The 62,049-nt window shown below is 37.5% G+C and overlaps 3 protein-coding genes across 6 annotated transcripts; 1 reads left to right on the top strand and 2 right to left on the bottom strand.

Annotated features, from left to right (window-relative positions):
- The first annotated feature begins 20,416 nt into the window (after positions 1 to 20,416).
- LOC114310449 (glutathione S-transferase U7) lies at positions 20,417 to 23,084 on the top strand. Its single transcript, XM_028256421.2, has 2 exons — positions 20,417 to 20,831; positions 22,497 to 23,084. The coding sequence occupies exons 1-2, from the start codon at positions 20,517 to 20,519 to the stop codon at positions 22,866 to 22,868; spliced, it is 687 nt and encodes a 228-aa protein (XP_028112222.2). The 5' UTR covers positions 20,417 to 20,516; the 3' UTR covers positions 22,869 to 23,084.
- On the bottom strand, positions 21,876 to 29,562 carry LOC114310448 (disease resistance protein RPS2). 2 transcript variants are annotated; one of them, XM_082898679.1, is made up of 4 exons: positions 27,601 to 29,562; positions 24,973 to 25,142; positions 23,568 to 24,278; positions 21,876 to 22,819 (listed from the first exon to the last, which is right to left on the bottom strand). In XM_082898679.1, exons 1-2 carry the CDS (start codon positions 28,318 to 28,320, stop codon positions 25,092 to 25,094), a joined length of 771 nt encoding a protein of 256 aa, XP_082754805.1. In that variant the 5' UTR covers positions 28,321 to 29,562; the 3' UTR covers positions 21,876 to 22,819; positions 23,568 to 24,278; positions 24,973 to 25,091. The 2 variants fall into 2 exon arrangements, with proteins under 2 accessions (XP_082754805.1, XP_028112220.2); XM_028256419.2 differs by lacking the exon at positions 24,973 to 25,142.
- A 16,497-nt stretch (positions 29,563 to 46,059) lies between these two features.
- Positions 46,060 to 57,702, bottom strand: LOC145804514 (uncharacterized). 3 transcript variants are annotated; one of them, XM_082898680.1, is made up of 2 exons: positions 56,982 to 57,702; positions 46,060 to 54,572 (listed from the first exon to the last, which is right to left on the bottom strand). In XM_082898680.1, the coding sequence occupies exon 2, from the start codon at positions 54,349 to 54,351 to the stop codon at positions 47,182 to 47,184; it is 7,170 nt and encodes a 2,389-aa protein (XP_082754806.1). In that variant the 5' UTR covers positions 54,352 to 54,572; positions 56,982 to 57,702; the 3' UTR covers positions 46,060 to 47,181. The 3 variants fall into 3 exon arrangements, 1 of the variants encoding a protein (XP_082754806.1); XR_014346452.1 differs by lacking the exon at positions 46,060 to 54,572 and adding an exon at positions 56,206 to 56,529; XR_014346451.1 differs by lacking the exon at positions 46,060 to 54,572 and adding an exon at positions 56,206 to 56,525.
- Between the last annotated feature and the right edge of the window lie 4,347 nt (positions 57,703 to 62,049).

The following is a 62,049-nucleotide window of genomic DNA, read 5'->3' as shown; positions in this document are numbered from 1 at the left end:
AGTGAGCTCTAATTAAAAGTTAAAAATCATCAGAAAGATTTGAGTTCCATTTCTGTAGATCATCAGACAGCTTTGACAAATTTTAATTTGTTTCAAATTCTCTAGTTAAAAGTTACTTTATTGCATACATGATCTTTTGCCTTTCATTTCCGTTCTCACAGTTTCTCAATAACCAAACAAAGCTTCACATAAATGTTCATTAGTATACAAACATATAAAGAGATATTTTGATTGAAAAGCTTACTCTGATGAATCCAAAATAAAGAATGAACTTTGAACTGAAATATAGCGATCCTAGTTTTTACTCGACTCTTGTGATGTTCCGGGCTTAGGTTTAATGCTTTCATATTGTTTTCTATCTCTTTCTTCTCTTGTATACCTTTGAAATTGGTTTTTGGGTTGTTATAGGTTGGTTACTTAGTTTTCAAACTTTGTGTTGCCCAGATTTTTGGTCTTGCGCTCGAGCGGGAGTTACAAACCTTCAGTACTTTACACGTCTACAAAAGTACTGGAGGGGTGTCTTTCACGCTCGAGCTGCGTTTCCCATGCTCAAGCGAGCGGGAGCTCGAGCGTCCCTTCTTGAGCTCAAGCGGTTAGTCTGTCGTCTGTAAAAGTTTTGAAGGTGTGTATTATGCGCTCAAGCAAGCCTCTTCTTGCACTCGAGCGGAACAAATCTTTGTCTTTGACGCTCGAGCGTATATTAGATCTCGAAAAGCACTTTTTGATATATTTTCAATCAAAACCCTAAAGTTGAGAGTCTCTCTCTCTAAAATACCCTCTCTCTCTACATTTTGTCCTAGATCCTTTGATCTCTCTACCCTACTCCCTTTGATAAAGAGTTGGAGCTTCTCAAGATCTTCTCTTTGAACAGATTAGAGTTGGATTTTGGTATTTTTGGGGATTTTTCTCTCTTGCTTGGCTCATCTTCTTTCTTTGAGATATGGATACTTTATACTTTGTTATGATTTTTAACCTAGTTATTTGTTGTTATGAATATATGGTGAGATTTTGGGTGTTTAGAGAAAACGTAGGGGTTGGGTTTGAATTTATGAAAAGGGAGTTTTCATGTGGTGTTATATAATTGATCATGGGGTTTGGTTTTGAAGTTATCTTGTGTTAAAATAAGTGATTCTGACATTTGGGTAAATTTTTGGAAAACGAGGAGTCTTGCCCTAAAATGTTTGGAATAATTTATTTTGTATAAATAATAGAATTGATATGAGAAATGTGGAATTGGGAGGATGTATGAAAGAATGGTGTAGTGTAGTTGGATTTGATTAAATCACTCACATATGGAAATTTGATAAATTATCTGTTATAAGGATTGTATATCTGTTAGAAATAATTGTATTGGGCTATCAGTGGAGAATAACTATGATTGTTGTAGAATTGCATAAGGATTAAGTGAATTGAAACTAATTATTTAATCATGTTATTGAATATGATGATATGTTAAGGCATGGAATATGTATAACTGAATGTCATTGAATATGACGATTCTTGTGAATACATTGTATATGTACAACGTTTGGGAGGAGAAATGGGATGTACTCCATGTTTTGGGAGGAGATAGGGGATGGACTCTATTTGAAAATTAAGTTGGTCAGAGTGTCCAAGGTGAAAGTCTCGAAATCTTATGTATACATGGGTGCCGATCCCGCAGACGAAATTTTCGTAAATTTGTAAGATTGAAGTGTTTATGGAATAGTTATGTTGATTGAAAACCACCGAGTTGTAGTCTCAGTTGGGTTATTTGGAGAAGTATAAATGTGGCCTATGAGTTGAAATGAAATGAACTAATCTGAAATGAATAAACGGAAATGGATCTAGATGTGAACGTTGTTATCGTGTGATCATGTGAAGAATATGCATCTGTCATAAATATGGAATATATCTGACACTTATATCTTAGTTAAATCTCATATATTGTGTTAGTCTATCTCTACTGGGCTTTGACTCACCTTACTTGGGAAAAGCATTTTCAGGTGCAGGTGATATGCTTCCTCCAAGGACGTAGCTTGGAAGGACTTAGGAGTTGGAGGCTCTATTTTGTTATGATGTGTTTAAATGTTTATTCAAGCCAAGGGCTTTACATTTATAGAGCTTAGAACTCTCTTTTGTTATAACCAAGTGATATCTTGGAACGATGTAAGCCCGTAGGGCATTTATTTTGTTATTATTGACAAATGTTACATGCTATAGATTCAGAATGAACATTTATGAATATATAATGCATGTAATACCTTTTGTAATATAAATTCTGATGAATGAAAGTATATCTATTCTATTATGCACTCTTCTCTTATGGATGGATTAATTGTATTATTTTGGGGGTGTGGCAGAAGAGTGTGCGTGAATGCCTCAACTTGAAGCCACCGATGGACGACAAAGCCACCAATACATCAGTGATTACTCCAGAAATTCCCATGTCTCATGGTTGAATTAGGGTTTTAAAAGCCCAATTCTAGAGATCTACAAAAAGACAAAGAAAAAGTGAAAGGTTTAAACCTTACATATTTGTAGAGATTTGAAGATTAGAGGTGGTGTAGATCGACGACAACGGAGGAAGAGAGATCGACGGGCAGTGATCAGCAGATCAGCGGCGACTAAGAAGATGAGAGAGAGAGAGAGAGAGAGAGAGAGAGAGAGAATTTATCTAAAGATCGGAGGTGGTATAGGTTGGAGGTGGTGCAGATTAGTGACGACGAAAGAAGAGAGACCAATGGAGAGAGATTGATGACGACTCTAAAAAAGATGAGGAGAGAAAGAAAGAGAGGTTTGGTTTGTGAAATAACTAGATATGAAATACATACATATATATATATATATATATATATGTATTTTGATTATTTTACCTAAGCTTTTCCTTATGGGCAAAGTATTTCAGCATCTGAATTTTTGGCCAAACAAAATTTAAATTTGTATTTATGGATCGAGTGTCCTAAAAATAAATAATAAACAAAAAAAACTATAAACAAAAAAATAATAATAAAGATTCTAATATGTGTGAAAAAACCTAAAAGGTGGTATAGGCCAGAAAACAAAAAAACACAAGTTCTCATTTGGTATTTATTATCTGATAAAAAAAAAATGGTATTTATTAAGAAAAAAGCAAGATTTTTTAGAAATCACTCATAGGATTCAAAAAATACCACAATCTTCATGACTTTTATTTTTATTTTTAAAATATTAAGGATGGATTTAGAATATGTTTGTTCATTGAAAAATTGGTCATGGTGAATTACGAGCTTATGAAAAAATAAGAAAATTATATGTTTTTATAAATATAATTAAGATGAATTAATAAATAAAAAAAATCAATCTATTTTTGACATCATATTTATAGTCAGCACATTCATCATAATTAGCAATTCCAATTATGTGTTATTATTCCTAATGAATCATCACCATTCCAACATTATACACAAGTAAAATTAAGCCATGGAAGAATGAGGCAGTTCACCCATCATGTCCATCTGAAAAAAGTCAAATCATTGAGCATCTTTTTTAAGATCTTTATTTCTATTTCAGTTCGATTTAGAGCATTAAATTAGAAATTTTAAAAGCACCACTAATGAAGTGACAGCGCAAAGAAAAAAAAAAAAAAAGTTAAACTATCACATTAGTAACGGAGTCCATATGATGCCATGTCATAAATAATGTATTAATAATATTAAATTAGTAGTATGAAACATTTTCCTTTCTATTTTTTTCTATTGCTCTAAACTACAAAAGAAAATATGATAATAACCTTTTTCGGTTTGAGGTTCCCACATCCAAAGATGAAGAAAAAGAAGACCATATTAATAATTATTCTTTTTCATTTTTTGGGGTAATAATGTTATAATTATTTTGAAAGCATCTTTTTCGATACAATGGAGATAAATTATTTTGTAAGTATCAAAACATATTTAAGAAAAAAAAAATAGCAATCAATAGTAATTTGAAAAATATATAATATATTTATGAAAAAATTTATGATTTTAATTATTAATATTTATAAACTTTACCACTTATTTGTAATTATTTTTAAAATTTTACACAAATATGAAATTTCTATTAACAAAAAAAGAATAAGAAAAAAACAGCCACCAAGTGATTGGATTTAACAAGTTTTTTCAACAAAAATGCTTTAGACCACTAATTAGTGGTAGCTCTAATGATGTGGCAGTGGGTGGGATCCACTGCCACATGTGTTTTGTGCCTTGTTTTTTTTTTTTTTCTTTTTTTTTTTCAATTGCTACCTCACTAGTGGTGGTATTAGTGATGGTAAATTAGTGGTCTATACCATTACTCTTTTTTCAATCACTCAATATCTCTAAAACACACAGCCTATCTCTCTATGTTATGGCCGCCGGCCTCCAGCCGTCTCCCTCTTTTCTCTTCCTTCTACCCTCCTTTTTCTTCTTCCGTTTCTTCGATTTTTGGCAAAATAGGCTTGGAAACTTGTATTTCCATTATTCTCCCTCCTTATGAGGTGTGTTCCATATCGGAGCGATCTTCAATCTCCTCTTCTGTCTCTTTCCAGTGCTGTCACCGCCACTGACAACAAATCTGCTTTATCCTCGCCTCCATGGTCCCATCCTCATCAAATCTACCTCCACCTCTTCTCTACTTCTTTGCTCCATCAGATCTGCCTCCAACTGCTGATGTCGTCCTCGTCTCTTCACTTGCCTAAGGTCTAGAAGGTTATCTTCCTGGTTTGTTTTGTTTTTCGGTGTTTGGTAGTATGGTTAGGTTTCCATCAGTGTTTGTTGCTTACCCATCTCTGTAGATGTAACTTATGATTTTAGCTTTGACTTGTCCTATTGTCGAATTCTTATGATCAATTCTACTTTGCAATACGGCTTGGCGTCTTGTTATTCTCATAGCCAATCCTATGTGCTTTTGTTTGATTATTTTCTCTTAGTTTGGGATAAACTTTTTTTTGTTGATATGGATTTCGTGTAACGAGTATTTTGAAAAGATAGTTAAAAGTCATGTTTTAATTTTTAATTTATTTTGAATCACACCATCTTTCATGTTTAAAAAAAAAAAAAATCAAAAAAAAAAAAAAAACAACTTTAAATCATCTTTTCAAAACAACCTAAGTGTCATTTGGTTTCCACACCTTAATGGAAAATTTTATTGATAGAAAAATAATATAAAATTCTGGCCCGCAGGGTTGTTTGACCCATCTACTGCCATGGAAGGACAGAAAAAGAACTTCATTTTTAGTCAAAACTTAAAAATTTGCTTTTGTGATTATGAGGTTGTTTAATTATTAACTAAAATACTTTTGAGCAAGTCCTAAAAACATCTTTGGATAGTACGAAAAAAAACAAGAAGTGTTTGGAGTGTAAAATCCAAAATTTTCATTCTTTTTTTTTTATAAATATTTTTAAACCTAACTAATTTTAAAGGGATAGGCTTGTAATTATGAAAATATTTTTACGTGCCTTTTTTGTTCAACATCCAGAAGTTAAAAAGTAAAATTGAAAAAGTGCTGCCACATAGTTTAACTTTGTTTAGTTTTAAGCTTTCAAATATAATTTTTGACTTTTTTAATTTTTATTTTTCTTATTTTGTTTTCATTAATGAATTTTTATTTTTTAGATGTCCTTAAAACATAAAATAGTTGTGGAGAAATTTTCATAAAATTCAATAATAAAAAAAATCCAAATTATATTGAATTTTTACATTTTGAGTGCATATAGGTTAAGTGCATCTAATCGGTAAAAAAATTTGATTAAAAGTTATAAAAAAGTTTCACTGAAAACACAAAAAATATAGAAAGGATAAATTACACTTTGCACCCTATATGTTTGGTTATTTTCTCACTTTGGCCCTTAAAGTTTGTTTTTTTTTTTTTTTCACTTAAACACTATGTTTCAAGTTTTTCTCAATTTAATCCTAAAACTAATTTATGTTCAAAATTAGATAGAAAATGTCAAATAAGTGTCACATAACATAAAAAATATATTATTATATTGGGATTTGAGTTTGTGTAAATGTGTGAGTTATATATAATAAAATATTTTTATGTCTCGTGATTGTCAATGTATTATTTTCTGTCTAATTTTGAACAAAAGTTATCTTTAGGAGTAAATTAAGAAAGATTTAAAACAAGAAGGGTCAAAGTGAGAAAAAAATAAACTTTAGAAGCCAAAGTGAAAAAGTGCCGAAACATAGAGAGGGAAAAATGTAATTTACTCATATAGAAAACAAAAACTTAAAAACTGGATTTGAAAATTTAAATCCGATGCCAAACACATTCCTCTAGTTTTTTCAAAGCTATAATTCATATAATTCAACTTGATAGTTTTTCCAGGTTATAGCTACTCTTTTTCTCACCATGCATTCCCTAGCTGTGAAAGATTCCAATATATTTTTATCAAAGTGGAGTCAATGTTTCTCAGTAGAGAGAGAGAGAGAGGTTATAAATAAAACAGCTTGATCAAAAATAATGCAGAAAGAATTAGTATATTGTGATCATGCCAAGTTGCCCTTAAAAGAATCAAATAAGCAGTCTCATGTTAATTGAATTAAAGGTAGAACCATTAGGGGTTGTTTGAGATATTTTAAATAAATGTACTTTTTGACTTTTTATAAAAAGATGTGTAGAAAAATAGAGAGGCGATGTTGATTGATGTGACTCAAAAAAGATAAAAAGATAAAAAGTGTGGACTTATTTAATCTTCCCAAACTTGGCCTTAATGTATTGGACACAAATGTGGTACACCCCAATATTGTCCTTCCAGTACATCTTTTTTATTTTTTTTCTACTATTTTATATGACTTTGGATTCTCTAAAATGATTTTTTGTGGAATGATATTAAATTAATTTTTTCAAGAATCATTTTAAAAGAACTGGACTCATTTTATATCACTGAAATATATGATAAAAAAAATATCTGTAGTGACATATAGCATCTCAGAAAGAGTGAAGAGGTCTAGTCTGCAAGGCTTCAATAATGGGCTCTCTTGATGGGTTCCATTTTTGTATAATGGACTTGGAAAAGGCTAGATTTTCTAGGCTAGGCTAGCTCTCACTTTTTTGTTTAATTTGGGGGGCGGTGATTGAGGGCCCGAAAGCCGTGCCCCGAATTGCCCGAAATTTCCATTTCAGGTAAAAAAAAAAAAAAAAAAAAAGGAAAAAAGAAAGAAAAAAAGAGAACAGTTTCCAAAACTGGAAATTAGGGGTATTAGGGCCAATTTTTTTAGGGCCACCAATCATTTTCCTAATTTGGGTATGGGCTTGATGCAGACTCAAGGGTAAAAGTGCTCTTTCTTGGATGATGGGCTTCTTGCGCTTGCAAACAAGGAGTGCTTACAACTCCTACTTTCTTGGGCTAGATATTAGATGGGGGATTCTATTTAAAATAAATAAATAATTAATTAATTAAGTAGTACGCCCAATTTAAGTATGGAAAATTTATCTATAAATTCCATTTTGAAAAATGATAATCCATTTAATCTTAAAGATTTTCTTACAAACCAATTACTCCTATTGATTTTGAAAATGTAGATTTAATATAGGGTAAATTACAGAAATAGTCCCTGTACTTTACCCAGTGTGTCATTTTGGTCCCTGACATTTCCAATTGCGCGATTTAGCCCCTTAATTTAACGAAGTGTGTCAATTTCGTCCAATAATTGACGCCCGTTTAAAATTTTGGACGGAAAGCCAGCACCGGCCTCTCACGTGCTCTCTCTAGAAATTACTGAAAGGCATACTCGTCTTTTCACCTCAAACCCTTGTTGCCTGTCGCCAAAACCATATATGTCATCTCTATTTACATTATATACACATATAGACTCCAAAATTGATGGTAGACGAAGGACGGAAAAAGAGGATGGATCATGTACTATGCCGATGCCGAATGGAAACTCAGTTGAAGACTTGTGGACAGAGAGCAACCTTGGATGAAGGTTTTTCGGATGTCCTCAATATGGTGTAAGTGTAGATGGAAAAAAATTGGGATGCCGTTTTTGTTATACTGTTTGTAAAGGCAACTGAGGTGTTTAAGAAAAAAATATTGCAGAGCAGACATGCATATGAATTCTTTCTATGGGTGGATCCTCCATTGTGTCCTCACGCTCGAGAGATCATTCTTGGGTTGCTGAGAAGAACCACCATGCTTGAAGAGCAATTGAAGATGCAGAGAGTAAGACAGAGAAAGTTGATTACTTTGATGGCATTTTCATGGCTCATTTTTTGGTGTTGGAACATGATTGGAGATGGTTCTGCAGCTGCTTCTCTTTCAAGCACTAGGAATGATGGAAAGTGAAGCTTGTAGACTAGGAATGAAGTGGGTTTTTTTTTTTAAAAAAAAATTTGTAATTTTTTTTTTTTTGTTTTGAAGCTTCTGGGCGGGGAATGGAGTAGGAGGAAGGGTTTTTTTTTTTTCTTCTTCCTGTAATTGATGCTTATGGACTACTGGGAATGGATTTTAGGGTTTGATTTTGTTATGTCCAGACTTGTTTTGAATGACACTATATCAATGTGGAATGAAGCTGTAGCAATGTTTTTTAATCATCATTTGTTTGTCAACTTTTGAGTCAGTGTTGAATTTTGAAAGGAATGTTGACTGAACTGTTTTTATTTATCAATTTTTTTCAATCACACTGTCTAATGGTGCATTGGTTGGTTCACCTTCGCTGCATTGGTTTGTTTCACTTTTAGCAAACATGATGCAACCTATAACAAGACATAGAAATAAACATTGTAGACATGGTCCAAACATGTTCCAATACAAAAAATAAATACTTCAAATAACACAAAGAGGCCAATTAGTTGGCAAATCTAACAAAACATTACTTCAATTAACAAATACTTCAACCATGGTCCAAAATGGCAAATCCAACAAAACATTACCATGTTCCAACAAAACATAAAAAGCCCAAATACAACAAAACATAAGGCATAAGATTCCACAAAAAAAAAAAAAAAAAAAAAAATTAGGTAACTACTTCTTCAACATTTAATTGCTTCCATGTTTTAGTAGTGAAGACAAGGTCACAAACTTCTGCTCCTTTGACACATATGTTGTTGAACCCCCATATGGACCTGCAAATGTGTTTGGCTCAATAAATGTGCTTGTTCTAATGAAACCTGGTGGAGGTCCCCTAATGTTCACCCCTTGCAATGCTGCTCTAAAGTTGAAGCTTGGTTGACTACCACTTGCTTTAGGCCTTACTGAAATACTTACCCTACTGCCTTGTTGACTAGTGGCTTCGGTGGTTGCTTGGTCTCTTGGTTGACTACTGGGTGCTTGACTGCTTCTCTGGTTCTTTGTCACCTGCAAATTGTTAGTAATTAATTGTATGAAGGACACATAATAAATGAATTGAATTTATGAAGATGTAACAAATTGTGTAGGGTAACCTTTGGTGCAATAGGCTGGCCTTTGCATCCTCTTTTGTTGTGCCCAAGCTTATCACACAAGCTGCATGTAGTTGTTGTGTTTCCTCTGTGCATCTTATAAGGATTCTTAGGCTCATCTACTTGCCTTTTTTCTCAACTTTCTTGGCTTACCAGGTTGCTTCTTCACTTTTGAAGGCAATAATCCAGTCAACACAGACTTTGGCCACATTTCAGAACCATTTATTGGGTATATCGTTGGCTCATAGCTCGCCAAGTATGTCTCCTTCTTATACCAATAAGCCACATAATCTTCAGGTTGCTCATGTTTGTCATATATGGCTAAAATGGCATGACAACATGGTATGCCAGTTAGATCCCACTTTCTACATGAACAGGTTGAATCACCTAAATCAACTACAAATTGTTGGCCATTGAAGCAATTGATTTGGTACCTTAGACCTCATGCCCATATATCAATACAATTGCTTGCGTCTTCTTTCCTTTTCTCCAATGCTTGTTGTATGTTAGGACAAATAGGTCCTGGTTAAGCCCTCATTACTTTCCTTCTCACCTGCAGCCTCTTCATCAAGATACACCTAATGTCCTCTAACAAAAGGATTATGGTTTTTCCTCTAGCTTCTAGTATAAAGCTCTCACACATGTTGTTGTCTAACATATCAGACTTAACTGTAAGTGTGAAATGAGATCTAGACCAGGTGCTTGGGGGGTTTTTCAACAAACCAATTGAATGCATCTTCATCAGCTTCCTTCAACTCTTCTATATGAGCCTGAAATGCTTGTACATAAGAAGCCTTTGCAACTTTGTACACAATGTCCTTCAGGTGCACCCCCTTGAAGCTATCTCTAAAATTAGTGTAAAGATGTCTGATGCAGAACCTATGCTCTGCTATGGGTGCAACCTCTACAAGTGCTGGACACAATCCTTGTATTTGTAAGGGGGGAAAAAAAAAGTTACACAAATTAAATGAACTAAACAGTAAAAATAAATGCATGAAACTTCCAATAAGCATTTACCTTTTGCTTGTCTGACATGAAGGTCACTCCTTGCTTGTTGAATCACCCAAGAGTGTCACACAATATTTCAAAAAACCATTTTCCATGAACTCTTTGTTTTTCCTTCAACAACTGCAAATGCTAATGGATAGCTATTGTTATTCCCATCCAAACCAACAGCTTGCAACAATTGTCCCTTGTATGGCCCTTTCAAATGGCAGGTATCAACCCCAATGAATGGCTTACATCCTGCCAGAAAACCTTGCTTGCAACCTCCAAAGCATACAAAAATCCTTTGAAACCTAGGCATGCCTTTATCTATTTCATGTTCTTCATTTTTTGCATCTTCATCATCTTTCTTGACTATGATAGTTGTCTCTGGATTAGTTCTTTTTATCACTTCACAGTAATCCCATAACTTGGCATATTGTTCCATGAGGCTTCCCTCTATCAATTCTTGTGCTTTTCTCTTTGTCCTATACACTTGGCTCCTAGATATCCCAACCTTGTGCTTTTTTTTGCACAGCTTGCTTGAATGACTGCACTGGAATAGATTGATTGGAATTCAATGTCTCTAAGTACTTCTTAGACAGCCATGTAGAATTCACTTGTCTGTTATAAAAAATTATGCTACAATTGTGAGTGGGGGACATATGTCTTTATCTGAAATGATGGTTGTCCTTTCATCTTGGATGCATAAAGCATCCACTTGCATGGTGGCTTACATGTAGCCCTAACCCTCATGCTATCATTTTTGACTAACTTAATAGCCTTCCCAGTCTTAATACCATGCTCCTTAACAGCAGCTTTCAATATTTTGGCAGTGCCAAAAACCATGCCAACCTTAAACTTTGGGTCTGCCATATCTGTGTTTGGATTAAACTCTGGGTATCTAACCATGTTGCTTCCAGCCTCTTCATCAGAAGATTCATTAATGCTCTTGAGGTCAACAAATGTAGCATGAGGCTCTAGGCAATCAATATGAGGTACCTCAACTCTTTTATCATTATGCTTCTGCCTCTCTAACCCACCTCATTCAACATTCCTATCAACATTACCATCAAATAATATGTCATCCTTATTGAAATCACACTTACTATCCTCAAAGTCCTCTAGATCTGTAGAATAGTTAGATGAATCATGACTTTGCCTTTCATCCTCACCCTCACTCTCCATATTACTGGTGCCACTTTCAATTTCTCAATGACAACTGATGCATAGTGAAAGTGATTAAACTCTTCAAGCTCAAGCAACTGATCATCAGGGATGTGCTCTGAATACACTTCAATTATCCTACTTACATGCACCCATTTCACCATATCCATTACATCGCTATCATTCTTAAGTGGCCTTAATCCATAATTTAAGTCCCTACCAGGCACTCGATAATGGTATGAAATAAATTCAATATAACCTAACTTCTGTGCCATATCCCCTATCTCTGCCAACCTCATTTTGTTAGCATCACAGTTATCCCAAAATGATAATGTCTCCCTTACGTAAGCCCTATTTATTAAAGACTTAAAAACCCTACCATGATGCATTTTGATAGTGAAATAATCACCATCTGGATCTAAAAAAGAAGATAACATATTTATTATATGAACAATACAGGACAAAGGGGACCGCAACACATTATCTATACATCAATTATAGATATTGATTTGTTTTTTTGTCAATGTGCAATGGTGCAGATGTATCGACATGCGTGAATATATAAACATATATTCACCTCGTCACTTTCAAACAAAGCAAAGCAAAGCAATAGTAGATTCTTTGACCCACCCAATGCTTCAACTTGCAGACAGATAAAATAAAGCAAAATACAAAAAAAAAGAAAAAAAGAAAAAAAGGTAAAGAGTACTTTTTTGCTTACCATGATCTGGTATTTTATCACCAATCCTCACAATTGCCATGTTCGTCTTTAGACCTCGTCAATCGTTTCCTTCTCTATCCACGCCAATTTCAGCAGATTTACAATCAAACAATTTTTTGGTAACTCATAATCTTAGAAACGATTCGATTGTGTAGAGACAGAAAGAATGGACTTGCTGATTTGGGAAAGATGCAAGTATAGGGACGATGGAGGTAACTAGGATTTGAGGTGAAAAGACGAGTGTGCCTCTCAGTAATTACTAGAGGGAGCACGTGAGAGGCAGGTGATGGCTTCCCATCCAAAATTTCAAACGAGCATCAATTATTGGACGAAATTGACACACTTCGTTAAATTGAGGGGCTAAATCACGCAATTGGAAATGTCAGGAACCAAAATGACATACGGGGTAAGGTACAGGGACTATTTCTGTAATTTTTCCTTTAAAATATTATTTGAAAATTAGATTTACGGTTATCCCCTTATTGCTATTATGTTTCTTTCTCTTTTTCTCTTTTGTGCTAGAACGCTAAAGTAAACGATCTATGGGAATCAAATTTGGGATGTATTTTTATATGAGAATCTTTTTTATTTGAAAAGCATTTGAAAATGAGTATAAAAATGACTTGAAATATGGAATTCTTCAAACATTTCAAAAGGATATGGAATTATTCAAATATTTTAAAAGAAGTACAAAAACTCTTTAGTAAGTTTTGGACAAATGTATAATTTTAAACTGTAACACTCCAATGTAACAATCAAACGTAACACTCAAAAAAAAAAAAAAATCATTAGTGTACTTTTTCCAAATGTAGCACTCCAATATAACATTCCAAAAAAAGAAAAAAGAAAAAACACCTTAGTATATTTTTTTCAAATATAACACTCTAAATTTTTTTTTTTAATATAACACACAAAAAAACTCCTTAGTATATTTTTCTCAAATGTAACACTCCAAAAAAACTCTTTAGTGTAACACTCTAATGTAAAAAAAAAAAAAAAAAAACCTCCAATGCAACACTCTAAAAAAAAAAAAAGATGTGAGATTCTTCAAACCATCCAAAAGGAATACGAAAATTCCTTAGTAAGTTTTGGTCAAATGTATAATTTCAAACTGTGAGTGTTACGTTTAGAAAATGTACACTAAGGAACTTTTTAGTATTTTTTTGTGTGTTACATTGGAGTATGTTACATTAGAGAGTTATGTTTGGGATTACATTGATGGAGTGTTAAGTTTGGAAAAAATACACTAAGGAAATTTTTTTTTCTTTGGTGTTACATTGGAGTGTTACGTTTGGGAAAAGTACACTAAGGAGTTTCTTTTTAGTGTTACGTTATTACGTTTGGAAAAAGTATACTAAAGAGTTTTTTAGTGTGTTATATTGAAGTGTTACGTTATTGGAGTATTACATTAAAATGTTACGTTTTTATTCGTAATGTGAGATTTGTTCCAGAATGAGAGAAAATCCAAAACTTCAATAATGCGGATTGTCTAAATGTGTAATTTTACATTTGGAGAAACCTACTTTTATCCCTAAAAAATTAAATTCAAACATGTAAATGACTACTCTTTTGTATAATTTTTACTTTAATGAGACCTTTGAATTCATAAGAAAAAAAAGGAAGGACTAAACAGTTCATAAAATCACATTTGGAAATTTATTGGTACTTCACGCTAATTTTAATTAGTTTAATTTTGACCTTTAAATTTAGATTTTATGTAAATTTAATCTAATTGATAGCCATAATTAGAATTTTTGAAAAAAAAATAGTCACTAAGTTCTCATTGAGTTAAACAACTTTACAATTTTGCATATAAAAACATAACACATGCCACCGCTCATGTGTGCGTTTTTATTAAAAGAAAAAGAAAAACACTAACAATTATAATCAATTTGACCAAACTAAAACAAAATCATAAATTCATGATCAAAATTAAATAAATTAAAATTATAGAAATCTAAATGACACTATACCAAAGGTTAGGTGCGTATCCAATTTTTCCCATTCCAAACACACATTAATGTGTATTATTTGGGCGTTGTTTTTTTTGTGTATGAGTCGTTCATTTGTTTTGCACTTAGTTGTAAGGCCCCGTTTATTTTTTGAGGTAGGATGAATGTGATTGTTAGTGTTGGGATTGTTAGTAAGGAGACTAAGAAAAATTGTGTTTCCTTGTGACATATTTTAATGAAGGGATTAGCTATATGAAATACCATAAATACCCTTTGACATTTTTGATATATTTTAATATTAAAAATTATATTTTATAAATATTTTTTATATTGTATTATTTTAATATATATATATATATATATATAATGACATAATAACCAAAAAAAACACATACAAAATATAAATTTGTTATTTTTGTAAAATGGAAGGCAAAATTAACTATTCCCCTCCAATTCTCCAATCCCATGGGATTAGAATACCAAACTCATCTCCCTCATGAGATTGTTAGTCCCCTCTTTGGAGGGTATTAATAGTCTTAAGGGACTATTAGTCCTAGAGTTTTGTTCGAACCAAACACAATTTTTGTAGAACCCATGTGATTACTAGTCTAATCCCATGGCCTTTGGACTAAAACAAACAGGCCCTAAGACTTATATAGTTTAGTTTTGGACGAATTACACTAACAGTCTCTGTAGTTTAGAATTTGTGTCACTTTGATCATTGACTTTTCAATTGTGATACATTTGACCTTGAATTTAGAATCTTGATTCAAATAATGATAATCAAAGATGTTTCTTTTGCAAACAATCTACTTGAAGGGTACAGTCGTCATACAATTTATTTTGTGTTCGTTAATATGTATGTTGTTTGAAATGTAATGGCCTTTTTTTAAAGAATAATGTTGCAACTTTCTTAGTTATAAAGTTCTGTTTGGCTTAGTTTTTAGAAATTTTTTCTACGAAACTAAAAATTAAATTGGTGAAAAAAAAAATTAAAAACATATCATTTTTATAAAATTTTATCTTTTGGCAGAGTAGAAAAAAAATTTAAAATAATTTTTTTATATTTATTTTTGTTAAATTAGTTTATATTTTTTAAAAATAAAACATGGCAACAATTTTGATATCATTATTAAATCAAATATTTCATATATTAAACATAGTGATTATACATTAATATTCTAAAATAACCATCAATTACATGATATATAGTGATTCTGGTTTAGACTCGACCAATTTGATGTTTTGGATCCAGGTTTTATTGTTGTATATGGTTGTTCATGTCCTTATTCATCTTACACCTCATTGAGTTTGGTCATCATTGTGTTTTGGTTGCATTTGGTACAGGCCGGGGGTCGGTAGCTTGTTTTTTTTAAACTATTATTGCCTAGAATTTTGCCTCTTTGCTCGAATGACACTTCTTGCGCTCGAGTAGTCTACTCTCAGTACTTTTACAGGTCTGCAAAAGTATGGGAAATTGGAATTCTTCGTTCGAGTAAAGCTTCTTGCACTTGAGTTCACTTGAGCAGTGGGCTTCTGTTGGTAAAACTTCTAGGAGTTGGTATTCTTTGCTTGAGCAAAACTTCTTGCGCTTGAGCGGTGTAACTTATTGTGTCTGGTCGCTCGAGCGACACTTCTTGCGCTCGAGCGAGCTACGCGCATATCAGTTAGTAAAGTCACTTTTGTAAGTCACTTTTTCACTTCTCTCTCTCTCTCTCTCTAAACATTTCAAAACCCTATTTTCTCTCACTCTCTCTCTAAAACCCATCTATTTCACTCAAATTCACCTAGATCCGTCGATCTTTTCACATGTGTTCCTTCGTTAAAAAGATAGAGCTCGACGAGGGTTTCATTCTAATCGAAGCAAAGTTGATTTTTGGCATTTTTAAATTTCCTTCATTCTCCCTCTCATCTTCTAAGCTTGAGGTAGGGATTTAAATTTCCTTCATTCTCCCTCTCGTCTTCTAAGCTTAAGGTAGGGATTTTTCGTACTTTCTATAAGTTTTAACTTAGCTATTTGTGTTTTGAAGCAATATTGTGGTTTGAGAAAAATTTTGAATAAATTTAGGGTTTTTGGTCAAAACTCAAAAGAGGGGTTTTCTAATCATTTTATGAAAATGGTTGTGTGATTGGAAATGAGGTTGAGTTGTGATAAAATAGTTGGTTTTGATATGTAGAATTGACTTTGGAAGAAAATGGAGTTTTGCACTAATTATGTGAAATGTTGATTTTATATAAATTATGGAATTGGTGTTGAAAATGTGAAATTGGATTGGTTTGATGAGGATGATGGAGTTGGCTATGTATTATCACTCATATCTTAAAAATTTGAAAGTTTATCTTTATGGAAATTAATTATTTGTTTAGAAATATCTGTTTTGAGTTATCGGTAGAGGATAACTATGATTGTTGTGGAAATTGCATGAGAATTAGGAGAATTGAAACTATTTTCTCATTTATTTGCATTGAGCATTATCTCATACTTATACATTGGAAATGTTTATCGTTTTGAGAAAAATGGGTGAATCTGGGAAACATGTATTGTTTTGTTGAAATAAGTTGGCCTGAGTGTTTATGGTGAAAATCCTAAAAACCGCGCATATACATGAGTGTCGATCCCGCGGATGGAATTTCTGTGAAATGGCAATAGTAGTTCTTGTATAGCCTACATTTACATGGATGCCGATTTACGGTTTTTCACGGATGAAATTTTCGTGAAAGGTTGTAATTGTTTTGAAATTCCTAGAGTATGATTCATTGCTTTGTTTTTTTATTGTAAAATAAATGATTTATGAATTGTGATATTAACCTGGCATTGTATGGTTTGGAAATATATACAAAAAATTTTGGCATAAGTATTGCATATGCATTCACCTTATATCTTTGTTAAGATTCATATATTGTATTGGATTACTTTTACTGGGCTTTGGCTCATTCTATGTGGGAAAAACATTTCATGTGTTAATGACATGCCTCCGCTAAGGCAATAGCTTGGGAGGACTTGGAGTAAGAGTTTCATTTTGTTGATTTTTTTGTATGTGTTTTGTACAGGGCAATGGCCTTTAACTGTATTGGACTTAAATTCCACTTTTATTGTAACCAAGCACCGTCTTGGAAAGTTGTAAGCCTTTAGGGCATTTCTTATATGTTTTAACTTTCGTCCTATTCCCTTATTATGTAATGTATGCTATAGATTCAGGATTAGGCTTGTAAATGTATGTCAGCATATGTTGCTCTTTTGTAAAGCTTAATTGGAAGCTAATGAGAGATGATTACTTTATCATTGTCATTAATTATTGATATTGTGGACGGGTTATTGTATTTATTTTGGGGCGTTACATGATAACCATAGAAAAATATCTGTTAACAACAAATATAACCATCTATTACATGATACTCTTCCAAAAACATCAACAAAAACAACTACCATTACATGATCATCATCCAAACAAATACTAAGAATTAATTTATAAAAAATAAAAATGTAAATATTTATCATTTTTATATAATTTTATCTTTGGTGGGTGGAAATAATTTTTAAAAATTTAAAAATAATTTTGACATTTATCTTTGTCAAACTAGTTTATATTTTATCAAATTGACAACTTTGCCCTTGCAATTGAGCAACAATGTTTTCAATTGTTTTTATTTGGAATGAGATTCAAAATTTATGATGAAATGTATCACTATTGAAAAGTTAGGGATCAAAGTACACAAGTCCCAAACTAGAAAGACCGTTAGTGTAATTTGCTTTTTAGTTTTTAAATAAAGGCATCAAATTATTATAAAAAAGGAAAACTCTATTTTGTGCAACTCTTGAGGTGCATATCATATGCACCTTATTATAAATTGGTGTAATTTTATAATAAAATTTCGTAATATCAATCACAAAATGTATAATCTCACCATAAATTGATGTAACAAAAAATGTCGTAACCAAACTATAAATTTTTCTTACATGAACCACAAAATTTTGTACATTTTGTTACGCTTATTTGTGGTGAGATTACGTATTTTGTAGTTAATGTTATGAAATTTTATTGTAAAATTATACTCTCTCCATCTCAATATCTTAGTCCATTTTGGGAAATTTTTTGGTAGTATAATTATTACATTTTAAAAATATTATCTTTGCAAAATTACCCTTTGATAGTTCATTTTTTTTGGAAATATCAACTGTCATAAGGCTGAAACACCAATAAATCCCAAAATGTGATCTTGTGAACTATTTAGTCTTTCATTTTTTCTTATGAATCCAAAGGTCCCATTAAAGTATAAATTACACAAAAGGGTAATCACTTACATGTTTGGATTTAATTTTTTTGGAATAAAAGCGAGTTTTTCCAAATATAAAATTACTTATTCTAGAACAAATCTCACATTACGAACACAAATATAATACTTTAGTGTAACACACTAAAAGACTAACGTAACACTAAAAAAACTTCTTAGTGTACTTTTCTCAAATACAACACTCCAATATAGTAATTAAAAAAAAAAAAATCTCCTTAATGTATTTTTCCCAAACGTAACACTCCAATCAATATATTCCCAAACATAACACTCCAATATAATATGCTTCAATGTAATACACACAAAAATACTAAAAAATCCCTTAGTATATTTTTTTCAAACGTAACATTCACAGTTTGAAATTATACATTTCCCAAAATTTTCTAAGAAATTTTACCCCTTTTAGAATGGTTTGAAGAATCTCACATCCTTTTTTGGAGTGTTACATTAGTGTGTTACATTTTAGAAAAGTACACTATGAAATTTTTGTGTGTTACATTAAAATTTTATATTGAAGAGTTTTTTTGGAGTGTTACGTTTGAAAAAAATATAGTATGGAGTTTTTTTTTTGTGTTACATTAAGGAGTTTTTTTTTTTTTTGGAATGTTACGTTTGGAAAAAATATACTGAGAATTTTTTTTTTTTGTGTGTTACATTAGAATGTTACACTAAGAATTTTTTTTTGAAGTATTACGTTTGAGAAAAATACATTAAGAAATTTTTTTGTGTGTTACATTAGAGTGCTACACTAACGAGTTTTTCTAGAGTGTTACATTTGAAAAAAGTATATTAAGAATTTTTTTGGAGTGTTACATTGGAGTGTTACGTTTGAGTGTTACATTAGAATGTTATAATTTGAAACTATACATTTGTCCAAAACTTACTAAGGAGTTTTTGTACACCTTTTGAAATGTTTGAAGAATCCCACATCTTTTTAGAATGTTTGAAGAATCTCATATATCAAGTCATTTTTGTATTCCTTTTGAAATGTTTCCAAATAAAAAAGATTCTTATATAAAAATTTATACCAAATTTGATTCTCATAAATTGTGTATCTTAACTTTCTAGCACAAAAGAAAAAAAGAGGAGGAAGCATAATAAAAACAAGATTATAATCGTAAATTCAATTTTTAAATAATATATTAAATTTATTTTCAAAATCAATGGAACTAATTGGTCTATAAAAAAATCTTTGCGACTAAATGGATCGTCATTCCTCAAGATGAGATTTATTGGTAAATTTTCCTTGTCATAATTGTATTTTTTGCATTGTTAATGAATTTAAAAGAAGGGCAAAATAAAAAATTCATATTATTTAGTCCTTAATTTTTGAAAATGAACTAATATTTTGGAACAATAAAAAATAAAATAATAAATTAATATTTTGAGAAGGAGGAAGTACCAATTTGTGATAGGATGCATATGATATGTATATAATGTGTTATGATGACATATACGAACACATAAAATATTCACATATAGAACACATAATGTAACCATGATTAAATAAAATTATGTCATTTTCTCATTTAAAATAGATTAATGATTTATTCACATAAATTTTTCACTCGAACCCTCTTGAATGAGGCTCTTACTAGTAAGAAATCAAACTCTGACGGGTAGGAAACCTATTCAAAGACAGTCGGGTGAAACTTTTGTGTAGATGAATCGTTACTATTTAAAATATCATTACTGTTTAAAATATTACAAGCCAAATGATAACAAACATACATTAAAATCACAAAACAATAAGTGAAGTAGTAATATTGATAAGAAATCTTTAGAGAGATATGGAAATGTTCCTTAACAAATAAGTCCAATTTACTAAATGTCTCTACTTGACATCAACTTCTTCTTGGTATCAATAATTGTCCAATAAATTAAAACAAAATACTTATTTGACATTGACTTTAATTGAAAACAAAAACACTTCAAGTTTTGTGCTTCTTTTTAAATAAATCACACTTCTAGCTCAACAAAAATACACAACAATTCTCTATGTGATCATCATAGTGGCACAAACAACATTAACAATATGGGTGGGAGTGATTTGCAGGTTTTGGGAACAAAGTTAAGCCCATTTAGTCACAGAGTTGAATGGGCTTTGAAATTGAAAAGTATTGATTATGAATTTGTAGAAGAAGATCTCAGGAACAAAAGCTCATTACTTCTCGAATTGAATCCAGTTCATAAGAAGATTCCGGTACTCATTCATGGCAAAAAAGTGATATCCGAATCACTAATCATTCTCGAGTATATTGATGAGACATGGAAAGATAATCCTATCTTGCCAATTGATCCTCTAGAGAGAGCTTACGCTCGTTTTTGGGCAAAATTCGTAGATGAACAGGTGATACTCTCTTTCTAAAATTAATTAGTATAAACGTCAGTAGAATAATAAATTGATTTTGTTTCCAAAATAATCCTATCATTGAATTTTTTTTGAGCTAAAAAATGAAGTAAAGAAAAGCGAAGAAAATTTAACAAGTAGTTTTTCAAGAGAAAAATTGGTTTGTCATATAATTTTTTCATATTTTTTACTATTTTATTTTCATGTGTATTTGGTATATATATATGTTGTTTGTCACTCATGAATATTTAAATTGATTTTTCTTGGAACTCCATTCTGATATATCCACAACAAAATATATTTACTTGGTAGTTGATCTGTTATTTTAATTTCATTATTGATTCAACTATTTTTTGTTTTTTAAATTAATTTTATGTATCATATGTCGGTAACCAATTCACTTATCTCTTTTCTTGCTCAGCATCTTTTTGCCCTCAGCTCTTGAACTCATATGTTGAATAGCTCTACAAACGAGTTCAGTCATATCAAGTAATAAGTTAAAATAAGTTAATAAACAATCACACTACATATCCAAAATTTATACTCAAAATTTTACCCAAACTTATAAATGCGGTTCAAATTTAATCTATACATGAACTCACAATACACAATTTGAATCTCAACTCTCAATTTATTTCTACATCAATTTCCTAATACGCAATTCTAAATACTTAAACATTTCCTAATATATATATATATATATATATTCATGAATAAAGGCACATCCCAACATTGAAAAAGTTAGACAATATGCCAACAACAGAAAACAAAAGCTCAAAAAAAACACCCCAAAAAACACATCACCTCCCTAGCTATCAGCAGCCTATGCATCATCCCACAATTTGTTTACATCACCTTATTCGTCAACGCTATATTGATTAAATGGACCCCACCGCTCATCCTTGTTACCAATGCACATGGTAAACTAAACAAAACAAGAAAATGTAGTGATCATAGCATTATTGATCTTTCGCTCACACATCAAGTGCAGATAAAGCAGAGCACCAAGAAGTTAGATCAGGGCATACCAAAGCGCCGATAGAATTTTCTGCTGCCGCAGAGAACAAACTAGCAAAGAATCCTTCCATAATCATAATCCCAATTTTACATATTAAAATAAATAAATAAATAAATAAATACAAAACAAAACAGGTCCTGTATCAGCAACACCACCCACAGTTTTGACCCCCCAAAATTTAACTAGCAACAGTGCCTTCAATAATCATAACAGCAACAAAGCACTCCTTAAAAAATGCCTAAAATTCTGCAACTCCAACTCACCAATGACTCCTTTAGGCAAGAGAAACAAAGACATAGTATAAGGCATGCCACCCAATTAAAAAGCTCGATCCACACTTCTTAAAACTCAGGTATTAAAGAGGGGAAAACTGAAGTCTTATGATCAACATAGATTGGGCAACTCCAAATGACAACACACCCTCACCAATCACAAGCCCAACCAAACTCTGATACCAAATTGAAAAGTCCAGCCCACACTTTTCCTTAAAACCAGGTATTAAGGAGAGGAAAACTGAAGCCTAGTACAGATGGGGCAACTCCATGTGACGTGTGACACATTCCAACACACCCTTCCTCCAATAAGTACCTTCTTTTCCAATTTGCTAACTTTTTCATGAGCTTTCTTGATGACCATTATTGGTGCAGTTATTTCAAACAGCAAACAAGGCACTATATTCAGTTGGACAGGATCGAGCAAAGGCACTTGAATCAATGGCTGAGGCATTGCAACATCTTGAAGGACAGATAGAAGGAGAAAATGGGAAAAAGTTCTTTGGAGGAGAGATAATAGGGTTTCTTGATATTGTGATAGGTTGGGTTGCATATTGGTTCAAGTTTGCAGAGGAAGCTGCTGATCTAAACATAATAGATTCGACCAAATATCCATCATTTGCTTCATGGATCATTAACTTCCTCCAAGTTCCTGTCATAAAGGACAACCTTCCTCCTCCCACTGAGCTGCGTCGCGTCTGCCATATGTTGCGGATGAAAATGGAAAAGAACGGAAAAGATAAGTAAAGAAAATGAGTGGAAGAAACAGCTAGTACAAGAAGAGATGAAAAAAAAAATAAAAAATTATATGTTAAGATTTATGTTCTACTTCTTGATATATTTTCTAAATAAAGGAAAGGCTTATGCAGATCTGTTTGACTGATATAGATTTATGTTGTTTCAACCTATAAAGAAAGTCTTGAGACAATTACAAAAATATATTTGGTTGATAGAGATGATACATTTCCATCTTGCTTTGAATTTCTCGATTGGATGTTAATTAATCCAACTGCCAACAAGTTCTCCACATCTTTCATAAAGGTCAGAGTAAATATCTTCAAGTATAATTGAAATGGACTAATTTTTTCATTTTCCTGAAGATGATTTTGATAGGACTGGTGGTCAGAAGTATCAACAGAAAACAATTTAGATATTTTATTTTTTGTAATGTGGCTAATATTTCACACTCAAACTGAGAAATTCTTGTTAGCAGTTGAATGGTAAATTATCAATCACACATGCAATCGATCCATGCTCCTGAGCATTGTATTTCACTAATGTTGTGTTTGGTTGAGGGATTTGAGGAGGGATTTGGAAAAGGAAATGGAAAAGTTAGGTGAAATATAAATAAAACATGCCTAAATTTCACATAGTTTCACACACCTTTTCTCTTTCCCTTTCCAAATCCCTCCCCAAATCCTCCAACCAAACACACCATAAGTGTACCTTTTTTAGCTGAAGATGGGACAAGTACGGGACAAATAAGTTGCCTCCTCAAGGTCAATATCAATTCCGACAAGATGGTTGTATACAAATATTAAGTAGTGCCCTATCATTTTCCCCAGGGCCAAAACACACAAAACTTGGAAGATCTTTAAGTTTGATTGCCCTTAATTTTGGGAAAACAGTACTGCACATGTTCATGATCACTTCATCGTCTTCTTCTTCTTCATCTCTCATGACAATCTTTTCTACCTTTTCACAATGTCCAACTCTTAGACATTCTAGATTCAAGAGGACTTTGGCCATGGAAAGTGTGAATATGTATCTCACGCCGTCACACCTCTTCACTTTCAGAGATCTTAGATTTCGGAAGCACTGAGTTTGTTGGGTAGAATTAGTCTTCCATATATGCATCAGCTTGGGCAAGTACTTGAAATCCAATTCACTTAACTGAGTGATTGTTCCTTCCTCAGCCCATATCCCTTCGAGGTCAAATATGACATCCACTGAATTGCACCACCATACCTTGAGTTGTGCAAGATTGTGAAACTTTTGCATTGAACTCGATGTAGTAACAGTTGACAGTTTCCCACAGCATTGGACACACATCAATCTCACTTCATGAAGGCATTTGGCTACAAGTTGGCTGTGCTATATCTCAGTTGCATCATCTATTCCCATGATAGCCAATTCCCCCTCGCTTCTTAAAATAATCTGCATAGTCCATTCACCGTAAAATGTGTTAGTGACATAAGGGCATGTTTGATTGATAGGATTAGATACGGGATTGGGATTATTAATCCGTAGGCCTAATAATTCTGTGTTTGTTTTAAAATTTTGTTTCAGGATTATTAATCCATTGGATAATTAATCCAACAAATTTGTAGAATTATAGTAATGAGGTAGGGGTGGAATTATATATCCTGAGTGGGGAAATAAAATAAAAAGACTCTTTTACCTTTATATGTTTTCTTATCCAATGCAAATCGATAATTTATCCTACTAATCCAATTAGATAGTGAATACCACACTAATTTTATAGGATTATTAATACCTTCACTATTAGCCTTGTGAATCAAACATGGCCTAATAGTATTAGTTATTGACTAAGCCGGAGCTCCCATACTTTTAAATCACCTATTTACTTACTTGAATATCAAATTGCTAGAAAATTATAAAAGATGAAAGAAACAAACGAAAATAAATAAACAAATAAAGCCCTATTAAACCCACAAAAGGTCTCTATCAAATACTTGTATCATGTAAGAAGACCAACACTAACTAAAATCTCAGTCAGTCACCATTTAAGTCAAAAACATATCACTTGAAATAATTGTATTAATGGAATTTTAGTTTAACAATTCCAAAAGACTCTTCCTGCTTAACATATTTTTATGTAAAGATGTACCTTTTATATAGCCTCTCACTTGTGTCTCACTGTGCCTTGAGCCTAAGCATTTAAGCTGGATGCTTAGCAACTACTTCACTTGGTCATGGTCTTGTGCTTTGTTGATTTCTACTTGAGGCCTAACTGGATATATCACAGGAGACACAAGAGCCACCAGCAGATGGACTTATCTGTACCATAGCAAATGGTGTTAAGAGAATTTATTGGTGATGTCATGACTACATACATCTATGTAGCCATCTCTTGCTTGTGTGTGTGTGTGTGTGTGTTTTTTTTATTTATTTATTTATTTTTTTTTAAACTTCTCGATACGAGAAGTAAGATTTGAAATGTTATTGCACAGACTTAAGTGGGTAATGATGCTCAAGTCTATAAACTATGGAAGAAGGTTCATAAAACTAACCAACGAGATATGACAGCAACCTTATATTATGCAGAGCATGATAGTCTTTAGCAGGAGTTGGATTATTATCAGGATTTCCACACTAATTGCCCATCCGATGCTGCCAAGTTTCATAAGTTAGCTGATAAGAAGCGTGTGTGTGATTTTTATGCTAGTCTTATTGTATAGTCTGACTGGGTTCAGGTTCAAGTTCTTGGTAGAGAGACCTTTTCCACTATCAGTTAAACCTATGCATCTGTTCAGCAGGAACAAAGTAGAAGGATCTCTATCCTACATTCATTCTATTGGACATTTTAGCTTTAGCATATACTCCGCCATCTAGAGATACAACTAATCTCGGGGTGAAAATTAAGATTAGCTAAAATGTGACTATTGTGGGAAGACAAGGCGAAAAAAAGGGTGAACCATTGCATTAAAGCGAGTCTGGGGAATGCTAGACAACTTTAGAAAAACTGTAGTATTGTTGCCTCCAATAGGAATTGCAGTGGATTTTAGTTGAAGAAAACTTCAAGGTTAGGATTTTATAAGGGAGAAGAAAGTTTCAGGTTCCTAGGTATAAAATGCCAATTTGGGCTTAATTTTTTCAAAGTTGCAAGTTGGAGGATTTTCTTGGCGACAGTTATTTTACGATGTTTTAGGGTGGTTGTAATGGCCAAAATCTAGGGGAAAGGTTGTAGATGATTCGAACTTGATTTTCTAGGGTTTCGACAATGAAATGGGTGTTATTTTATGGCTGTGAACCACCCGAGGATAATAACTTGTTTATATGGGCAAAGAAGAAGAATGCTTCACCCTAGCAAGGGTTAGACAAATTCACACAAACACAATGTCAAATCTCATAATACAAAGGTGAGCTGCTAATGGCAGATCCCTTAAGAAACAAATTTCTAATGATGGGATCAGAATAACAATTAAATACCCAAAATGTTGAAGAAAAGTCTCACAGAGCAAATTAGATTATGGGGAAAACACTGCAAATTAACAAAGTCAGAACATGGACACAATCTAAAGAATAAAAAATAAAATAACACAAACACCCAAAAGAAGCTAGAAAAAATATGAAATCACTTACAGTTATTATCCTGCCATTTACTTCCCTTACTAGCCTAGACTATTCTTGACCCTACCATTATTATCCTTGCAGCACAACATGGGAGGATAAACAATCCCCATTTTTGCTCTTTTCATTTAATGGTGCTTCTAATTAAAAAATGACCAAGCATATTGCTAAAGGAAGACACAAGGCCTATTCCTGTAAGTGGCTATAGTTTTATCTTAATATGGAGTACAAATGGATCAAATAATGCAGTCAACCATTGTCATGAGGGACCCATATCAAGTAGCAAAACCCTTGACAAATGTAACTAAACCAGAATAACTCCACATAGGAATGATCTAAAAAATGATTAAGATCCATCTGTCGATAAAGGGCATTGAAAGGAGTTTAGTAGCCAAACATCACAGGAAAGGGTATGGCTAATTTCAATAGGAAGCGATTCAAATAAAATGAGACCCTTGCATGAATGCTCACTGATTCATATGCACAACGGGGAATGGTGATAATGTCTTCTCTTATAAATTATGACCAAAGGTAACTGCCATAGTAGACTACCATCACTTGACAGTGACTATAGATTTTAACATAATTGTAAAAATGTTAGCATTCACAGTACTGTAATACTAGGTTCTTTGTCCATGAATTGTTCAATGGTGAAATAGAACAGAACTCCCAGGATCAATCTTTACCAACTTTGTTTCCTAAATTCCTACTAAAACATTGTTTTGAAACTTAGAGAGTGGCATAGCAGATCAATTTTAAAAGAAAATTCCTATAACAAGCAAAATATTCAAATAGAGTTTCTATTAAGAATGAAAGCTATGACACTTTCAAATTAGGCTGCAATAGACTATCATTTCTTCTGAAGTAAAAGGTAACCATAGAAATTTGGGCATGAAATTTTTTTCCCAATTGACCATACACTGAATCAACTCAACTCAACAATTCCTGATCCTAGTTAGTTGAGGCTCAATTAGCATGCTTTGAAAGACAAATCTCTTTTACTGTATGAATGATAATTAAAGAGTAATCCATTTTGTTTACCCGACAGTTATTTTCCTTTGTAGCTGAATGTTATATAGGGGATCTTCGAAATATTTTCTTAGAAAGATTTACAAAGAAGAGTTAATTAATAGCAGAATGTTAATAATTTTGTAAACTAATGCACCTTTCTTGGGGCTTTATCTGTTTTCTGAACATCTTCATGGAATCCATCATTGCTCCTTTGTAGCTCTTGTATGTGCTGGAATACTGAAGGGAGTGCCTCCATTTTGGGACAATTGATCACTTGTAGGTTTTTCAAGAATGATCCTTCAAAAGTGTAACCCTGAGGGCAGAAACTCATCAAATTTGGCAGAGCATTGAGTTTGAGACTAGTCAGTTGAGGGAATATGATTGTACTTGGTGTCACTTCATCATCTACTCTTTGTTCCTTGGCAATGGCCACCTCCATCACCAGACATTCAGTTATATCTAATTCTTGTAGTTTCACAAAAAGTTTGGCCAGAGAAGATGAGAATAGATTTCTCAATTTGCCACAACCCTTAACTCTTAAGGATCTTAACTGATTAAAGCCTTGAATTCTTGCTGAATTGTTCATCCAAACATGCGACAACTTTGGTAGGTGGATTAGCTTCACATTTGTTAACGAAAAGAGTGCTACAGCTGGATGGCCTTCCCGAACAATTAGTCCCCCAAGATCAAATGCTACTTTCACAGATCGGCACTCCTTTACTTCAAGTAATTCAAGGTCCTGCATGAACTTAACCGAATTGGCTGGGAAAATATTCAACAGCCCATGACACTTGTAAATACTCATCTCTCTTAGTTTAGCTCCAAGTTCCCCAGGCCATATCTCTATAAGGTTATCCATTCGAGAGAAAAACATTTTCTCAATGCTACTAAATTTAACCTGCAGAATCCATTCCTAGGGTTACAAACGGGAGCTTCTATTTGCACACATTCATTCTCCTCTTTACACATCTTTTTCAATAAATAATTGGTTCGGGAGTAGAGTTCCGAAAATAAACAATTGGTTCGGAAGTAGAGTTCTGAAAATAAACAACTTGTTCGGAAGTAGAGTTCCAAATTTTTTTCATTTTTTCGACATTTAACTTCCGAATGTGTTTATTTCATGTCTATAATAATAATTTCACTTGAAAATAAAATTATAATAAAAATAATTTTTATTAAGTGTGTGTAAAGAGGGGAATGGGGATGTGCAAATAGAAGCTCCCGTTACAAACATAATTAAAATGATAAATTACAAATACACCCCTGAGGTTTATCAAAAATACAAATTCACTCTTTACGTTTTAAAAATCACATCCCATCTTATGAAGTACGGACACCTCTCTAGAGAAGAGATGACGTACAGGTGTTCAACATGTATCGAACACGAACATGTGCTGGACACAATTCGGACACTTTGTGGACACACTAGGACATGTTGCTGGCACGTTGGAGACATGCCGAGGACCATTTTTTTCAAAAAAAATAATATTTTTTTGTTTTTTTTAAAAACTAAAATAGCATACCTAAGGTTGATAAATATGATAAAAATAAATATTAAATATTTAAAAATATGACATATAATAAATATATAAATTATATGTTTTGCATGTATCTTCAATGTGTCGTGTCCTGCATTTTAAAAAAATTTGTGTATCTGTGTCATGTCATGTGTCTGTGTCCATGCTTCTTAGATCCCACAATAATCAACTGATAAGTCAAACTAATAGAGTGCATGACATAAGCAACAATTTTTTTTCAAAAATACTGATATTAACATTTATGAAGTTAAACACTTCATTTTCTTTTTTATTTTTCCTATCTCACCTTTCTTATTTCCCTTTTTTTTTTTCAACTAGTAATACCACGTTGCCCAACCATCACACCACCCTCTCCCACTCTCGATCAGCATTACCATCATTATTGGCGAATATTTTTAGAAAAATAATCAATTGGACATTCAAATTTGTAATATATGCATGCTTTCAAAATCTTGGTCATAATAAACATTACAATTGGATTTTGGTATGGTTCAACTAAATTTAGGCGAAATTAAAGATATCAAAATAGCCATTTGTTCGTCAATACTAATATGAAGCTTTGTTTAGCATTCTTACTCACAAACATATGTTGGCTATGTTATTATCATCCCATGTGAGTGGCTAACCCACCTTAGAGAGAGTGGGGTGGTTGGAGACCACTTTAGAGAGAGTGGGAGTGGCACCTCCCCACTAACCAATCCACTCACCATTGCTGTCAGGCTTCCTTCCCTCATGATATGTATAAATAGAGGTTGAGAGGAGAGTAGACAACCAAGAGAGAATCATCAGAAATTGGAGAGTGAGAGCTGTGAGTTGAGTGAGTTTCATATCCTCCTCTGTAATTGTATTTTTGCTCCATTTTAGTGATAATTCTCATTTCTGTCCGTGGATGTAGGCATTGGGCCGAACCACGTAAATATTGTGTTCTCTATGTGTGTGAGATAATTCTCTGGGTGTCTTTGATCCTAACAAGTGGTATCAGAGCCGGTGTTGTACGTTTTGCGGAAAAACAGAGTGTTGTTCCGAAACTGCCCAGAAATCGTATTGCTCGAAATCAGATTTTGAGCATACCAGGAGCAAGGACTCGACGAGAGGAGTCCAGAAATATAAAGCAGACACCCAACGGAGGCCGGACGCGCCTTCACGCGCCTCTGGAAGTTGGCGCGTGAATCCCAGTCGCGTCACGCGCCTACACGCGCCGTGCAGGCTCCCGGCGCGTGGTCCTAGTCTCAGACACGCGCCACACGCGCGGACAAAGGTAGACGACGCGTGAGTTGACGCGCGACACGCGCCGCACGCGCGCGCACCAAGCCACTCGAGCAGGAGCCGCGTTGACCGAGCCAGAGCCGCTGACCGAGCCGCTGACTGAGCCGATGACGTCAGCCTGACGTCAGCATAACCGGAGGAGTAATCTGGTGCTTCGCAGGCGCACCAGATTCTGCCGATCTGAACCGTTAAAATTATTTTGGCTACATCTAAGCCATTTGAGGTCCGATTTTGGTGATCCAATAGTGCTTTCCAACTATTTGGAATATTTCGGACACATCCGTACGGTCAGATTTTTCAAATAAGCTTTCAAAAATTTGCAGTTTTTATTTTGGCAATCCGAAGTGCTTTTCCGGCTAATTTGAGCCGTCCGGACTTCACAGCAAAGCCTGTTTTTCAAACAGAGATTACTTTCTGGATGATGAAGGAATCCACATCAGTTTCAGGGCCGATGATACGGTTGAACGCTTCTAATTATGCGATATGGAAGCCGCGGATGGAGGACGTCCTGTATTGTAGAGATTTGTTTGACCCTATAGCGCTAAAGGGGGTCAAACCAGATGGAGACAAGGATGGGGACTGGATAAAAACCAACCGGAAGACTGTCGGTCAAATCAGACAGTGGATTGACCACAGTGTGTTCCACCATGTTGCCCAAGAGACAGACGCCTATGCCCTATGGATGAAATTGGAGGGCATGTACCAGTCCAAGACCGCACGAAACAAAGCCTTGATAATGAGAAGGCTTATAAACCTGAAGCTGAAGAATGGTGTGTCTGTTGCTGAACACACCAGTGAATTCCACAGCCTTGTGAACCAGCTTGCATCAATCAAAATGGAGTTGGAGGATGAGATGCAAGCATTATTATTACTCAGTTCCTTACCAGACAGCTGGGAGACGTTGGTGGTTTCTCTCAGTAATTCTGCACCCGAAGGGAAGCTGACCATGGGGATGGTCACAGACGCCTTATTCAACGAGGAGGCAAGGAAGAAAGAGATGGAAGGAGAGCAGTCACATGCCCTTGTCACAGAAAGTAGAGGCAGAGATAGAGAAAGGGGCAGAGGTAGAGGAAGAAGTAAAAACAGAGGGCGTTTACAGTCCAGACAGGACAACACGAGGAGGTGTTTTTACTGTGATCAAGAGGATCACGTAATAAGAGATTGCCCAGAGAAGAAGGCGGACAGACAAGCCAAAGAGAAGGCTAAGGGACACGGAGGTCCCTCAACTACAGCAGTTGCAGTGCATTCCTCTGACGATGAAGAGGTGATGCTTACAATCTCGTCAGAGTTGGAAACACCCGGCTGGATTTTGGATTCAGGGTGTACGTTCCACATATGTGCGGATAGGAAGCTTTTCTCCACTTACCGAAGAGTCAGCGGTAGCATTATCCGGATGGCCAACAACACAGTGAACAGAGTTGTCGGCATAGGGACAGTGCGATTCCTTACTAAGGATGGAAGAAAAGCAATTTTATCTGAGGTCCGACATGTGCCAGGAGTACGGAGGAATCTAATCTCCCTGAGTATGCTAGATCTAAAAGGAAATTGTTTCTCATCTAGTGGCGGGGTTCTTCATGTACGCAGAGGTGATAAAGAATTGTTGCAAGGCAAATTGTGCAACAAATTGTACAGACTGGAAGGAGAAGTTTTGACAAAGATGAGTGTTGTCAAATGCCAGTCGAAGGGTACAAAGAGAGAACATACGCAACCAAAGCGTATGATTGAGCAAGGCTTTCATCAGGAATGGCGAAAACGGTGCACGGGAACGCAAGGAGGCAGTTCAAAGGTGCACAGAGCTGAGCCAGTGAAGCCAATCTTGAAGAAAGTTCAGAGCAAAGAAACCAAGTCTGTAGAGACTATGCCGGTGAAGAAGAGAGTTTCTTTTGCTTCCGTGTTAGAGACATTTTGCGACCTCTCAAAAGATGCATGGAAAGGAGGGATGCAATCTCGAGTCGCAAAGTGAGCGTTGCAATGCACTCCAATAAGGGGGTGCGAGCACTATGCACGGAGTTGCATAGTGATAACTTGTACAGACCGATGGAAGTTGTCTTGGCAGAAGGGCTAACTGTCAAACATCAGTACGGACGTACAAGTGAGACTGAACCGAACATCAGGGATTGCAGCACAGACAACGGGCGTATGAGATCGCTGGGAAGTTGTTCTAAAGTGCAGAAAGCAAAGGCTGGTTGTTCAGAAATAAGCTCCGAGCAAGGAAAATTGAGGATGTTGATGTGTCAAACTCTGAAGTTTTCTAGTTGCTCCAGTGTTCATCATGCAAGGAGTTGCACGGTAATGCAAGGAGTTGCACGGTAATGCAAGGGTATCCCGAGCAGGGGGTGCAGGACATCCAATCAGGGGGTGTCAAGATATCTTGGTTGCGCAAGTTCAAGCATAGCAAGTGAAGACATCCGAGACAGGAAGCGTAGAAGAGATCTGAGGGAGATAGGAGCAGAGGCTCTCTCCAAATCAGAGAGTGGTATGAGTTGAGTTGAGGATGTAGGATTCCCTCATCTTCTTGTATCTCTGGTGTATTATCTCTAGCTTCAGGGGATGTAGCGTCTCAATGAGGAGATGGAGATTCTGTTGAAATTTGGGCGTGACAAGATTAGCAGCAGTGTGTGCAGTTTATCACCTCACATGGGTTGAGGGGGTGATTTGTTGGCTATGTTATTATCATCCCATGTGAGTGGCTAACCCACCTTAGAGAGAGTGGGGTGGTTGGAGACCACTTTAGAGAGAGTGGGAGTGGCACCTCCCCACTAACCAATCCACTCACCATTGCTGTCAGGCTTCCTTCCCTCATGATATGTATAAATAGAGGTTGAGAGGAGAGTAGACAACCAAGAGAGAATCATCAGAAATTGGAGAGTGAGAGCTGTGAGTTGAGTGAGTTTCATCTCCTCCTCTGTAATTGTATTTTTGCTCCATTTTAGTGATAATTCTCATTTCTGTCCGTGGATGTAGGCATTGGGCCGAACCACGTAAATATTGTGTTCTCTGTGTGTGTGAGATAATTCTCTGGGTGTCTTTGATCCTAACAACATATTCTAACTGAACATGTCCAATCCACATTTACACATCAAACACAATTATGCAAAAATTCAAGGAAATATGTTAGAGCCAAAAAGTTCCACTGGAAACAAAAGAATAATAATTAGAATTAAAAGGAATCCAAAATCAAGTAGCAAAATTAAGTTGTTCAATCAAAGAAGCAAACCTTTTTGTTGAAGAGAGGTTGGATGACAGTATCATAATTACTCACCGAAGTAGGGTTGCAGAGACTCTTGAACTTTGGTATGCCAGAGAGATTTAAATCTTTCAACCGTGGAAGCTCAATTACATTCATGGCTTCGCAGAAAGCAGTGAAACTTGGCAATTTGTGAAGATACAATTTGTCTAGTTTAGGAAATTCAATTTTATTTGCTGTTGATGTTGCTGCAATCTCATGCTCTCCTCCTTCGCTCAGAATAATTGCTTCTATCATGTCACATCTTCTTATCTCAAGTGTCTGCAGTTGCACAAGCCTTCTGGCCATGGAAAGTGAGAACACACTTTCCATTTCATTACAAGCCTCCACATGTATAGATTTTAGGTTGTGGAGCCAATCTAGTTGAGTGAGACCACCCTTATGTTAAAAAATGCATCAAAGTTTCACCCATATGTGTATGTACTTGTGTGTGTGCTCATTTACTAATTTTCCTCATTAGCTCTTTACCAAAACTGTTTCTATGGGAATCTTCTATTATGCAAGACAAGAGAACATATCATTAAAGTTCGGAAAATCCCAAAACTACACAACTTATTTTTGTAACTTTTATCTTTCAAATTTTCAGTTGACTTTAACATTTCAATTATCGGGGGAGCCACTTTGTGTATTATGTCAAAGGTTAGATGTGTACCCAATTTTTCTCCTCCCAAACACATTAATGTGCACTAATTGGACGTTATTTTTTTATTTTATTTATATATGTAAACTGTAAAGATATATTTTTCTAAATTTAATCTTTCAAATTTCAGTCAACTTAAAATTTATTTGCAACTTTTATGTACCAGATTTTCTGTAAATTTAAAATATTATTTGCTTAGTTACATTATGAGGAAAAAAAAAAAACTTAGTCGTTTCTTAATCACAAACTCAATAAATGAGACAAATTTAATCATACCTTTTATATCTTCTAACAATATATTATTTATATTATAGGATCATAGGATATGTTTTACACTATTTCAGCGTGAAAGAATAACTCTTCTTTTGCTTTATGCTCTTCTTCGTATGTTTTTCATTCTTGTGTTATTCTAAAATGAGTTCAAACCATTTTGTTGAGTCCATTTACCATCAAGGTTCACTGTTACATCCTAGATAACGATTGTCCAATGCCATTCGTACTAAGGTTTCAATCGAGTGAAGTGAAATTATTTCTTAAGAACTGTTAACATATAATATACATCCCACTATACACCCCACTAACATGTATAGCTGTAAAGGGCCTTGTAGCTGTAAAGGCCACACTTTCACTTTAGCTTTAGCATATCTCAATGTAATTAGCCTATGCATCCGATTCCATTTGTCTCCTTCACCTCTCTATAAAGAGAGGGAGCTCACTCTTTTGTATGAACTGAAATATAACATAACAACACCAATTCTTCAATTCAGTCTCTCTCTGTTCTCTCCCTCCTTACCAATCTTTCATGGTATCAGAGCCCAGAAATACAATTCTGGCATCCCTCAATTTTGGTGCTTAGTCCCGTACACAGTGGAATACACCAAACAGCTCGGAATCTCCTTACGATTCCAACGGCACCAAGCCCATCACCAGAAAAGCTCTCACGCGCTCTCACGTGCCGCTCCTTTGCTCGGCGCGTCTCTGCTTCCGTTGCCACGCTCACACGCGCTGCCACGCGCCTTCCACCCTGCCCTGTCGTGCGCCGCGCCTGCTACCGTGCACCCGCGTGCGCCGTTCGTCTACCGTGAGCCGCGCGTGCGCCATTCCGCTATTGTGCACCCACGTGCGCCATTCTGCTACCATACGCCGCCAGCCCCCTCTGCTACCGTGCGCCGCACGCCCTCCCTGCTAACGTGCGCCGCTGACATTCCATCTTGCTGACATCATCTCTACACAGCCCACCTTTCCTAGCTATTTTTGACCTTCCGGACTCACTGGTACACTCTGTTTTACCTAATTTTGCTCCTACAGGTCTATCCCTCTCTATTTAGCCCTACTCCACTATCATTATGGATCGTCCTGATGCCTCCCATCCCATTTCCGTTATTTTGGATGGTTCCAACTATGTTCTATGGGCCCAAGCCATGTCTTCCTTCCTCAAAAGGAAAGAAGCTCTGGCGAATTATCACCGGGGACATGACCCAACCAGTCAAAGACACTGCTGAAACCACTGTTTCTCCTGCTACTCCTACATATGAAGATCGCCTTGAGGAATGGGACAGTAAGAATTACCAAATCATTACCTGGTTTCGAAATACTTCTGTTACCTCTATCAGTCTTCAGTTTGGTCGCTTTCAGCTTGACTCTGTCACTACTCCTGCAAAAGACATCTGGGATTTTTTGAAAGAACGATACCAGACTACTGGTCTTGCTCATCAATATCAACTTCAGAGCCAACTTCATCGGATGCGCCAAGAATCTAGTCAGTCCATCAATGACTTCCTTTCTCAAATGTACTCCGTTTAGGACCAGCTTGCTCTTTCCGAACCGACTTGGCCTCACCGAGAAGATGCTGTTTTATTTACTGCTTATTGTAATCAGCAAAGGTTGGTGCACTTTCTCATGGCTCTCACTTCATCTTTTGAGCCCGTACGTGCCTCTCTTCTTCATCGCCATCCCTTGCCCACTCTGGAACAAGCTATTTCTGAGTTGCTATCAGAAGAGACTCGTCTTGGTACTCTCCAAACTCATCATGTGGACTCTGTTCTTGCCACTCCCCCGTACCGGCCATCATTCACCCAGCAGACCACTGCCTGCCTCTACTGTCAGAATCGGGGCCTTCCTTCCACACATCTCCTGGTCAATTGCCCGGTCAGAACCTGCCGATATTGCAACAAACTTAGTCCTGGTCATCTGCAACAGGATTGCTTTCGCCATCCATCCTGCTCATCCTCCAACAGCCATTCTTCTCGCGGTGGTTCTTCTCGGGGGAGCTTTCATCGTTCCAGGAATCAACCTCATTCTGGCAATCAGTCTCCTCACACTGCCACTGCTGCTGCTGCCACTGAGGGTTTTTCTGAGTCTCCGGCTCCGTCTACCCATCTCTTTTCTCCAACGGATGTCGAGGCCATGTTCAAACACATTCTCTCCCCTTCTGGTACACCTCCTCCTACTGCTTTGTCTGTAATTCCAGGTAACTCTTCTTGGTATTTTGATTCTGCCTGTTGTAATCATATGACCTCCAGTTCCACTATATTTTCTTCCATCTTTTCATCTCCTCATATTCCCTCAATTCAAACTGCTGATGGTTCTCTCATGCCTGTCCGTCATCTTGGTACTGTTTCCACATCTTCCTTAACTTTACCTCAAGTTTATCATATCCCTGCTCTCACTTTAAACCTTATCTCTATTGGTCAATTATGTGAACTTGGTCTAACTGTCACCTTTTCTGCTACTCATTGTTTGGTGCAGGACCCTCAGACGAGGCAGACTATTGGGATCGGCCGTAAGCACGGACGTCTCTATGAGCTCATTCACCTTCATGTTCCTGCCTCTCCTCAGATCGCTGCTCCTGCATCTGCTTCCTCATTATCTCCTTTTCATCTTTGGCATTGTCGCTTAGGACATATTTCTATTACTCGCTTAAAGTCTTTGGTTTCTAGTGGACAATTGGGTCATGTAATTCCAGATACTTTCGATTGTATACCCTGTCAACTTGCCAAACAACCTGCTTTATCATTCAATAAAAGTACTTCTGTTTCTTGTGCACCTTTTGATCTTATACATTCGGATATTTGGGGCCCTTCCCCTACCACTACTATGGGGGGATCTCGTTATTTTGTTGTTTTCATTGATGATTTTTCACAGTTTACTTGGATTTTTCTCATGAAAACTCGGTCTGACCTCAAAACCCTTTATTATCGATTTGCCCAAATGATCCACACCCAATTTTCCAAAACCATCAAACTTTTTCGCTCCGACAATGCTATGGAATATCGGGATTCAGATTTTCTTTCTTTTCTTCAGAGTCATGGTACACTACCTCATCGTTCCTGTGCTGGCACGTCCCAGCAAAATGGCCGTGCTGAACGGAAACATAGGCATATTCTTGACACTACTCGCGCTCTCCTTCTCTCTTCTTCCTGCCCTGAAAACTTTTGGGGGGAAGCTGCCCTCACTGCTGTCTACACTATCAATTGTGCTCCTTCCCCTGTCATCCATAATCAAACTCCCTTTGAACGTCTGCATGGCACTCCCCCTCCATATGCTAATCTTCAGGTTTTTGGCTCTGCCTGCTTTGTTCTCCTTCAATCTCATGAACGCACCAAGCTTGAACCGCGTTCTCGTCTTTGTTGCTTTCTTGGGTATGGAATTGAACATAAAGGTTTTCGCTGTTGGGACCCTCTCTCTAAACGTCTTCGTATCTCCCGCCATGTCGTTTTTTGGGAGCACCAAATGTTTTCCTCTCTTTCCTCCTTTCACTTACCTGCACTTTCCACTAATGTACTGTTTACTAATCCTTCCATCGATCTCTTCTCTGATGATTTTGATACAGGTCCCTCCTTCATTGAGACGCCCTTCCTCACTCCTGCTCCCGACCAGACTGCTCTCCCTGAAGGTCCACCTCTCCCTGCACCACCTTCTTCTCCACCGGTTCTTCCTCCCACCGATCCTCCTACGGGTCGACCACACCGGGTAACTCAACCTCCTATCCACCTTCGTGATTATATTGTTGGGTCTGCTGCCTTTTCTACTTATGAACCTACCTCCTATCGTGAGGCTTGTACTAATCCTCTTTGGCAGCAAGCTATGACTGATGAACTTCAGGCTTTGGACAAAACTCATACTTGGGATCTTGTTGACCTTCCTCCTGGCAAAACTGCGATTAGCTGCAAATGGGTTTACAAAATCAAGACTCATTCTGATGGCTCTATTGAACGCTACAAAGCTCGTCTTGTTGCCAAGGGTTTCAACCAGGAATATGGGATTGATTATGAGGAAACCTTTTCCCCTGTTGCTCGGCTTACCTCTGTTCGCAGTTTACTGGCTGTTGCTGCTGCTCGCCACTGGGAGCTTTTTCAAATGGATGTCAAAAATGCCTTCCTCAATGGTACTCTTCTTGAGGAGGTCTACATGCAACCTCCACCTGGGTCTACTTTTCCCCCTCATATGGTTTGCAAACTACAGCGTGCCCTCTATGGCCTCAAGCAAGCACCCCGCGCCTGGTTTGCTAAGTTCAGTTCTACCATTCATGACTTCGGGTTCACCTCTAGCTCCTATGACTCTGCTCTTTTTATACGGACTACTCCTCATGGTACCACTCTTCTCCTTCTGTATGTGGATGATATGATTATCACGGTAATGATGCAGCTGGTATTCTCCACCTCAAACGTTTTCTCCACCGTCAGTTTGAGATGAAGGACCTTGGTACTCTCAACTACTTTTTAGGCTTTGAAGTCTCTCATGATTCTACTGGCTCTTATTTATCTCAGGCCAAATATGCATCCGATCTTCTGGCTCGTGCTGGTCTTACTGATTGCAAAACTACATCTACTCCAGTTGATCCTCAGATTCGTCTCACTCCTCTCGATGGGGCTCTCCTCCCTGATGCTACTCTTTATCGTCAGCTCGTCGGTAGTCTTGTCTATCTCACAGTGACTCGCCTTGACATTGCCTATGCGGTTCACATTGTTAGTCAGTACATGTCGGCACCTTGCACTCCCCACTATACTGCTCTACTCCACATCCTTCGATACATCAAAGGCACCCTGTTCCATGGCCTTCACTACTCTGCTTCCTCATCTCTTGAACTGCGTGCCTTCTCTGATGCTGATTGGGCTGGGGATCCTACGGATCGACGCTCCACCACGGGATTTTGTTTCTTCTTAGGGGATTCTCTTCTTACTTGGCGTAGCAAAAAACAATCCCTCACTGCCCGTTCTAGCACCGAAGCTGAATACCGAGCCCTTGCTGATACTACTCAGGAACTTCTCTGGCTTCGCTGGCTCCTCACTGATATGGGTATTTCCTCTTCTGGCGTTACCCCTCTTTATTGTGACAATCAGAGTGCCATTCAGATTGCTCACAATGATGTTTTTCATGATCGCACCAAGCATATTGAGATTGATTGTCATTTCATTCGACAGCATGTTACACGTGGTACTGTTCATCTTCTTCCCATTGCTTCTGCCGATCAACCTGCTGATATTTTCACCAAGGCTCATCCTCTTGGGCGCTTCCGTGATCTTGTTTCCAAACTCAACTTGGTCGATGCCTACTGTAACATGCACGAGGGGTACCCGCGCGCGTTAAACAGTTCGGACCCCCGAGATCTCTTTGATCTATTCTCACGAGTGCAATGTGAAACATAGATGAGAGTCCAGATTTGGCAACTTTTATTGAAAATCCATTTTATTGCAATTTTGTCAAAAATGGACTGCGTCATCAGATCTCAGAGTCGCCACCTAATATTTATTTTGGGAAAATTAGGAAACCCATGACTCGTGCCAAGGCCACTGTTCGTCGTAACCAAGGATGCTTGGCTCGGAACCTTAGGTATGAGAGGAGAAGGTCAATAATGAGCACCCCCGCCCACCCGATCAAAGATCGGCCTTTACTAACCATGATATGAATTTTATTTTATTTATATGTTCATGTTCTGATTAGTTAATAAATCCTAAAATTTACTATGTGAAGCATACAAGTATAGACTATGCCATTCATTTTGGAGTAATTTGATATCATGCATTTTGAAAGAGTTTTGACGATGTACAACCCAAATAAATTGAGTTTACAAGCATGAAAAATCAACATCATTCCAAATTAAGCGACACAACCTCCATCCACTGGCATTCATAGAGTCATATCACATAAGCAACTAGCCTCATGGTAGAATGCTAGACATAGTAAGAAAAACACACACACACGGGATGCTAAAGCATAAAAACTCACATGTTTGACGTCCCACGAACAAGCTGCAAAACAAAGTTAGTAAAATATGCATGATCTTATATACAAAATCCTAATGCAATTCACTCATGAGATGCAACTAAAGATTCGGCTTCTAAAATATGATATGTGAATCATCTCAAGAACATGAGGTAGCGCACATAATCACATAGGAATTGATTAAATCCACAAATGCAAACTTAGCCGAATCAAGATGTATGAAACATGGATGCAAAGCATAACTATGATGAAAAATAAATATGATGTTTATGTACAAATAAAGAAAGCGAGTAAAAGAACGGGATAGAAAGAAGAGGGGCGGGGAATTATTACAACATTTAAAGAATAATTACAAACCAAATTAGAGAGGGAAGAGGAGAATATTACAACAAAATAAAAACCTCACAATACACTCAAAATAAAATAAATAAATAAAATAAAAGCTTCATGTTCTTTAGAACCGCCGGCGGAAATTGGTCAATATTGGGAGATTACGCCATCTTGTTCGGAAGAAGCTAACCGACCGGCCAAATAGGCCGGCCGGCGAACTAGGCCAAGCAAAACCTGTCTTGTTGCAAAACCAAGAAAAGGAACAAACAAAAAAATATGTAGGTGGCTCAACTAACCACTACCGATTAGATTAAAAAAGAAAAGAAAAATAAAAAAAAAAGTGCAAACTCACAATATAAACCTAAAGCAATAAAACAAATATAAGATAGAACATGCAAGATTATAACGGAACTAATATGAGACTAATACACGAAAAAAAAAAATAAATATGAGGTAAAACATGCAAGATTACAACAAAACTAATATGAAATTAAAGTATGCGAATAAAAATAAATAAATAAATAATTATGAGCGAAACAAACCACTAGGATTATAACAACACACTATGAAATATAAAGTAAGAAAATAAATATGAGATAAACAAACTACTTGGATTATAACAAAACACAATAAAATAAGAAGCAAGAATATAAATATAAAATATAAGAAAATGAAAGATTAAAAATTCACCTTCCAAAGAAAGATTGAACTTCTTGATTTCCAAACTTCCTCTTGATCACCCTAAAGTGTAGGAAGTGTGTTCTCAAATCCTCAATTCGAAATTATGGAGTTTATGGAGTTTGTGGTATGGAAAGTGGCTAACTCTCAAGTTTTTCTCACTTTCAATCACTAAGCATTCTTCCTTATGATCGAGGCGATTGATCTTTGGCTATATCAGAATTTTTGGAGTGGTTTTGGTGTATGGAAATGAGGAATTTCAGTAGCTATGGAAGGTATGGGGTGTATATGGAAGATAGAAATATTTTTGGCTAAACAACTCAAATTTTCTCTCTTTTTTCACTCTTTTCTCACTCCTTTCTCTTCAATTTCGTGGTCCTCCTCCTCTCTTACAATATGATCATTCTATATAGGCAATGAGGGAGAGTAAAGGTCAAAAAGAAGGTGGGAGACAAGGTGGGAGACAAGAATGTGATAGGAGGGCAAATTTTCAAGGTGGTTGCATGGGATACTCCTTTATGGATGCAAACAAAATATCTTTTTGACTATGGAGGATGATTAGGTATAATGGAGGATGAGTGGATGCACTTGAATGGCTCAAAAAATGGGTAAATGGGTTGTCCCAACCGAACCAAAACCAAGAAAAATGGGCTATTGTTGTTTTGGGTCGAATCAACAAAATCTGCTTTTAAGCCCAACTTCAAATGGGCATATCTCCCCCATATGGACTTGGTCTAAGGTGGTTCTTGGGTCCAAATTGAAGCCCCAGAAGTCTACTTTCCAATGGTGGTGGCCTCATATTTAAATTCCAAGTGTACAAAGAGATATGCCTAATTTAGTGAAGGCTGTCTCGGGCTGGATCAACAAAATCTGCTCTTAAGCTCAACTTCAAATGGGCATATCTCCCTTATTTGGACTTGGTCTAAGGTGGTTCTTGGGTCTAAATTAAAGCCTCAGAAGTCTACTTTCTAATGGTGGTAGCCTCATATTTAAATTCTAAGTGTACAAACAGAAATGCCTAATTTAGTGAAGACTGCTCATTTCCTTCTTAATGATTTGATACTCATCCTTTTCCTAAACCAGCTTTCTTTCATCCCCTCCTATTTCCTTCAACTCCAAACCTATAGAGAAGATATTTTTAAATATTTTTCAAAAATTTCACCTCCCTTCCATTTATTTCCACTTTGTCCTTACTCGGTTTACTGAAAAGTGCAATATTTTAATCGAAATGGAAGCCTCGGGACATCGTAGAAACATTTAAAAAAAACATATTTTGAAAAGAGGGTTTTAAGGTCTAAAATAGTTTGGCCAAAAAAATGGGTGAAGGTTGGGATTAAAACTTAAATTCCATCTTTCTTTCTGAGAATTTTGTGAGAAACACATTCTAATTGTCATCATCAGGTAATCAAAAGAAAGCGCCCGAGTCTTAGGGCCGGTCAAAATGGGGTGTCTACAGTTGCCCCTCTTTGACAGAGCTCAAAGTCATTTCATGACGTGAGTGAATGTCAAAGCCCAAAGACGACCCTTTTGACAAGGCTGTAAGACTTGGGCAAACAAACAAGATGCAATGCAAGTGGTTGAACCCGAAGGTTGCCTACGTATCCTTTTGCAAGGAATCAAACCAGCGTAGTTCAGGGGCAGAATGGAAGTGACATGCTCAAAATGCAGTTTGAAGGTTGGACTTACACGCTTTGCGAAGCCAGTTGTTTGAAAATTCATGATTATGCAATGCAATACCATGCCATGGAGTGATGATAAAGATATGAAGATGACAACAATGAAGAGGCAAGCTTCGTGCAAATGATATGAAATATAACAGGGGATGCATTGCATTAAATGTGCCACAAGATCACATGCAAATGTGTCACGGAGAAAGGGAAGGTTTTAACCAAGGAGAACAACAATGGTGTAACCAACAGGCATATCTCAGCGTATTCTATACGGAGAGAGGGAAGGTTTTAACCAAGGAGAACAACAATGGTGTAACCAACAGGCGTACCTAACCGTATTTTATACGGAGAGGGGGAAGGTTTTAACCAGAGAAAATGACAATGGTGTAACCAACAGGCGTATCTCAACGTATTTTATACGGAGAGAGGGAAGGTTTTAACCAGAGAAAATGACAATGGTGTAACCAACAGGCGTATCTCAGCGTATTTTATACGGAGAGAGGGAAGGTTTTAACCAGAGAAAATGACAATGGTGTAACCAACAGGCGTATCTCAACGTATTTTATACGGAGAGAGGAAAGGTTTTAACCAAAGAGAATGACAATGGTGTAACCAACAGGCGTATCTCAGCGTATTTTATACGGAGAGAGGGAAGGTTTTAACCAGAGAAAATGACAATGGTGTAACCAACAGGCGTATCTCAACGTATTCTATACGGAGAGAGGGAAGGTTTTAACCAACGAGAATGACAATGGTGTAACCAACAGGCGTACCTAACCGTATTTTATACGGAGAGGGGGAAGGTTTTAACCAGAGAAAATGACAATGGTGTAACCAACAGGCGTATCTCAACGTATTTTATACAGAGAGAGGGAAGGTTTTAACCAAAGAGAATGACAATGGTGTAACCAACAGGCGTATCTCAACGTATTTTATACGGAGAGAGGGAAGGTTTTAACCAAGGAGAACGTCACATCCTAACACGTTTTATGGGAAAGGAGTAAAGGTGGATTCGAAATCCAAACGCGTCTCACGCAACTGGAAGAAGGTATGGTAGAATGACAAGGGGTAACCTCTACATGTAGAAGCCACCGATGCCGCTTTTCTTCCTGATCATATTCACAACTTTCCCTATTCTCCAACGGGGTGACAGACTAGGTTGGTTCAGTATCCAGAATTGAGGCGCATACATGCTACCTCAACCTATGGGGCTGCCATACAGATTTCAAGCCGGGGATACACCCCTGGGTATTTAAACCAGACTTTAGTCTCGGAAATTCCAAACCTTTTGTGTTCTAGGCATCGCCATTCGAACTCTAGTTTCCACCGTCGCAGTTGGTCTCCTAGGAACTCATTGCAATCACAGGCAGGTGGCTATACCAGACCATCTGAAGTCGTTCAGGCACGACAAACACCAAAGGAAATGCACCTTTAGAGGATTTAAGGTCTCCTAGACCATTCTTAGACCATTGAAGTCGTTCGGGCACGACAAACACCAAAGGAATTGCACCTTCAGAGGATTTAAGGTCTCCTAGACCTAGGGAGTGCACAAGATGGTGTGATACGCAAGATAGTGCGATTAAATTGAAATTGCACAAGACAGTGCGATGGAATCGAAATTGTGCGATAGGTGCTTTATTATGCGTTAGATGCACAGAATGTAAGGAGGAATTGTATGCTCGAACCAAATACCGTATACATATACTATGTACAGACAAAATACATACAAATACGACAATATACACAGACATGCCTGTACGGTATACATACATAGATTCGGGGAATATTCTGTTTGCAACCATCAACGGAAAGATACCGTTACTGAGAAGGCATATTCCGTTTGCTGACGTCAACGCACGTACGCAAAACACGCAAAAAAAGAAAGGAAAAATAGAAAATGCATAGACACGGGGGTTCGACCCTCTGATCTCAAGTTTGGTCTTCGAGTCCTCGACCACTGAGCCATGCCACTCTTGTGACAAAATATTCAAACAACCTCTCTCTCTGTTTTTGTCTCACTCTCTCTTCCGTCATCTTCTTCGAGCGTTGTGTCTGGCGCACGATTTCAACAATCGCGGCGCCTGACCGACAGGCTATCCAATCGTGCCCCGATTGTCAATGATCATCTCAGCCTTCTTCCCTCTTTGTCTTCTCCTTCGCTCTCTTCTTAAGTTGAGGCCTGCGAGAGAGAAGCAGAGCCAAAGCCTGCAAACTTTCTCTGCCACCATTCTACAACCTCTTTCTTTTGCATTACTCTCCTCTGTCATGGCCTCTTCACATGGTTCTCTCACTCTTTTTCCAGACCTGAACGAGTCCACGATAGAGATGACCAATTCTGACTCCCCTGAACCTCAACCACGGGCTCCTCCTCCTTCCCCTGTTTTCAACTTTCCAGCGATGTCAGTTGAACAAATCATGGCGGCACAGTCTGACATCGAAGCAAACTCGTATACGCTGAGGTCATGTGTGGAGACCGTGACAGCGGTCTCTAACTTGTCCCGTCGACTGCAGAACAGGATGTGTGAGGTACATCAGTTAAATGCACAACTCTCCCTCCTCCAACGTATGTACAAAGACGCTCGGGTAGAAATTGGTGTGCTGAAGAAGCAGAACAAAGAATTGAAACGACTGACGACCTGTGTGACTCGATTCGGAGTTTCTTCGCACAATCAATTTGATGGTCGGCGAGGAATAATCTCCTTTGGAAGTTCTGCCAAGGCTGAGGCAGAGTCTTCAAAAGCTTTGAAGGAGTAAAGATGAAACGAGGCAGTTGATGGTAAAGTTAGGCAATGAAACTATGTGCAAATGAAGCCGATTGTAATCTTCTCCGCCGAGTTGCTGCCGAAAAACTAAGAAGATGCTACTCTCTCTCTTTTTGGTTTTCTTATTTTTGTTTGTTTGTTTGTTTGTTTGTTTTTTTTTGTTTTTTGTTTTTTTGTTTTTTGTTGTTTTTTTTTTGTTGTTTTTTTTTTTTTTTGTTTTTTTTTTTTTTGGAGTGAGCACTTATAGCTTCAACTCCTTTTTGTACAACTTTGATCGGGGTTGATCCCTGGCATTTAATAAAACAAGTTTGTTCTACAAATCTGGATAGCATGAATGGCACAACACTGAACATAAAAATCATTTTGTTTTAAACTTGAAAATGGTTGCATTTTAGTGAATTCTGAACTGAATATTGAGCCTATCACTGACCAAAACACAAAACACAACTTAATGAAATGAAAATGAAACAAAAACCATCCCAAAACACACCCTTTTGCGCTTGTCGGAGCAAAATGAACGCAAAACAGAGTAACACCGGTCGATCGCCCGACGGAAAAGCATTGTCAGCGACAACTACTGTGCATTTTTCGGTGATTGCTTGATTAAGGTGACGAGAACTCGATAGTGTGGATAAAAGACAGAAAGCCTTACTCAACTGTGCCCCTAGTTCATCACTTTTCCTTTTTTTGTTTTTCCCTTTCTGCTAAAGCGATTTTGATCAACATGAGAGGTAAATTAGCACACTTGTTCCATTTTCTACCTTGAAATCATATAAGCCAAATTATGAGCACTGAAAATTTTCTCTTTTTGATCCAAAGAATTGTCTGAGTTTTGAAAAATGGAATAATTTTTGAGAAAATCAGTCAACTTCATTAAAAGTCCTCAAAATCTATTTTTGCAAATGACCACTACTCGATCAACATGAAATCAACCCTTGAGATGTACACTTGAATTCATATTGTGACTGAACTCGTCTGAAGGAGAAATAGGACAACTGAATCAAATGGGGATGAGCCATTAAATATGGATAGCCGAGCCGAATAAAGATGCACCAATCAAACATGGACGAGATGAGTGAGTTGACCAATGATTAAGGCCGAACTTCAAGAGGAAGCTGCCTACGTATCCCAAAGATCGGAATCAGGCCGTACGTAGTTCCGGTTAAGGTTCACTCGGGTATTGACACTCTCCTTTTGTGCTCTAACTTTTGCCAAAGTCGCCCTTTCGGGTTTTCAACCTTGCGAGCTTTTCATCATTTTCATATATATCTTTCTTTTTTTTTTTTTTTTTCTTTTTTTTTTTTTTTTTTTTTTTTTTTTTTTTTTGGCTCTAACTTTTGTCTGGGTCGCCCTTTCAGGTTTTCGACCCAGTGAGCCTCTCAAGGGTAGTACTTCTTCAGCTTGTCCATGTTGATTGGTTGTGAAAACTCCAAACCATCCAAATCCATGAGAATGACTGCTCCTCCTGACCAGATTGATTTAATGATGTAGGGACCCGTCCAATTGGGTCTAAACTTGCCCCTAGGATCGTGAATAGGAGCTCGGTTGTCTTTCAACACTAAGTCCCCTTCCCTCAAATTCCTGGATCTAACCTTTTTGTTGAATGCTCTGGCAATCCTGCGTTGATACCCCTGAATGTGGTATAACGCCTTCAACCTTCGCTCATCAAACAAAAATAGTTCCTCAAATCGGTTCTGTTGCCAAGCAGCTTCTGTTATCTGACATTCAGCCATAATCCTTAATGAAGGCACTTCCAACTCAATCGGCAAAACAGCCTCCATTCCATATACCAAAGAGTAAGGGGTTGCCCCTGTAGATGTTCGGATTGATGTCCTGTATCCCCAAAGTGCAAAAGGCAACTTCTCTGGCCAATCTTTATAAGTTTCTACCATCTTACACAGAATGTTCTTGATGTTTTTATTTGCAGCTTCAACGGCTCCATTGGTTTGTGGCCTGTAAGTTGATGACTTGTGAAAAGCCACGTTATACTTCTCAAGTAGAACGGCCACTTCTCCTTTGAAATGTGAACCATTGTCTGAAATTAATTCGTTTGGCACCCCGTATCTGCAGATAATGTTATTCTTGATAAATTTGGCCACATGTGATGTTTTCAACACTGAATATGACTGTGCTTCAACCCATTTGGTAAAATAGTCAATGGCAACCAAGATGAACTGATGCCCATTTGAACCTTTCGGTGTGACTGCCCCGATGTCATCTATGCCCCAGACTGAGAAAGGCCAAGGCGAAGTCATGTTGTAGAGTTTTGATGACGGGATGTTCACGCGATTGGCATGGATTTGACATTTGTGGCATCGCCTAACAAAGTTGATGCAATCACTTTCCATGGTTAACCAGTAGTATCCTTGTCTAAGGATTTTTCTAGCTAGCATTATACCGTTCATATGGGCTCCACACTCTCCTCCATGGATGGCTTCCATGATACGTTTTGCCTCTTCTTCTTCTACACATAGCTTGTGCATTCCTAGATGCCCTCTCTTATATAACTTATCTCCGCAAATGACAAACTGAGTGGCAAGACGCCGTATCCCCCTTTTGTCTTTGGTGTTTGCCCCTTGTGGATATGTACCACTTTCCAGAAAATTCCAAATATCAAAGTACCAAGGGTTTTCATCTTGAACTTCTTTCGTTGCGGCTATCATTTCATATGCGGGGGTGTACCTTTGTTCTATAAGGATCGGACGCATCTTGACCCCGACCGGTATATCTATCATTGATGCTAAGGTTGCCAACGCATCAGCAAATCGGTTGTTCTCTCTTACCAAGTGCGTAAAAGTCAGTTTTTCGAACCTCGGGATCAACATGTCCAAGGTTTGATGGTAGACTTTTATTTTTTCCTCTTTAACTTTCCAATCTCCGTTGGCTTGAGAGACGACCAAGTTTGAGTCCCCGATCACATCCAACCTTATTGCCCCTAGTTCCAGGGCTGCTTCCAATCCAGCAATGCATGCCTCGTACTCTGCTTGGTTATTAGATACCCTGAATTGGAGTTTGAAAGCTAAGGGGATATGGGAATCATCCGGCGCTATGAGCAACACGCCTATTCCATAGCCAAATTGATTAGACGCTCCATCAAAGTACAACTTCCAAGTGTCTTCTTCCATCTGCATGACCTCTTCATCTGGGAATGAGTACTCTACATCTTCTCCTCCTTCAATTGGGTGATCAGCCAAAAATTCTGCTACAGCCCTTCCTTTGACAGATTTGCGAGTGACATACTTAAGGTCAAATTCAGAAAGCAAGAGTAACCAACGAGCTAGCCTACCGGTAAGAGCTGGTTTCTCAAAGAGATATTTGATGGCGTCTAATCTTGAAACCAGAATTACCGAGTGAGCTAACAAGTAGTGTCTCAACTTCTTGGTGGCCCAAACCAAAGCCAAGCAAGCCTTTTCCAAGGAAGTATAGCGGATCTCGTAGTCAAGCATCTTCTTACTCAAGTAGTAGATGGCTTTCTCCACTTTCTCATCTGACTCTTGCGCAAGCATACATCCCATGGTTGATTCAGTCACTGATAAATACAAAATTAGCGGTTTTCCTGGCTCGGGCGGTGATAACACAGGTGGATTCCGCAGATACTGCTTGACTTGCTCGAATGCAAATTGACATTGATTATTCCATTGGAACTTCTTCCCTTTCTTTAGGAGACCAAACAGTGGTTCACAAGTCAAGGTTAGCTTTGAAATAAACCTCCTTATGAATTGCACCTTTCCTAGAAAACCTCGCACCTCTTTTTCAGTCATTGGTGGCGGCATTTCTAAGATGGCCTTAATTTTAGATGGATCAACTTCGATTCCCCGTTGTGTGATCAGAAATCCTAACATCTTACCCGCAGTTACCCCAAAGGTGCATTTTTGTGGATTTAGCCTTAGCTTGTATTCCCTAATTCTCTCAAAGAATTTCTTTAATGCAGTGTAATGGCTTTCCCGATCTTTGGACTTGACAATCATGTCATCTACGTACACCTCAACTTCCTTGTGGATCATATCATGCAAAAGAGTGGTAGCAGCTCTCTGGTAAGTAGCCCCGGCATTCTTCAAACCGAATGGCATAACCCTGTAGCAGTATGTCCCCCATGGTGTGGTAAATGCTGTCTTTTCTCTGTCCTCTGGAGCCATAAGGATTTGGTTATACCCTGAAAAACCATCCATGAATGACAGTAAAGCATGTCCTGCAGTGAAGTCTACCAATTCGTCGATATGTGGCAATGGGAAATCATCTTTTGGGCTAGCCTTATTCAAATCCCGAAAGTCAACACAAACTCGGATTCTGCCGTCTTTCTTCGGAACTGGCACAATATTGGCTAACCAAGTAGGATATTCTGATACTAGCAAAAAACCAGCATTGATTTGCTTAGTAACCTCTTCTTTAATTTTTAAGGCCCAATCAGGACGAATTCTGCGAAGCTTCTGTTTGACAGGTCGGGCCCCAGGGTCGAGAGGGATCCTATGCTGTACAATCTCAGGGTCAATTCCTGGCATGTCTTCGTAGGACCATGCAAAAACATCTTTGAATTCTGTTAATAAAGCAACTAATTGTTCACGTTCCTCTGAAGACAATGTAGAACCAATTTGAATTAAGCGAGGATCTTTTTCAGTACTCACATTTATAGAGACAATTTCATCCACTAATGGCTTAGCACGCCTTTCTTCCTCCCAGTCGATTAAATCTTTCAAAGCCCGAGGGATTTCTTCCTCTTCGTTTTCATCAAAATTTTGAAAATTTTGGTCAATATTATGAACTATGGGCACAGAAAAGTAAGCGAAAATCACATCTTCATTCAAAGCCTCGGGCTCACAAGTTGCAACAGACTCAAAAGAGAAAGAAAAAGAAGACTCAGACATTTTAGACAAACTTAAATCTGCTTCTACCCCCACAGGCCCACCAAACTCAGACTCAACAGCCAATTCAGAACTCTCAATACAACTTTTTTCAAAATGCCAATTTATTTGTGAGCCATTCACCGCATCCATGATGAAGCTTGAACAGTCAGCAGGTACCTCTTCCCCGATCACGGCAATGGTCATATCCCCCAAATTCACCGGTTCAGCGTTAGTATGTGATTCTATCAGTAAGTCAGCCAGTGTTAGACCCAGAACTTCCTCTGTGCTGCTTTCGGAGCTGACCTCTCTATCTTGTCTGATGTCGATACTACGATCTACCCCCTCCTCATCACTGTCAGAAAGCTGATGATCGAAGAAGATCTCAAACCCAGGGTATCTCTTTTTCTCCACTTGATCAATCCAGGGCTCAGGGAAACCACAGAAAGGGAAGTCTTCTCCTTGGCGGACAAAGCGTCCGTTCAAGGTCCCACGAATTGGCTTATGAACTAACTCAAACTGCTGCCCGGTTCTCTTGGCCTTGATCCTCTCCCTGATCTCTTCAGTTTTCCTTTTCCAGTCATCAACTATGGGTGCATACCCCAGTCCGAATGCATGTGGGTTATGAGGTACTTCACTGGCTGTAGTAATACTTTTTCTGCCACTTTGTCCCAATCCCATCCCTGAAATGTGACCTAGTTTACTCATGAAATAGATTGATTGGGCACTGACGTATACACCTTCATCTTCTGCCATGAGCGTTTGAACTAGCTGGGCCTCTGCCAATGTAAAACCTGATAGGAATACATCTTCTTCCCCATGCTGTATTTCTAGCAGTGGTGTTGTGACTTCTGGGGGAGGATGAATGGATGAATTTCCGAAGACAGTGGCAATTCCTCCGCCGTATGGGTACTTTACCAATTGATGTAATGTGGATGATACAGCTTTTATCTGATGAAGCCAGGGCCTTCCCAATAGCAAGTTGAATGTTGCGGGAACATCCATGACATGAAATTCAGCTTCGTGCTCAGATGGACCCACTGCTATTTGTACTTTGATTGTCCCCATCACTTCCCGACTAGTATTATCATAGGCCCGGATCAATTGAGTAGTGGGCGTGAAATCTGCCGACTTTAGCCCGATTGCATAAGCAGTGCGTGTAGGGCAAACATTGATGGCTGATCCGGTGTCAATCAGAACAATTGGTATCCATTTCTTTCTGCATTCCAGTGATACGTACAGAGGCTTATTATGTCCCGCTCCTTCTTGTGGCAACTCTTTGTCAGCAAAAGTTATTGCTGGGATTGTTTCTCTCGGGGTGATTAATGACACTAATTGCTCAGGAGTGGTGTCAATTGACAGCTTAGCCTTGCTCAACATTGACAACATTGCCTGTCGATGTTCTCGAGAAGCCATGAGAAGACCCCAAATAGAAATGTTTGCTTGGATCTTTTTCAGTTGTTTTAGAACCAGGTCTTCTTCTACTTCTTTCTCTTTTTCTTTCTCTTTCTCTTTCTCTACCTCTTTATCTTTGCCAGAGGGTTCTCCTTGGTCTAGATGTGGAGGCTTGAAGTAGCGCCCACTCCTAGTCAAATGATCAATTTCGTCTGCATACCAAGTCTCATCTGGCACATGGTTTACCCATTCATCATCAGTATGGGCCAGCTGTAGGTCATTATCATCCCACCATTCGCCTTCGTTGACTGAAAGGCAATTATCTAGCGCTGCTTGAATCATTCCAACAGTATGCTCTAACTGGCTTTCTGGTTCTTCTTCTCTTCCTTTGGACCTCTTTCCTTTACCACATTTAACAGGTTCCCCGAAATCAAGTCTTAGTTTATCCCCTTTTCTTTCAGTTTCCTCAGCAGAAGTTTCATCATTGCTTGACCAACTGTGACTGTAATTCTCCGGTTCCCACCATGCCCTCTGCACATTCTCAAGATCTAATTCTTCAAAGAAATGAAGATTAGCCAAGTCCTCCTCTAGGTCGGCCAAATCATCCAACCCCTGTTCAAGTACATCATCTCTAACAACATTGATAGAAAATGAGTCAGGCAGACCAACCTCAAGCTTTAGTTGACCATTGGGAATAATATACCGGCTAGGATCATACTTTTTCTTTGATAGTTTGCCAGCCTCAAGCATAGGTACTACCACCATAGGGTTTTTGGGTTTTGGCTGGGTTGGAGGTGCATCCATCATGCATAACTCAATGCCTTCAGGAATATATACCTCAGGTTTTGGTAAATGAGTAGGTGTGATATAGATACTGGGGTTAAAGGTGGATGAAAGTGTATGGATGAGGTTAAGATGAGGAGGTGATGTAACTCTGTCATGGGGTGGCAACGGGTTGGTAGTGACGTTGGGTTTTGGCGGTTGTGGGGGAGCTATGACTTTATTGTCTATGAGATCTTGGATCTTATGTTGGAGACGAAAGCAACGATCCGTGTCATGTCCTGGTTGTTGGTGGAAAGCACAGTGTTTGGTAGGGTCATGTTTGGCTGGGAGAGGTTCGGGAAGAGGTCGGGGGTCCAAAGGTGTCAAGTACCCTCTTTTTATCAAGATGTTCATTGCTTTAGAGAGTGACATATAGAGAGGAGTGAATGTTCTACTTGGAGCTCGGGTTGTGTTTTGCAGGCCAGCATGAGCAAAGGGATCGGCTATTTTAGTGGTGGTGGCAACCAAGTTGATTTCAGAGGGTTTCACAGCTGTGCTACCACTGGTGGTAGTATTGGAACTGCGACCAAAAGGTTTCCGAACAGGTTCCTTATCATCAATAATTCCCTGTTTGATGGCATCCTCTATCTGAACCCCTATCTCTTTTAAGTCATTAAAAGTGAAGAGCGGGAGGACTATCATTTTTTGTAACATCTTTCCATGTAGATTTCTGACTATCATACGAATTTGGTCCTTTTCAAGTGGTCTGTTGGTCATCATTGCTGCTTTTGCCCTCCATCTGGTGATAAAGGTCATGAAACTTTCATTGGGCTCTTGACGGGTGGCTTCTAATTCCCGAGTAGTCACTTCAATCTGGGTGTTATAAGCATACTGGGTGATAAAGGCCCCGGCTAACTCTTCCCAACTTTGTTTTACCGAGTCCTCTAACTTGGCGTACCAGATGGCAGCCACTCCTGACAAAGTTCGTCCGAATAAAGAGAGCTTTTGCGGACGAGTCAAACCCATAGGCTTTAAGACATCAGAGAATAGGCGAATGTGCACCATTGGGTCACCGGAGCCATCAAACCTATCAATGTGTGGCATTTTAAACCGTTCTGGCAACTTCACAGCTGTCTCAGTGTACCCGTCTTCGATGTCCGGGATTGAATTGACTCCTTGTGCCTTTTTGAAAAGTTTTTCCAACTTGGCCAGCTTCAACATAGTTGAGTCAGACTCAGGTGCTTCAGAGGGATGGAGCCCTCCCACTGGTTGTGGAAGAGGAAATGATCCTCCTGAAGTTTGTGCAGGAACCCTCAGATCTTCTGGTGAATTAGGTTCAGGAAACTCGTCAACCGGTGGAGGTGGAGGCGGAACTGGCTGAGTCACCGGAGGTGGTTGAGTAATGGATGCCCCAGATGAGCGTTGCAGTTCAGCAAGAGTATTGCCTTGAGCAGCAAGAGTAGTGCCTTGGGCAGAAACCGTAGTGGCAACAATATCCATGCTCCGTTGAAGGCCCAGTAGTATGTCTGCTATATTTTCTGGAATTTGAGCCATCACTGATTCTGGTGAGTTAAGTGGTGATGATCTAGCAGGTGAAGAAGGGGTATTTTGGACAGTTGATGAAGCTTTTGCTTTTCTTCGTGTAACCGGTGGCAAAGAAACTAACACTGGCTGACCCTGAACCAAATCTGTACTTTTGCAAAGTCTACCAACGCGGGTCCATAGAACTTGGGGGATATTAGACCTTTCGGAAGCTATAGTGCTCGACTACCTTGCTGAAACAAAATGGGACTCCCAATCAGAATTTCATCAGCATCCCAGCTCAACTGATTACTGCTAACTCATATTGAAAAAAAAAACTGAACTCAACCACACAAGCTGAAATGACTGAACCACTCATCTGAATCTAAGAATCCCCATACATTGCGCATAACACATAGCATGAAAGAGAACAAACACCCCTATGGGGGCTAGGGTTACCCTGTCCTAACTTTGAAATGATCTAGGGTTTCACTATTCAAACAAGCGGCATCATACATCCTAGAAATGGGAGAGCATCCTGTCCTAATTTTGGAAGGTACTAGAGCTCATTATATGCACAAGGTTGGCTCTACTCTAGGGGTTGAAGTCAAGGTGACGTTACCAAAGAGTCCTTTGGGTCATAACCAATAAAGATCCCAGGAAATCAGAAGAGTCAAATAGCCTCTCTTCGTAGTCTGAGAACCTTAGATAGCAAAGCTAGATAGCAGGGCTACATAGCAAAGCTACCCTTTTGACAAATCTCAAAAGGTTACAACACAAGGCCTCTAAAGTATCGTAAAAATAGGTGTAGTGTCACAAAAAGCTTACCTGTGCTCCCACCAGTATCTGGGCAACACAAGGACTTGAAATGCACCAATGAATGCAATGCAATGAACATATAATTGAAAATAAAGGTCATATCATGGAGTTCGAGTCAAGGTTTCATAAAATCCCCAGCGGAGTCGCCAGAAACTGTAACATGCACGGGGGGTACCCGCGCGCGTTAAACAGTTCGGACCCCCGAGATCTCTTTGATCTATTCTCACGAGTGCAATGTGAAACATAGATGAGAGTCCAGATTTGGCAACTTTTATTGAAAATCCATTTTATTGCAATTTTGTCAAAAATGGACTGCGTCATCAGATCTCAGAGTCGCCACCTAATATTTATTTTGGGAAAATTAGGAAACCCATGACTCGTGCCAAGGCCACTGTTCGTCGTAACCAAGGATGCTTGGCTCGGAACCTTAGGTATGAGAGGGGAAGGTCAATAATGAGCACCCCCGCCCACCCGATCAAAGATCGGCCTTTACTAACCATGATATGAATTTTATTTTATTTATATGTTCATGTTCTGATTAGTTAATAAATCCTAAAATTTACTATGTGAAGCATACAAGTATAGACTATGCCATTCATTTTGGAGTAATTTGATATCATGCATTTTGAAAGAGTTTTGACGATGTACAACCCAAATAAATTGAGTTTACAAGCATGAAAAATCAACATCATTCCAAATTAAGCGACACAACCTCCATCCACTGGCATTCATAGAGTTATATCACATAAGCAACTAGCCTCCTGGTAGAATGCTAGACATAGTAAGAAAAACACACACACACGGGATGCTAAAGCATAAAAACTCACATGTTTGACGTCCCACGAACAAGCTGCAAAACAAAGTTAGTAAAATATGCATGATCTTATATACAAAATCCTAATGCAATTCACTCATGAGATGCAACTAAAGATTCGGCTTCTAAAATATGATATGTGAATCATCTCAAGAACATGAGGTAGCGCACATAATCACATAGGAATTGATTAAATCCACAAATGCAAACTTAGCCGAATCAAGATGCATGAAACATGGATGCAAAGCATAACTATGATGAAAAATAAATATGATGTTTATGTACAAATAAAGAAAGCGAGTAAAAGAACGGGATAGAAAGAAGAGGGGTGGGGAATTATTACAACATTTAAAGAATAATTACAAACCAAATTAGAGAGGGAAGAGGAGAATATTACAACAAAATAAAAACCTCACAATACACTCAAAATAAAATAAATAAATAAAATAAAAGCTTCATGTTCTTTAGAACCGCCGGCGGAAATTGGTCAATATTGGGAGATTACGCCATCTTGTTCGGAAGAAGCTAACCGACCGGCCAAATAGGCCGGCCGGCGAACTAGGCCAAGCAAAACCTGTCTTGTTGCAAAACCAAGAAAAGGAACAAATAAAAAAATATGTAGGTGGCTCAACTAACCACTACCGATTAGATTAAAAAAGAAAAGAAAAATAAAAAAAAAGTGCAAACTCACAATATAAACCTAAAGCAATAAAACAAATATAAGATAGAACATGCAAGATTATAACGGAACTAATATGAGACTAATACACGAAAAAAATAAAATAAATATGAGGTAAAACATGCAAGATTACAACAAAACTAATATGAAATTAAAGTATGCGAATAAAAATAAATAAATAAATAATTATGAGCGAAACAAACCACTAGGATTATAACAACACACTATGAAATATAAAGTAAGAAAATAAATATGAGATAAACAAACTACTTGGATTATAACAAAACACAATAAAATAAGAAGCAAGAATATAAATATAAAATATAAGAAAATGAAAGATTAAAAATTCACCTTCCAAAGAAAGATTGAACTTCTTGATTTCCAAACTTCCTCTTGATCACCCTCAAGTGTAGGAAGTGTGTTCTCAAATCCTCAATTCGAAATTATGGAGTTTATGGAGTTTGTGGTATGGAAAGTGGCTAACTCTCAAGTTTTTCTCACTTTCAATCACTAAGCATTCTTCCTTATGATCGAGGCGATTGATCTTTGGCTATATCAGAATTTTTGGAGTGGTTTTGGTGTATGGAAATGAGGAATTTCAGTAGCTATGGAAGGTATGGGGTGTATATGGAAGATAGAAATATTTTTGGCTAAACAACTCAAATTTTCTCTCTTTTTTCACTCTTTTCTCACTCCTTTCTCTTCAATTTCGTGGTCCTCCTCCTCTCTTACAATATGATCATTCTATATAGGCAATGAGGGAGAGTAAAGGTCAAAAAGAAGGTGGGAGACAAGGTGGGAGACAAGAATGTGATAGGAGGGCAAATTTTCAAGGTGGTTGCATGGGATACTCCTTTATGGATGCAAACAAAATATCTTTTTGACTATGGAGGATGATTAGGTATAATGGAGGATGAGTGGATGCACTTGAATGGCTCAAAAAATGGGTAAATGGGTTGTCCCAACCGAACCAAAACCAAGAAAAATGGGCTATTGTTGTTTTGGGTCGAATCAACAAAATCTGCTTTTAAGCCCAACTTCAAATGGGCATATCTCCCCCATATGGACTTGGTCTAAGGTTGTTCTTGGGTCCAAATTGAAGCCCCAGAAGTCTACTTTCCAATGGTGGTGGCCTCATATTTAAATTCCAAGTGTACAAAGAGATATGCCTAATTTAGTGAAGGCTGTCTCGGGCTGGATCAACAAAATCTGCTCTTAAGCTCAACTTCAAATGGGCATATCTCCCTTATTTGGACTTGGTCTAAGGTGGTTCTTGGGTCTAAATTGAAGCCCCAGAAGTCTACTTTCTAATGGTGGTAGCCTCATATTTAAATTCTAAGTGTACAAACAGAAATGCCTAATTTAGTGAAGACTGCTCATTTCCTTCTTAATGATTTGATACTCATCCTTTTCCTAAACCAGCTTTCTTTCATCCCCTCCTATTTCCTTCAACTCCAAACCTATAGAGAAGATATTTTTAAATATTTTTCAAAAATTTCACCTCCCTTCCATTTATTTCCACTTTGTCCTTACTCGGTTTACTGAAAAGTGCAATATTTTAATCGAAATGGAAGCCTCGGGACATCGTAGAAACATTTAAAAAAAACATATTTTGAAAAGAGGGTTTTAAGGTCTAAAATAGTTTGGCCAAAAAAATGGGTGAAGGTTGGGATTAAAACTTAAATTCCATCTTTTTTTCTGAGAATTTTGTGAGAAACACATTCTAATTGTCATCATCGGGTAATCAAAAGAAAGCGCCTGAATCTTAGGGCCGGTCAAAATGGGGTGTCTACACCTACCCTCCTTGAGTTTGCGGGGGGCTGTTAACATATAATATACATCCCATTATACACCCCACTAACATGTATAGCTGTAAAGGGCCTTGTAGCTGTAAAGGCCACACTTTCACTTTAGCTTTAGCATATCTCAATGTAATTAGCCTATGCATCCGATTCCATTTGTCTCCTTCACCTCTCTATAAAGAGAGGGAGCTCACTCTCTTGTATGTACTGAAATATAACATAACAACACCAATTCTTCAATTCAGTCTCTCTCTGTTCTCTCCCTCCTTACCAATCTTTCAAGAACAATGGATAAATTTATGTGCCCCACTACTTCGTTATGACAAGTTTTCCCTTTGCTAAGCTCAATTTTGTTTCATATCAGTTCATTACTAGTTTAATTAATTTCAGCACTTCCTTATATTTTCCAACAATCGTAAGGTACAATTTGGTGCTTTGATTTATTAATAAGATGACTACAAAACCTGATATGTCAAAACTGTGGTTGTATAAAAAATAAAAATTATATGCTTTTCTTGGTGTCTGAAATGTCAAAATGAACCTTTGATACTGACTTCCAGTTTAATTAAATATTCATATTCTATAGCCAAACACTAAGAAGCACGGACACTTCTGAAAAGGTGGCATGTCGTGACGGACACTAACATAACACGACATTCATTAGACACTTCCCACTTGTCACAACCCAAACCCGGCCCTATGGGTTTAGCACCGTAACCGGCCAGTAATCCGAGATTACCGGAGGCCTGCAGAACAGTAGTACAGTAAGACAGAGTACAGGGCCTGGCGGAAGCCAATACAGTAAATGAATAATGTCCATTGAGCTGTATCAGTCTGTATGCCAAAAAGATTTTTCATGCATTCACATATACAAACAGTACAGTCTATACAAAATTTTCAGTCACATAGTACAGGGACCTAATCCCTTGATAACAGTACGGTTAGCAGTTAACAGTCTATACAGTAATCCAAACAGTATGGAGACAGACGGGGGAAAAACAAGACACCCCAAAGCCATAGCATGGCAACTCGGAACCTCTCAGTGAGGCACAAAGGCTGGCTTGACAAAACTGGAGTCTAACCCACGCTCCTAGCTCCGATCTGGCGGCTGAGCACCTATATATATATAAACAGTGAGCTAAAGCCCAGTGAATAACATAATGCATAAAGGGGTTATGAATGAAATGTCCTTATAGTAATGAAATCAGTTCATTAAACAATACTTCAGTCTTTCGGTCAGAACAGTTATTCAGTCATATGTGGTACATCCATTAGCATAGCAGTAAACAGTAGGTCTTAAAGACCGAACAGTAATGATGGCCATCAATCAGTAAACAGTAGTGGTCCCACGAGGGAACCGACAGAGATCTCTGTAACAGTAACAGTAAACAGTAGATGCTAAGGATGCCACAATACAGTTCAGAAGATAGGACATACATTCATTCAGTAAACAATATCAGTTCAGTAAACAGTTCAGTTCAGTATTCAGAAGATAATCATTTGAACATATCTTTACACAATTGTTACTCATAGAGTTTGGGCTACAGTATGCTAGAGCGTGTCTCCCCAGTCGCCAACCCTACACAGTTCACAGGTTGAACACACACTAAGCTACACAGTTGGGAAAGATAACAACTTAATCCCTAATTTGCCTCGGTGTGTTCTACATCAATATCCTCAATAAGATGCCTTAAACTAGGTCTAAGAATGCCTAGAATGGGATGAGGATGCAAAGATGTGATCAGAAAACAGTCTCGGAATTTTCAGAAAAACAGAGTCCCGCTCGAGCGCATGTTTCCCCGCTCGAGCGGACATGCAACAATGGTACACGCTCGAGCGTAAACTTTCCCGCTCGAGCGTACTGTAAAAGTACTGGATGGGTGAAATCTCCGCTCGACGCCCACTCGAGCTTGAGACATGACTCCGCTCGAGCGCCCAATCCTCCGCTCGAGCGGATTGTAAAACAGTGCAGAGAGATGCTGGATGCTCGGATTTCACGCTCGAGCGTCACTTTCCCCGCTCGAGCGGAAGTGCAAAATCTGGAAAACCCAGATTGCACCTCCAAGCCAAAACCAAGTTTAAATGCATCAAAACCAATCCTCTTGGGCCCATTTTCTGGAAAACATTTATAAACACATAGAATAACATGGTTCAAAGCTCAACTTGAGAAATCAAAGCCCAAGGGTGTTTAATTCACACTCAATTTCAAACCAATAACATAAACATGGAGGACATGCAATCATGCATGAATTTAAATCATTTTGAAGCTCCAATTTGATGCTCTAAGGAGCCAATTCTTTTCAAAACATGGTGAAATCATGGACTTAAACATAATTATGAACATGCATGTACCCTTTTGCCATGAAAACAACTCAAACATCTATATTACAAACATGCATGCATGAAATGAGCTTCAAATCAACAACAATGAACCAATTCTAGACTTAAATCACTAGAGGCTCAAGAATCTTGCATGAATAAGCTTAAACACAACAAAGAGGGGTTGAATTCCTTACCTAGAACTTATATGTTAGGATAGGGAAGCTCAATTGTACAGAACTCCTTCAATTCTTCAAGATCTCAGGCTAAAACAACAAGAACAATTCTCTCTCTCTCTAACTCTCTTCTTGGTCGGTTGAGGCAACCCAAAGGCTGATGAAACGTTGTTTTAATCAAATGCACTAAGTGTAATAAGCCTCAAAAGGTTTGAGGTAGTGGGCCACTACAAGGCTAGTTTGGTAAATAAGTCCTACTTGGCCAATTAGCTTATTTTAATCTAATTTAATCATACCGAATCACTTTTTCAATGAATGTACCATAAAATTACATAAATTATGCTGATCATAAAACACCAATCAATTTTGGATTCGGCCGCCGATAAGGCCTTCACTTACAGTCTAAACATATAAGCATGAACAGATAATCATACAGTCGAACAGATAGAATGCAATTTAACTAACATATACTCAATCAATTCGGTTTCCAATTTCAGTCAGCCAGTTCCGTAGTTTATTCAGTTCAATTATCAGTCATAATCAGTCTCGGTTAACAGTAATTAACGGTTAATCAGTCATTAGTCGGTAAGCAGCATGAGGGTTGTTACAGTCTCCCCTCCTTATAAAGAGTTTAGTCCTCTAAACTCGAGTTACCTTCAGTCTGGAAGAAAACAGGGTTCAGTGGGAACAGTTCAGGATATTTTTTAGCCATGTCCTCTTCCCTTTCCCAAGTGGCATACACACCACCATGGTTCTGCCAGTCAACTTTCACTAGCGGGATCTCTTTGTTTCTCAACTTCTTGATCCGTCTGTTTACAATCTGTATAGGCCGTTCCTCATAAGTGTAGTCATCACTCAGCACTACACGAGTGGGATCTATTACATGGAAAGGATCCCTGAGATAGTCTCTCAACATAGAAATGTGGAAGACGTTATGCATATGCTCCATTTCAGGAGGGAGCACAACTTGATACGCCACCGGATTAATTTTCTCAATAATCTCATACGGTCCGACGTATCTCGGCGCTAACTTGCCCTTGACCCCAAAACGAGTCTGGCCCTTCATTGGTGTCACTTTCACAAAAACGTGATCACCTACTTCATACTCTCTGTCCCGTCTTC

Source organism: Camellia sinensis, chromosome 12 (genome assembly GCF_055761805.1).
Source record: "Camellia sinensis isolate YWXY chromosome 12, ASM5576180v1, whole genome shotgun sequence".
Classification (NCBI taxonomy): Eukaryota; Viridiplantae; Streptophyta; class Magnoliopsida; order Ericales; family Theaceae; genus Camellia; species Camellia sinensis.
Note: the sequence above shows the minus strand (reverse complement) of the source record. Positions and strands in the feature narration are given on the sequence as shown.

Bases quoted from the DNA above. Each gene is read 5' to 3' on its own strand.
- LOC145804514 (XM_082898680.1), bottom strand. From the start codon at position 54,351: ATGGCTCAAATTCCAGAAAATATAGCAGACATACTACTGGGCCTTCAA.
- LOC114310448 (XM_028256419.2), bottom strand. From the start codon at position 28,320: ATGTTTTTCTCTCGAATGGATAACCTTATAGAGATATGGCCTGGGGAA. The intron at 24,279-27,600 runs GTGCATTAGTTT...TGGACTATGCAG, and splicing joins CAGATAAAGCCCCAAGAAAG to ATTATTTTAAGAAGCGAGGG.
- LOC114310449 (XM_028256421.2), top strand. From the start codon at position 20,517: ATGGGTGGGAGTGATTTGCAGGTTTTGGGAACAAAGTTAAGCCCATTT. The intron at 20,832-22,496 runs GTGATACTCTCT...TTATTGGTGCAG, and splicing joins CAAAATTCGTAGATGAACAG to TTATTTCAAACAGCAAACAA.